At 43.3% G+C, this 71,894-nt stretch overlaps 3 protein-coding genes across 4 annotated transcripts in view; 1 reads left to right on the top strand and 2 right to left on the bottom strand.

Moving 5' to 3' along the window:
- Positions 1-1,653, bottom strand: part of SNAI1 (snail family transcriptional repressor 1) — a 5,517-nt gene extending 3,864 nt beyond the window's left edge. The window contains exons 1-2 of the mRNA XM_063120450.1: positions 1,562-1,653; positions 38-559 (exon numbers count right to left, since the gene is read on the bottom strand). Of these exons, the coding sequence (XP_062976520.1) occupies positions 38-559; positions 1,562-1,640 (601 nt within the window). The 5' untranslated portion in view covers positions 1,641-1,653. The remainder of the gene's footprint in view (positions 1-37; positions 560-1,561) is intronic.
- An 18,889-nt stretch (positions 1,654-20,542) lies between these two features.
- Positions 20,543-34,787, bottom strand: RNF114 (ring finger protein 114). Its single transcript, XM_063146153.1, has 6 exons — positions 34,574-34,787; positions 29,703-29,853; positions 27,810-27,916; positions 24,929-25,043; positions 23,989-24,096; positions 20,543-23,041 (listed from the first exon to the last, which is right to left on the bottom strand). The coding sequence occupies exons 1-6, from the start codon at positions 34,717-34,719 to the stop codon at positions 22,976-22,978; spliced, it is 693 nt and encodes a 230-aa protein (XP_063002223.1). The 5' UTR covers positions 34,720-34,787; the 3' UTR covers positions 20,543-22,975.
- An 8,496-nt stretch (positions 34,788-43,283) lies between these two features.
- On the top strand, positions 43,284-50,373 carry SPATA2 (spermatogenesis associated 2). Of its 2 annotated transcripts, none has more exons than XM_063146132.1 (3): positions 43,284-43,405; positions 45,680-46,100; positions 48,653-50,373. In XM_063146132.1, exons 2-3 carry the CDS (start codon positions 45,783-45,785, stop codon positions 49,898-49,900), a joined length of 1,566 nt encoding a protein of 521 aa, XP_063002202.1. In that variant the 5' UTR covers positions 43,284-43,405; positions 45,680-45,782; the 3' UTR covers positions 49,901-50,373. The 2 variants fall into 2 exon arrangements, with proteins under 2 accessions (XP_063002202.1, XP_063002211.1); XM_063146141.1 differs by having other exon boundaries at positions 45,677-46,100.
- The last annotated feature ends 21,521 nt before the right edge of the window (positions 50,374-71,894 follow it).

Here is a 71,894-nt window from a genome sequence, read left to right as displayed (position 1 = left end):
AGAGTGGTCAGAAGACAAACAGAGGAGTCCTCTTTACCTGTGTGCGTTCTGATGTGGCCCTGCAGAAGCCAAGGCCTGGAGAAGGCTTTGCCGCAGATCTTGCACACGCAAGGCAGGGTATGGCTTCGGATATGCATCTTGAGGGCTCCCAGGCTCACGTACTCCTTCTCGCAGTACTTGCAGCTGAAAGATTTCCTGGCCTGGGAGTCGCAGTGCAATTGTCTGTGCTTGGAAAGGCCGGCGAAAGTCGAGTAGGACTTGTTGCACTGGCCGCAGTGGAATTTCTCCGCTTCGGTGGCTGACGAGGCCGGGCTGGGCGGGTCAGAGGTCGTCTTGCCGTCCTCCTCCTCGCTGGACAGGGAGGTCAGGTCCAGAGGTTTGGAGTCGGGGCTCGGGGGAGAAGCAGGGCTTTTCTTGTACTCCGGCTCAGAGGTGAAGAAATTGGAGAGCAGTCCTGTGTCCCAGACAAGCGGAGGGTAGTAAGAACCGGCGCTCAGGAGATCCGGCTGGGGGATGATGGACAGGGGGTATTTCTCATACAGGAATGGGGAGACAATCACTGGCAAGAGATCAAAAGTCAATGGTTATAATGCAAGCGTGAAAAAATGGAGAGGCTTTAGGCAGGTGTCTGATCCCTTCCCCACACACATACACACAACCCCCCTCCTCCAGCTTCCAACTATAAAAGCTTGGTAACTGAGCACATGATTAACAAGATCCGAGAACTGGGTAGAATTAGACATATCTAGGGCACACGGCTAAATCAGGCAACTTGGATTTAAGCCCCCATTGAGTTCAATGGAACTCACTCCCAGTTGGCAGGCTTCTCTCAATCTGGTATCTACCATAGGATTTGGATTGCAACTCCTATCAACTCAGCCAGCATAGCTCATGGTCAAGAATTCTGGGAGTTGTAGTCCAAAACCTCTGAAGGGCACCAGGTTGGGGGATGCTGGCATATGGGCTTGCAGTTCTATGTTTGGGGTGTTACACTCTTGCCCTTCTCTCCCCCCCCCCCCCCGGATATTGCCATTACGTTTTAGTCCCCTAAACATCTGTGCAACAGGGAGACAAGACAGTGTGACATAGTGGTTAGAAGGTTCTGGTCTCTATTCAGCCACAAAGCTCACTGGGTGACTTTGGGCCAGTCACGGACTCTCAGCCCAACCTACCTCACAGGGTTGTTGCTGTGAGGATAAAATGGAGAGAAAAGCAGGCGCAAAGAGGCAGCCCTGAGCACCTTGGAAAAGCCTTTGGGCTTCTTGAATAAAACTTGGATTTGTCTTCCTTGGACTTGGCCGTGAGTTTATCCTCCTGGGATAAATCCTTCGATTTGGGGCTCCCAGAATAAATCCTTTGGATGAACAAATAAGGCACCAGGGCACCGACCTAACTAAGGGACGCGAGTTCTAGGCTCACGCCCTCGCCCTGCAGCCACGTGGGCTCGCGCAGGGCGCACCAGCATTGCGCCCCAGGCCGTTTTCTCGGCCCGCGTTACTGCGAGCGCCCCTCCACCCACGCACCCACCCACGCACCCTCGACGCCCGCGCCCCGCGCCTACCCGTCTGGCTCTCCAGCTCGCTGTAATTGGGCTTCTTGCTGGCCGAGAAATGCTTCTTCACGAGGAACGAGCGCGGCATCTTGCCGGGGAGGCTGGCGACGCGTCGGGCGCGGCTCCGATCCCAAAGCGGTTTGCGGGGGAGTAGCGCTGCCCAGCACCACGGCCGCTGCGCGTGGAAGCTCGGTCCGGTCCGGAGCAACCTCTGCGCCAGCGGTCACGGTGCTGCGATCTATGCGAGCCGAGCGCCAGCGCCGCGGACTAATATGGGCCGAGCGGCAGGGGGCGAGGCGGATCCGCCCCTCCGTGTCACTTGGCAGCCAATGGTCAGAGGCGGGGAGGGGTCCGGCGCCTTCGGCTCCGCCAGCAGGTGCTCCGCCAGAGAAGCCCACTCGCTCGCCAGGACCGGGGGGGGGGGGCGAGTCCGTCGGAGACACCGGATGGCGCTTCGGGGAGAGGCGCCTGTGAAACGGCCGCCGCCGCCGCCGCCGCCGCCTCCTGCCCAGTTTACCCTCGCCCAGGATCGGGGAACGAGGCAGCTTGGGTCGGCTCATCAAAGCAAGCGCGGTCTCGCTTTGAAGAGAAATCTCTGCCACTTAGCAAGACCAGAAACACCCGGGACATTTGCGAGTGGTGGTGGTGGGAGAGGAACCAGTAGGTGTGGCGTGTACCCCCCCCCCCACCGCCGGTGCTCTAATGCACCCAGTCCTATTCCGTCCGTGTGTGTGTGTTGTTCTTGGGGGGAGGGGGGAGTAAACCCAAGTGTTGATTTATTAGCCTTTCCCCCAAATTAAGCTCGCAAACTTATGGAGACACTTACCTGGGAGTAAGCGCCATTGAACTCAGTAGGGCTTACTTCTGAGTAATGTGTGTAGGATCGCACTATAAATTTACGCAACACTTGCCGCCTTCCTCTGTACCGGCTGCCCTATACCCCCACCCCACCCCTAGATTTCTAAATTAATCACTTTTTTGTAGTTTTCTCTCCCTTTGGCTCGTGGGGGTGGGGATAACTGTGGATACAGTGGGCGCATATCCGAAATCCACGCTAAGCGCTGGTGAATATTATGATTCTGATTCACTTCCAATTATGCTCCGGATCTTGCAGGCAGCAAAGGTCTGGCGCCCCCGCGGATGCAGGGAGATCCCAATGGCCACTTTCTGTCCCTTATTCTCTGGGGCTGGTAAACTAGGGCCGGATCCCTGTCCTTCTAATCCAACCTCCCCCAACCTAGTTCTTTCCGGATGTGTTGGGCTGCATGATGGGAGTTGCAGTCCAACACATCTGGAAGGAATCTGGTTGGGGAGGGGGAAGTTGTTCTAATCCAAGCCCAAAGAAGAAAGATTGCTGCCATCAAAACAGTCTTTGAAAACTAGGATGACCACTTTGGAGCGAAGATGGGGAGCGGTGGCTCGGGATAAACCGGCGATGACGGTTCGATAAAGGGCGATCCCCCCCCAAAAAACGAAACAAGGGACCGTCTGGCGCCCATCTTCCCTGAGGAAGGTCCGGAAAATATACGCCCTTGGGTGGCGTCTTCTCCCGCCACCTCTTCCCCAACCATCCCGTGTTGTTGTTTTGTATCCAGCTGGCCGCTTCGGGCTACGGGCCTCCCGTTTCTTTTCTTGCAGTGATTTGGAACCACGTGGAGTTTGCTTCCAGGCCCTGCGGCAGAGGCGCGGACAAGCCCTTACGCGCCCGCCAGTTGCCACCTGCCTGCCCCACATTCCACAACCTGCAGATGCTCTTGGCTAAAGGAGATGGGGGGGGGTGAGATTTGCCTCTGTTGGCACCCTCCCCTTCCTACCATGCTGCCTGGGGAATCCTGGGGCTTGTAGGACGCCCCTGTCCACGTCTAAACATGCATGTGATTGCGCCCTAAACCTGTGGAGCTGGGTTGGTGGAAATATCCCTGTAAAGCGCAGCGTAGATTATAGACCTGTTCCGGTGGACGTGGTTGGATACAGGGTAGATTGGGTTGGATCCAAAGCAGTTTCCACTCGCTCGCCCCCCACCGAAAGCCCACATTTTGCCCGAGGTATCAATTTGCTCACAGCTTCAAGGAACTCCGCGTTTGCGGGGAAAGGTTTCTCCCCTCTAGAAACGAGAAACGTCGCAGTGGGGGCGCTTTCTTTCCCTCTCTGCTAGGACACCAGCGCCCTCTCCAGGTTTCTCATAAAATGGACCCATTCAACGAAGCCCTAAATCTCCACAAAGACTGAGGTTGAATACGATTTCGGCAAAGTTCAGCACATTGAGTTCCATCGGACTCACCTTTTACACAAGGTTAATGAGCATGTGCCACTTAGGCTGCAATCCTATATGAGTTTACCCGGGAGTAAGCTCTATTGAACTCTGTGGAAGTTACTTCTGAGTAGTCATGTATAGATCACGGTGATAACGGCTTCAAAAATTCAGAGTTGATAAACAACCTGTATTATTTTAATTGATTGATCAAGGAATGAATGGTTAAATTTAAAGAATCTGCATATTCTCAGATCCTCAATACAGGGAACTTCTGAGTCATTGAAGGAAGTGTGGGATACCTTTTATAATGAAAAGCAAATAATAAATAAATAATAAATACATTGCAATTTAATATGCAAGCTGTGTTGCTCCATATATACATATCTATCCCCAAAAGTATCAGTAGCACAAGCAAAATACCTTTATTTCACAAAAAAGCAAGGTGGCTCATCTACCTAGATTATATACATTAAGCAAAGGAATTAAGGGGGGAGGGTGTGGTATCCCAAGTTGAAAACACACCTGTCTGCATACTGTCATAATTTTACAATAGAAAAAGGGAAGAGTTAAGCAGACTTGCAGTGCAACCTTATATGCATCTACTCAGAAACAAGCCCCATTGGGATCAATGGGACTTATTCTCAGGCGAGTGAGAATTAATTAGGTTGCTAAACCAGACTTCCACTCATTCTTAGAAGAAAATGCCAGCTGTGCTATTTTCTTGTCATATGTTTGAAGCCACATTCATTCAAATGCCTGATTCAAATGCTGCTCCTCCCCCACATTGAACGAACTAAAGGTTTGGGTCAGTCAAACCAATTAATGATGCAGCACCAGTGAAATCAATGATGCAGGCCTAGTAAAATAATTTACCTTTTAAAAAACACAGCAAAAAAGAAGAAAAAAAGATAATAGAAAAACGCACTGAAAGCAAAGCAACATATATGTAGCAATGACAAATCTGTATTATGACTATTGTTGATATTTTAAAGGGTCTTTAAAAAGTTGGACATCAGCTGATCCCTTACGAATTCCACTGGTTCAGGCATGTGCGTGCGGCAACATGTCCAGTTAACTCCCACCAAAGTAAATACCTCTTAAACCACCCTTCTCTTTGAAAGGGGAAAAACATCCCTTGTGTTCAGAGGCAACTTTGAGCCCTTTCCAAATAAGAGAGGGCAAAGCAATGTTGTCATGATGGCAGCTCCCTATTGTGTTAAAGTGTCCCAGAAATGAATATAATTTGGTGTTGTTAAAGGAGGTTTACACTACTTAGACAATGACTAGGGGTCATAAAATTAGATAACTATTGACTGAAAGCATAAGGTTTGTTGGTTTGATCTGAACTGTTTAAACCGAACTACAAAGGATTTATAGGAGGCAGAGGGTGTCGGAGAAGTGGTTCTACTAATTTAGTTTGGCCAGAAGAATGTAGCCTTTGGGGTATTGTTGTTGTAAACTTGTACCTTTTGTCTGATCCTAATAAAATCTGTTGATAAATACTCTTAAGTAGCAGGCAAGTCCTGAAAGGTGAATATTGGCAAAGTGACTTCATGAAGGGCATGTAAGCAACTGGGTGGGGGAGACATGACTGTGTGCAAGCAAGAAGCTCAGGTGACCTGCTTACCTTCATCAGGTGATTCAGGAAAATTCTGGGTAGGGATGGTGATAACATCATTGTAAAGCAACCTGTTTGGAGAGGACTTCAGCCATGGCAGCATCATGTGCCTCTAATGGCATTGGCCACCTGTAAACCAATCAATCTCAGCCTAGTCCAGCTCGTAAAATGAATGGGATTTGTGATTGCACCACAGTTGTGCTGAACTTGCACAACTGGGCAATTTATTGCCACCTTTTAAGGTCACTTCTAAATTCAAAGGTATGGTGTGACCTTGCAGGGGTTGGGCCCCTAAAATCAGATATTTATTTATTTATTTATTTATTTATTACATTTATATACCACCCCATAGCCAAAGAGATCTGGGTGGTGTGCAAAAGTTAAAAACAGTGAACATTAAACAGTATAAAAAATTTAAAACCATCAAACCATCTAATTTAATTAGAAAGGCAAACCATCTTGCAAAGAAATGTTAGCATTTAAATGAGGTTGTAATGAGATTAAAGTGAAGAAAAGAAGTATTTAGCCTCGGCTTGATTGGTTTCTCAGACTTCCTGTTTGTGAATCTGTGACAAATAGTCGAACTTGAAAGCCTCATTATCACCTCATTCACTTGCCAACGCAAGGAAGATTTTCCACTTACCCTGGCATTTCAGCAGATGAGGCCATGGTGCCTGCTCTGAAAAAAGGCCTGGAGCTGTTTTCCACTGCAAGCCACTTAGTGGAGGACAGGTGGGGAATTGCTTAATTTGTTCTAGATCTCTCAATAAAACACTAATTGCAGAAATAATGTGTGTGTGTGTGGAGAGATCTATGAAATCTACAGGGTTTAAGTCTAAGAATATATATCCCATTGGGTTTAATGGGAATGTGGTTCGCCTGTCTCTGGATTGTGCTCATGGTCTTTAGCAGTGCACTCCTATATGTGTTTTCTTGGAAATAAGTCACACTATGTTCATTGAGGCTTTTTCCCCTAGTACAGCCTTCCCTAGCCTGCTGTCCTCCAAATATGATGGATTGCCGCTCCCATGCTGCTGGGAATTCTGGGTGTTGTAGAGGGCACCAGTTTGGGGAATGCTACTCTATTAAATGGATTGGAACCAGGGTGACGCTGGATCAACTGAATTGGTAGAAGAGGACATTTCTTCATCCTCCTTCCCATGGTATCCCTTCTGGCCCTCAGAAAATGCTACCCATTAGGCCAGTTCACATGACACGACAGCCCACCATGGACCAGGTGAGGCTGCAGGGCATGTGGTGTCCTTGCGGCCACCATTTGGCATATCCAACTCCGTCCGGGTTGTCATGTCATGCAAACCTGGCAAGCGTAGATAGGTCCCGCAAGTGCAGCCTAGACTTCCTGGTTGAGCCACGGGCTCAATTGAAGAAGCTGCGGGACCGCGGATGGACGCAAGTAAGGGAGAGGAGGGGGGTTTACCGGGCCCTGCCGCCATCGCCGCCCGTGCGGTGATGGCAGCAGAGCCCGGTAAAGACCAAGGGGGAGGAGGGCCTTACCTGCGTCCGTCCGCGGCCCCTCGGCTTCTTCAATTGAGCCTGTGGCTCAACCAGGAATCTGGGCCGCAAGTGCAGCCTAGACTTCCTGGTTGAGCCACGGGCTCAATTGAAGAAGCTGCGGGACCGCGGACGGAGGCAAGTAAGGGAGAGGAGGGGGGTTTACCGGCCGTCGCCGCCCGTGCGGTGATGGCGGCAGAGCCCGGTAAGAGACCAAGGGGGAGGGGGGCCTTACCTGCGTCCGTCCGCGGTCCCTCGGCTTCTTCAATTGAGCCTGTGGCTCAACCAGGAATCTGGGCCGCAAGTGCGGCCTAGACTTCATGGTTGAGCCACGGGCTCAATTGAAGAAGCCGAGGGACCGCGAACGGATGCAGGTAAGGGCGAGGAGGGGGGGGTTACCGGGCCCTGCCGCTGTCGCCGCATGGGCGACAGCGGCAGGGCCCAGTAAACCTCACTTACCTTTCTTGCGGAGCTCCGGATCGAGGCAAAGGATCCGCCTTCACCTTGATCCGCAACGCTCCGCCGGCCCCCCAATCCTCTTCACCTCCGCCTTTAGGGTAGGCGAACCCCCCACTCCGCTCCTGCTTCTCCGGTTCGAGGAGAAGCGGAGCACATCCCTACTGGAAACTGAATGGATTGCTCAGACAATTATATGCAGCTCCTCGCAAAAACACAGGCTTGTAGCTCAGCTTCTGCTAGGCCAAAGGAAGCCTGGTATGGGGAAAGAATGAGGGGGATGGGCTGTTCTTAGGTGGGCAGTGCACAAGCTCATTCCTGATGCCTGCAGTGGAGGCTGGTGGCTCCAACATCAGTGGGGTGATGAAAAGCAGTCAGAACTCTAAAGGTGCAGGTTTTCACTGAAACCTGGAGCTGATTCACTGCCCCACTAACATTGGAGCCACCAGCCTCCACTGCTACCAACCTGCCCCACACATATCTGCGATTGGGGGTGCGGTAGAACTTACAGATCACAGCATGCAGTCGCTAGGATTTAGTTGGATACCATCCAGTTTAAAACTAAATCAGTGAAGGTTAATCACATTCCTATACCCAGTCCTATTCCATTTTGCCACTTCCTTATCATGATTCATTTGGAAAAAGAAGAAAAAAAACAGAGTCAGAGAGGCCAAAGAAGAGTTTCCCCATAGCGCCCCTGGGCTATCTGGATCACATCTGATCCATACTCAGCTCCTGACCCTGATCTCCAGGCCTGATTGATTTTTTCACTGAACTAATCAGCAATGAGATAGTTCCCTGTGATGTAACCCCTTCAATGTAGGCACCACCATGGACATAATGGAACACTTTGCATTCCATATGTTAAAAACCCAGGACCCCATTCTATCTGAGATGGCACTGTCAGTACTGCCAGAATCATACTGCCTTTATACAAAGCTATGGTGTGACCACACTTAGAAGACTGGGTACATTTTTGGTTACACCTAAAAAAAGAAGACGTTATTGTAGGGCTGGAAAAGGTGCAGAAAGGGGTAACTAAAATGATCAAGGGTCTGAAACATCTCCCCTATGAGTGAAGGTTACAATAGTTGGGAGGTTAAGGGAAGACATGATAGAAGTGTACAAAATTATGCATGGGTAGGGAGACATATTTCTCCTTTTCTCATAATTCTAGAACCCGGGCCCATCCCATAAAGCAGATTGGTGGGATATTCAGAGCAGATTTTAAAAAGTACTTCTTCACACAGCACATAGTTAAACTATGGAATTCATGTCCACAAGATGTAGTGATGTCCACCAATTTGGATGGGTTTAAAAGGGGTCTGGATAAATTTGTTTGTTTGTTTGTTTGTTTATTTATTTATTTATTGCATTTTTATACCACCCAATAGCCAAAGCTCCAGAGAGGAAGGTTATCAATGGCTGCTAGTCCTGATGGCTATATGCTACCTCCAGTATCAGAGGCAGTAAGCCTGTGTGCACCAGTTGCTAGAGAAAATGAGCAGGAGGGTGCTGTTGCACCCATGTCCTGCCTGTGGGTTCCTGGTCAATAGCTGGTTGGACACTGTGTGAACAAAGTGTTGGACTAGATGTACCCTTGGTCTGATCCAACATGGTTCTTCTTATGTTCTTAAGTTCAAATCCCTGCTGAGCCATGGGTCTCTTCAGGTATCCTACCTGACAGGGTTGATGTGAAGATAAAAAGGCACATCTGGTTACAAATCCCCATCAGAAACAGATCTTGGGCCCACTGAGTTGGCAGGATCTGTATTCTCTTATGCAAATAGGGATGGGTTTTCCCATCTGAAGTTGCTATTGACTGTACATGGTTGCATTCACTGTGCATTTATTGTGGATAACCCAAACATCCTGGCACTAGGTAAGCCAATTAGCACATGAAGTGTGATAGAAGTCCAAGACCACTCCAAAAATTAAAAACCACCATTAATAATGTGATGGTCACTCTCAGTACTTTCTGCATTCAGTTCCTTCTGATCTCACTCTTTACAATTCTTCCCCACCCTCTTCCCACAATCACCACATCTACTGCTTATAAACATGCAACTCTCCATAATGCTCCATTTATCTGTTGAAGTGGACATTTATGCCAGAATAAATGTGATCCTTTAAGGTGCTACGAGACTCTAGGTTGTTTTTAAATGTCATCAGATAAGGCAGCCTCCCGCAACCTGCTGTCCTCCAGATGTCTGGGACTGCAACTCCTTTAACCCACCACTGTCTCATTGGATGGGGTAGTGGGAGCTGTAGTCCCACACATCTGGAGGACACCAGTTTGTGGAAAGCTGAAGGAAAGAGCAACTGTGAATAAGCCCTGCTGGGTTCAGTATTGTTAGATTAATGGGATTACTGTTACTCTGCATTGACAAAGAGAGCCGTTTACACCCTTGACAAAGCCATTGTTCCAGTCAGACTCCCTTCACAAGCCACTTACAGAGGTGTCAAGGTCAAGTTTTACCCTGCACCCATTTGATCTGGAAATAGGGACTTCCCTTAATATACCTGTTAATGTAAATGTTTAGGTAATTATCGCTGTCTGTACATTTTTGCATTTCAATGCCCTCTGACAACACAGAATACATCTTTCCATGCCCCAGAACCCTGCTCAGCATGCCAATAAAAATGTGACAATTTGAGGTTAACACGTCATGCATCCGATGCACAGTCACCATGAAAGCTCAGGCCAGAATAAATTTGTTAGACTTCAAGGGCTCAATCTTAGGCACATTTAGACAGAAAAAAGTCCTGCAATTCCCAGCATGCCCCAGCCATCCTGGCTGGCTGGAGAGTTGCTGAAAGCTGTAGGCAGGCATCACACACACCCCTCTCAACATGCATACATTTGCACCCTAAGGTACCGCAAGACACTTTGTTGTTCTTAATATACATGGAAGTTTTACTTAGGAAGAAGTACTTGAATGGAAAAGCATTCTGATGGCTCGACAGTAGCATTGCTTTTTTGTCACTGTTGTTGAGATGATCTCGTTTTAGGGCTACAACCTCCACCATCGGGACTTGTGTGTTGGGACTGCATGGCCCTGTGGTTGGTATGATGGGAGTTGGATGCCAGTGAATCCGGAGAGAACCAGGTTGGGGGAGACTGGGTTAGAATTTATTTATTGTTTATTTATTAATTACATTTCTACACCACCCAATAGACGGACCTCTCTGGGCGGTTCACAAGAATTAAAATGTCAGTCTAGAATTGGGGAGATCCATATTCAAATCCTCACTCAGCCATGAAACTCACTGGGTGACCTTGGACCACTTTTGACCTCTTAATCTACTTCGTGGGGGTGGGGTGAGGACCATGTACGCTGCCTTGAACTCCTTGGAAGAAAGGTGGAATGTGATTGTAACAGAGAAAATAAAGAAATCAAACCAAGATGTGTAAATAATCCTGAAGGCCAGCACTCTTCCAACTCTGTTGCTACACATCACATCTACAGTGCTATAGATATCTCCAGATGTAGCAGAATCAAGCAACCTAATGCGGAGAGGACAGATAGACGTCATGGCACCAGTTGAGACTGCAGGAGGTGGGAGATACTATTTTTGAATGCTACTTCATCTAAAAAAAACCCCCACCAAAACTCTGCAAATACTTCAGGAAGAAGGCCAGCCAACTGCTGCTTTTCTACTTCTATGCAAGTGGTTCCCAATTAGCTAAGTACTGAGGACCCCTTGTTTTTCGAATGCCAAGCCATGGACCCCCTCCTTTTGAAAAAATTGTTATCTCTATGGTAGTTACCAGTGCGAAGCAATTTTCTGGAGAAAATAAGGGGTAGCCCCCAATAAGCAAAGGATTTTAGGTATACTAAAAAACAGACCATAAAATTTGTGATATTTGTGACATTACCATGCACGCAAAAATGACAATGATTTAGTTAGGAATATAAAGACGAAATTAATTTTACTAACGTCTAGTTTACAATTGATCAAATTATGACATGTCTGGCAGCTACTAAACCTAAATGTGATGGGAGAAATCATGCCTCTTTTTGTCCCGAACAATCCCTTTCACATCCGGTTCAGTATTTCCTACTTTTAATCTCAAATCTGGATCAACATCAAGCTGATATCTTGGTCTTCATATAACAAAATGTCTAAAATGTTTGTTCACAAAGATATGTGGAACAAAAGGGAACTAGATGTTTCAAAGCTTTTTCACCTAACTTCTTATAATCAGGAAAAACCTTCACCCAGAATTGGTCCAGTGTATATTCTTTGAAAAATGATTTCAATGAACCATCACAAGCCACGTCAACAAATGCATCTTGCTCTTCCGCAGATAGAGTTGTTAGTTGTACATCACCACATTCAAAAGGATTCCTTATCCATGATTTTTCAGGATTAGGTGCACAGGGAAGTAATCTCTGAAGCTAGTTGCTAAATCACGCAGGTGCTTTTGCGCATGATGTCACCATCGAAGCAAACGGAACGTAGGAGATGGCGTATTTTCTTTTATTAAAATGCAGACTTTGCAGAGCTAATATGTGAATTGTGCCACGGATCCCCTGGGTGGGTTACATGGACCGCAGGGAGTCCACAGACCAACAATTGGAAACCACTGTTCTATGCAATATGTATTTTACACAGTGGAGTATTCAAAATATGATCCCCCATCTGCAGTCTAAAGTGGTACATTTTATCCTACCCCTAGGGTCTCTACCACCTCATTCTACAGCATAAGTAGACAAGGCCTAGTATCCTAATCTTACCCAACAGATGGGGAGAACAACCTCATTGTGCTGTCAAGAGGCTGAACATATCCAAATCTGAAAACTTCTTTGTTCTGAATTTCCCTGATAAAGGACCATTATGGTCTGAAACACATTAGATTATAATAAAGCTTTTCTCTCATGAGTCCCATTGTTTTTCTACTCCTAGAGGCTTATTTTTTGCTCTAGAACGTCCATCTTGTTGGATGTTCTAGAGCAGCCTTCCCCAAGCTGGTGCCTTCTGATTGCTTTGGACTTCAATTTCCATCAATCCAAACCACCTTGGCCAATGGTGAGGAACAGCTGGGAGTTGTAGTCCAAAACAACTGAAAGGCTGCAGCTTCGGACAAAGGGGAGCAGAAAGCGTTCCAGAGGTTTTGGAGTTTATCTCCCAGCACTCCTGACTATTCACCAAGCTAGCAGGGGGTTCTGGGAGATGGACATCCAAAACATCTGGAGATCTAACTTCTGCCCACGCTTGCTCTAGAGGACAGTCTTACATGGACACCAATTGCCCCTATTTACCAGGTCTGGCTGTTGCTTTCTGGTACCTGCTCCATGCTTTGTCTTATGAGAAAACAACCTTCAGTTTGGTCATTTGTTTCAAGGTTCCTTTTTTTGTTTGCTTGGTTTAAAGTTCACCAAGCAGTGAAACACTTGGACCACAGGGACACTATGCTGTTAGCTAAGAGAAAGGTGGATTTCCTCTCTCTAATCCAAACTATTCCCTGACCTCAAAAATATCTGGCAATTGGACATCCTTTCCCTTCCAGCTGCTAGCATGAAACAGTGTTCTAGGTCTCTGTGCCGCCCCCCATTCTCTGCATCTTTTCCAAGCCACTGTCATTTGTACAGTTGCCTCAAGAGCTTCTTGCAAGGTAAATAACCCTTTCTAAATGTTGTGGTTGCACAAAACCTTCACAAGCGGGTTCAGAGATGTGTGTGTCAACTGCCTAGAAGCCAGGAGTTGCAAGGTGGGTGGCAAAAAAACAGCTCTTTTACAGAGGGTGATCAACACCCTCCACTGAGAATTATTTTCCATCACTACAGCCTCGGGGCTTTGAGGTGGGGCAGGGGGCAGGGAGGATTTTCTTGTAGATGCTTATGGCTTCTGCTTCCACACTCCCCTCTTTGGGCTTTGCCTCCCGAATTACAGTTGCAGCCTTCCTCTGCTGCAGAACTTGGCAGCGAAATGTGGCACCTGCTAAGAGTTCTGGAATTCCTTTTGGTTCCAGGACAGCTGTGGCTGGTTGTTTTTATTATTTATTTTATGATTGGGGTTGTGAGGAAAGAGTCTCCATTTAAATCATTGGACTGTCAGCTCTGGGGACTTGTCTTTTTTGCGTTATACATAGATGGTAAAGTAAGTGATTTCTATTTCTGCCTCATCCTCTCTTCAAAGGTCAGATGCAGTCACTAATGCTGCTGCTGCCCTGAATACAGACCTAGAGTCACCTCCCCCACCTTCCTTCAAATCTTCCCCCTCTTGCACTGAGCTCTGGCCCTTCCCCTATGAATCTGGACGCACCAGCACCTGCAAGGGGACCCTGCTGCAGAGCAAAAGGGCAGGGATGTCTTTTGGATTTTTCACCTAGGCCACAAAGTGCCTCATCCCTGCTGAGTAGTTCCCATGCCATGCCTCTACTGTGACCAAGTATGCGTCACTGAAATATCTCACGTCCAGTGCCATCCATGCATGCTGGCATGAAGACAACACTGCTAAGAAGTACCTGCCCGCTCGCCTTGAGCTGCTTTTCAGATGAGCTCCAATATCAACACGTTGATTTATTCACACGCTGGAAACATTTAGCTCAGTCGCACAAGCCTTCCTTTAAAGAAGTGAGAACTGGCTCTCTCCACCACCTGTCAAGGTACAGAGGTCCTTTATACAATGAACAAGGACAGGAGCCTGCCCACCCACCCGCTTGAGTGAAACGTTTTCCACAGCTGCCTCCTCCGCACCCCTGGCCCACCCATTTTGCTGTGACGTAGGCAACACACAATAGCCACAGTGTGGTTTCTCCACTTGCTGCTGTTTCTCCCAGAACGGGCGACATTAGGCGGCTGAGGGAGGTAACAGCAACGACACCCCCACCCCTCCGTATAGACTCAGCTCCTGATACTTCGATGCCAGAGGCAGAAAATCCAAATCATATTCTCCCTCTTACCACTTATTAACATGGGGAACAATCCACTGGGGGAATTCTCTGGCTCGTCTCATGGGGAATCCAATCTACCAGCCATCCCCAACCTGGTGCTTTTCAAATGTAGCGGACCACAAGTCCAGGAAAGCTGAGCAAAGGAAGATAGATGCTTTTGAACTGTGGTGTTGGAGGAAAATTCTGAGAGTGCCTTGGACTGCAAGAAGATCAGACCAGTCCATACTCCAGGAAATAAAGCCAGACTGCTCACTTGAGGGAATGGTATTAAAGGCAAAACTGAAGTACTTTGGCCACATAATGAGAAGACAGGATACCCTGGAGAAGAGGCTGATGCTAGGGAAAGTGGAAGGCAAAAGGAAGAGGGGCCGACCAAGGGCGAGATGGATGGATGATATTCTGGAGGTGACAGACTTGACCTTGGGGAAGCTGGGGGTGGTGACAGCTGACAGAAAGCTCTGGCGTGGGCTGGTCCATGAAGTCACGAAGAGTCGGAAACGACTGAACGAATAAACAACAACATTTCTATACCGCCCAATAGCCAGAGCTCTGGGCAGTTCACAAAAATTAAATATATTCAAAGTATAAAATAACAGTATAAAACCATAATATAAAATACAATATAAAAGCTCAACCAGATAAAAACAGCAGCAATGCAAAATTACAAATTTAAAACACCAAGGGCCTTCCTAGATGAGGCCTTAGCGCGCTTTGTGGGCTGGTTTCCCTGCTGTGCTTCCACACGACGCACAGGGGAATCCGGAGACAGGCCGCGCTGAGGCCTTCTCTAACGCGCCATAAGCGAAGTCGTCTAGGAAGGTCCGTGGCTTTTTGCGGCTACTAGCTTACTCGCGCTGTGCCCGCTTACGAGCGCTGTGCCCATCGTGCTGGGGGGGGTGATCCGGGGGGGGAGATGGGGGAGGGAAGGCCAGACCGGCAGGAGAGGGGATGGCGGAGGGCGACAAATGGGAGACGGCGAGGGGATGGCAGAGGGCGACGACCGGGAGATGGTGAGGAGGGGGTGGAGGGTGACAAACGGGAGATGGTGAGGGGGGGCGGATGGGGGGGGCTTAAATAAAAAAACCCTTACCTTCTCCGTCGGCTTCGGGCCCCACATGGCCCCTTTAAAAAAAAAACAAAAAACAAGGCCGACACTGCAGGGCTTGCGTTGTCCCTACGTGTTGGCCGTCTAGGAGGCTGGGCAGCATGCTTTAAAGTTAGCGCGCTGTCACCCCGCCTCCCTGCCGGCTTATCCCGGCAGGTCTAGCAAAGCCCCAAGTTAAAATGTATTATAGACTGTTAACATGCTGGGAGAATAAAAAGGTCTTCACCTGGCATCTAAAGGCATATAATGTAGGTGCCAAGCGAACCTCCTTAGGGAGCTCATTCCACAGCCGGGGTGCCACAGCAGAGAAGGCCCTCCTTCTTGTAGCCATAACCCCCAACCAGAAAGATGGGACTTTGGAGGGCCCCAAGTTGGGGAAGGCTGTTAGATACTAACAAGTAGACCTGCAACAAAATGCAAAACAACAACAACTACATCAGGTGGGGTGGAAACCTAACCATTTTGTTGCAGGAACCTTGGTCAGGATTCCAGTCAGTCCATTCTACTCTCCACCTCCTATTCCTTCCCATAAACAGTCAGTTAGCATACTGTGCCCACTAAGCACATTCAGCCTTTGGAGGGTGGGATGTTTTGGGGTCCCATTTGTTTTTCCCCCACCAGATTTTTTTTTGGAGGGATACTTCTGAATATCTTGGGTTTTGTCCAAGTCTATTGATGCCAGCCCTCTTATTCATGGGTGGGACCACTTTGGCCACAGAACCTACAGAATTCACCACCTGGACATAAGAAATAGAGAGGGAGTAATAGCAAACTCTTTCTCTGAGTATGGATCCTTATGCAGGCCAAACAGTACTACTTCTGCACAAAAGAGAGATGTCAGCAGGCTTGGAGAAATCCCAACATTTACAGAAGTACAAACAACATCTGGTAAAAGAACCTAAGGGGAAACCCCATGCTCACATGACCAAAGAATGCTGACTGTTTTGTTGAGGGTGTGTGTGGAATGGAGTCTATTGGAGGAGGGCATGATTGGAATTGGGAACAAGAGCATTCCACAGTGCAATGTTTTGTTGCATCTGATTTGTCGAGTTATACAACCGCTAAGGCTGAGACACAGGCAGCCATCAAGTGGGACCCAAGAGTTGAGCCAGAGCCAAGAAAGATAAATGTTGTCTGAGCAAAGTCCCAGCCTGACCAAGAAGCCCTCTTGTTCAGGAGAGCCAATGGCCAGCCTGAGTGAGAAGACACCCAAGACACCTTGATTGTTTAGGGAGATGCTCCAACTCAAAAGCCCTAGTGGAAAGATGGGGAAAATGTGGCACACAAGGCTGGCCCCTCTGGCCCGCAGGGTCTCAGGCAAAGCCTGCCCACCATACTAGTGGGGCTGCTGGGCACAGATCCATGAGTCCTCAGGAGCTTCTGATAGCAAGACAGTTATCATTGTCTTTGGTCACAGGAGGGCAACTTGTGGCTCTCTAGATGTTTTGGCCTACTTCTCCCATCAACCGCAGTCAATGGTGAATACTCAATAGTAAGGAATGATGGGAATTGTAGGCCAAAAAATTTGGAGGGCCACAAGTTGCCCACTTCTGTCTTTGGCAGTCCGATGGGTAAGAAGTTGCCCTTAATGGCACTCAATCTCTTGCCTGAAGAGGTTGCCTCATTTTACTTCATAGAAAGCAATCCCCCACATACAGGACATTACTGCTTGGAAGCAGCCCTTAGTAAACATAAAGAAAAGACTCCCTGATTTCTTTGGCTTCTGAATTGCAGGAGTTAAAATAGCTACTGCAGTTATAAGTGCAAACCAGGGCTGCAGGTGATCCAGGAGCAAACCAAAGGGAGAAGGTGAGGCGAGAGAGAGACGTGGGGCCATTGAAATATAATATCTTACAGCATGATCCTGAGCTCAATAACTTAGAAATCAGTCTCATTCAGTTCAATGGGAGTCGATCCCTTGTAACTGTTTAGGATTGCAGCCTTAGGGTTTTGGTATTTATAAGTCTTCAATTTAACATTTATGACAGAGACAAGTGACTGTACAAATGGAGTTTACAGGATCCATTTTAAGAAAGAAATTGTTACTCGCTGGCAGAGGAAACGCTAAAAGATAATCAGTGTTCAAAAACTGTATTTTTGTTCTCGTCAGTAGACCGACCTAGCAGATAGTATTCTAAAGAACGGCAAGAGCGCTCTCTTCTGTCCAGATGTCAATATCCATTTAACAGGACATTGAAATACGAGACAAGTTCTAGCAGTGTGGCAGTGGCAAGCACAGAATAAGGTTCTTAGGACATCTTAAAGACTAAACAGTTTAACATGACACAACCTTGTGTGGATTTAGAGCCCCCTGCAACAGATACAGTGGGCCTATTCAGAAGACACCTTAAATCCTGCTGTATAAGGCTTTCGGTTTTGAGCGATGCGTTTGGCTAAACCCTGCTCACTCACTAACCACAATCGGACCGTCTGCAGGGTTAGCGGCTCTAGCCATGTTTTAAAGTGTTGTATGCAACAGCAGGGCTTGTGGTTAGTGCTAACCCCAGAGAACTAGTTTCACTAACCACACAGCCTGAAGCGTCGTCTGAACAGGCCCAGTGTTATCCTCAGTTCACAATGGGCCTGTTCAGACAACACACTAAGCCATGGCTAGACCACTAACCTTTTGCAGCAAATGGTTAGAATGTTTAAACGATGGTCATGTAGCAACCATGGTTAGAACTGGTTCACATGACATGCTAAGTCATGGTTCTCGCAAGACGCTAAGCCATGCTTAGCTCCAAATGCTTAACCACCGCGGCTGTCTGAGGGGGTTGTTCAAATACTTTTGGCGGTTTCTATTTTCACTCCCCCCTTATTTCTCAGATAGAAATTAAAATATGTATAGGTATATGTATAGAACCATAGGGCACAAGAGTTTGCATCTGTCTTAATATTAGCTACATTAGTGCTTTTGCAAAACAAAGGCATTAATACTTTGAGATTGAAATCTTCTGGGCACGTGCCTGGGAGTAAGCGTCACTAAACAGGAATGGGTCTTACATCTGAGTAAACCTGCATAGGATTGCTCTGTCAATTTAACTATGAGAAATAGTACAGTTTTATATGCTTAGTTATAAATGGTTTGCATATGTTGAAGTAGTAACATATTTTTAAGTATTGCATGTTTATCCCCGCATTTCCAATCCTCCAACTGGAGTCTCCCTCCCCCACCACAGCATGCCCCCATAGCGTCAACATTTCTGGATATCTTAAGAACATAAGAAGTGCCAAGCTGGATCAGACCAAGGGTCCATCTAGACCAGCAATCTTACATCTCTACCCAGAGCCTACCTGTTTGTCTATACACCAGAAGGGCATTGTTTTGGCAGGCAATTACAGATAATGCTGGAAGATGAATGAGTCCCTAATGGTGTCGCTGATGTTACACTGACCATGCTGACTGGGGATTATGGTGACTGTAGCTCAAACCATCTAGAAGGTGCCAGGACTGGATTAATTCATCTGCTTATCCTCCAATGTGCATCATAGCATTCTTGCATTTACTGAAATAAATATTTCAAATAGAGTGACAGAAGCTCAAAGCATTGAGATAATGCTTACAAGGAGTACATCAGTGTCCCTTGCAGCAACACAACTATGAACATTTGCATATCCCTAACTGCTTGTATACATGCTTGGGTATGTCAACCTAAACCAGGGACTTTTAAACTGCCCCAAATGTGGTGCTTGCCTGAACCACTGATCCTCTTCTGTTAGCAAAAGTCCTCCCACAGTAGGAAACACTGGCCATTCAATCTCCTAAATGACCCCACTGTACATAAAGATCAAGTTGTCAGCTGCCCACCTCAGTGTACAAAACCCAATATGGGCTCCTGCTACACACAGGTATGTGTGTGTGTATATATGTAGCCTATCCATTTTCATAGTAAATATCTGCAGAAGCTGATCTACAGATAAATGGGCACAATGGCAGCAACAAACTCACACAGCCTGCTTAGTCCTTGCTTTTTAATGGCATGCATTGAGATGGAAATGCCTTTCATGGATTGCTAGTTGCACACATCCATATGCAAGAGGTGTGGTCTCTGACTTGAGGCTTGATGGTACAGAATAACCCAATGATGTTAGGGTGCAACATGCTTTCAGTTCTAATGAGCCAGTGGCCAGATCCATGCTAAGTGGAGGAAGTGGATGTAAACTCATGTGCAGGATTGACATATCTCCAGGGGCCATTAGTTGTCTCCAAGTATATGAGGAGCCCAGTATTTGTATGTCCCCGCGCCCATGTGCTGATTTTTGATGAGGTTAACATTATTTATTATTGCATTTTTATATCCCACTTTTTCCTCCAATGAATCGGTAGGTTGGGCTGAGAGCCTTTGACTGGCCCAAAGTCACCCAGGGGGTTTCCATGGCTGAGTGGGGACTAGAACCCGGATCTCCCAGTCCAATACCTTAGCCACTATACCACACTGGCTCTCTGACTCCAACATGGAGATGGAGGTGAAGAACCACCAACTGTTCAGGTAGCTAGAGTTGCCATAAGGTAAGTCTCTAGTGCTTAATCAGATGTGCTCCAAAGTTTTGTAACTATGCTGGAGTGAACTATTGAAATTGGGAAACTAGCCGCGCTTTCTTTATCCCCATTCACAATTGCAGCTGGCTGTGCATCTTGAAGTAGGTTTCCATTCTAAAGCTGCATCTTTAGGCTTCCTATTGAGAATGGCTATATGCAGTGATTTTCTTTCTATGTATATCCATTCTTCTGTGAAAGACAAGACAACTGATAGTTGACCGATTTGGGGAGACATAACCCAGGGTCTTCCAGTAAGCAAAGGTAAATGCAGCTTCTGTACCACATCTATACTTTATCCTCCATGACCCACAGTGGCCCATATCAGCATGTACACGTGTCATAGGTTTGTTTTGATCTCCCTTGTAGTTGCAGAGCACTTATTCCTGCCCCCAGTAGAATCTACAGCAGCTGCCACCCTGAAGTAGGTTCAATTAAAAAAATGTTATACATTAAGTTCCATACATGTTTATTTTCACTTTGCAATAACAGAGGAGGTTGGTCAAAATCTGGATTATTATTCAGACTAGACTGGGCTCTGTTAGTTGCAGCTGCTCAAGTAACAGAAACTGGAATCTCCCATGGTAAGGGGAAAAAAATCTCCATATTAGGTTTTACCAATTATGTTTTATTTATATTTTCTTCATTTAAAAGCCAGAACAAGACAGTTTTGAAGTTCTAAAATTCTTATTAAAATTACTAGAAGTGCACTTAGAATACAAGAACAAAACAAAAAAAAATCTGATATGTACATGGACAAGGATACCCAGCTCCTATGGGATTCCATAGGTGGTTGGCAGAATGTTCTCACTTGCTGAAATACTAAAAGACAACAGCCAGGATCCAAAGAGGCCCACATGCATGCAGAAGGCACTTCCGTGCATATATGATCAGTCAATTTTCCCTTCTGGCTACTGCTCTCCACACCATACTGAATAATACTCTAGAGTGTCTGGTGGCTTTCATGAGCTGCTTTGAAGATGGGTGGGAGCACACAAGGAACTATGGTAAGAAGGGTGAACTTCAAAAAGGCCCAGGAAACCACAGACACTTTTATCTCAAAAATATCACTAACGCTTCAGTGGAAAAGTCTTGAATGGGACTGCAATCCTAGCAACCAGGAGCTTTTTTTTAAAATAGATTTTAAGACAGGATTAAGCAGTCTCCAAACAGGGAACTTTCTAACAGGTAGCATGAGCAATTGGCAGTAAGATCACTTCAAGCATCAAGACACTACTGTCAGATGTGCCATGGTTCAAGGCCATCAATACATTGAAAAGTTTCATCTTCCAGCAGTCTATCACACACACATTTTAGCTTCAGATTTTAACATCATGTGACTGCTGGGCTAAATTTGCATGTATCAATTTATGTAAATCAATATTAGCTCTGCTACTACACACTTCACATCAGTTTCATTTATAATATTTAGTGCAAAAGTTGTCATTCAACATACAGAGCAAACCATTTGATTGTACGCTCGAAGCATCAATCACCTAAGGTATCTGGCCCAATTCCCAGACATGCTTTTGACACAGGGTCGCAATGACTGAATTATGACCTCTGATTATGTCACCACAAGATGAGATTTACACATCTGCCCCAGTTATTCAGGACTAATGTTTCAGACTTCACTATATGGCAGTACATTCAGAAGTGCTCACCCCACCAAAAGAACTCTGGGAAGTCACCTCACAGGAACTTTGTTATCCATCTGCCCATACAATGACTGAATGTGGTCAGAGAGTGAGATTGCACCTGCTGTTTACAACCCAATCTCTGCGCATTCTGCTTATGAAGAGAATGGTGTTCTATGTGTGTAGCCTCTTGCAGGGGTCCCCAATTACACACACAGCCCTTTTCTCACCTCCTACTTAACACACAGAGGTCAGGGCCAAGTGCACACCATTTCACACTTCAGCCAAATGCTCAGTCAGTCTATGATCAGAAGGTAGGAACAGGGCTAGTGTCTTTAGACATCAAGAACAAATCTAAAGTCAGACCTCGGATTCTCTGTACCACAAGGCTTCTGAATCACAGCAGCCTAAGAATTCAAGACGAGGCCATCTGCATTAATTTGGTAAGTACATGGACACTGCATTGTCTGCATGGAATTTTCACACATGAATACATTGACATTTTTGTATTAGATATAGAAGTGTAGTTTACACAAAGCGCAAGTCTACTATTTGTTATGTCTAAGGAACCAGGTGCTAAGGTTTACCCCATTTCCTGCTATGAAATTGTTTTGAACTCTAGGCATAGAGGTAGAAATATACAAGGGTGAATTTGAGTTTAGGAAGTGAGAAATGAAATGTATGCTATGTCTGAATTTATCTCTTTCAAAAAACAAAAAACACACACAAGGCTGTCATACTTCATATTTGAACTTTGCACAGATGCCAGAACTTTCAAAATAACATATCAAAACAATGAAAGCCAACCTTAACTGACCTCCTCTAAAATTGTGCTGTATAATTGCTGAGCTAAAAAGCATATCGTGGAAAGTGAAAGAACATACAACTGGGATTTTATGTATTGCTCAAGGACTGTCACGAACTTTTCTAAGGCTGGATTTGGAATCAAATTCACGATTTCTCTAGACAAATCAAGAATTGGATGCCTGCTTCCACTATTTGAACCTATTAAGAATTTCCATGTGTCTAGGAAACTTGGCTTCTGATGCCCGATCCATGTCAAAAGAGCATAATAATATTAGAGGACGCTCACAGCATAAAATTATTGCAAAGCTCCTGGTGATTTTAGAGTTTGTTAACCTTAGAAGCTGAAATGAAGGAAAAACAAAGCAGAGAAGACTATCCTAACATTTAATTGTAAAGAACAAAGATACTCCGGAGCAGGTGAACAGCAAGGACCACCAGAAGAGACCAAGTGGCATGTATGGAGATAGCAGGAACAAGAACCAAGAAAGACGCTTCATGTTAAGTTTATGGATGCCAAAGAATCTTGGGGTAAGAAATGTCTGTGGTATTTTTCCCCTAATGGAAGCCAAGTGTTAAGAGTTTATTTCTTGCTTTGTTCATTGATCCCTCAAGGAACGCAACAGAACTTGGGCCATCATATCATCTTCATCAGCATCGTAATCCTAAACACAAAAGACAAGGAGAATATGCATGAAGACACAAATGTAAGTCTTTTAGAACTTCTCTTCATACTGCTAGATTCTTTCCCTTTCAGTTCTAGTTTCTCTAGCAGCAGAATGTTATGTGGCATGGACCCAGATTCCCAGAAAATTACCCTAAGTTTTTATGTATTCTCAGAGCCCAGCTGTGGTAGCTTAGCTCACTTACTGTGTCCTTGTATGGACTGATCTGTGAAGGGCCATGCGCTCTCTGACGAAATCACAACGCTTACACATCTGTGTACAGGTGTGTGTGTGTGTGTGTGTGTGTGTGTGTGTTTGCTGTGTCAAATAGAGCTCAAGTAAGTTAGGGTTAACTGTATGGTACAGAATGAGTGAAAGGTGGGAGGTGTGTATAGACTGAATTTATAAAAGGCAGGAGCAGTTAGTTAGTCAAATATGAGTTAAAGATAGGAGATGGGATATAGAGCCTTAGGGATTGATGAAGCTACATCTAGTTAGTAGGAGTTAGATGGGGCAGAGTATCCAGGGTAAGACCAAGAACTAAATTATTGATTATATGATACAATATCTTGTGTATTAAATCAACTGTTTTTAAAATATAAAATCCCATGTGTTGCTCATCTTTCTACACTACCAATAACGTTCATACTTTGTGGGTACTTCGCCTGTGTGGGTAAAGATAATCAATTGGGCATACTGAGTGTCTGTTATACCTGGCGAATATAGGGAATCAAGTTTGTGGGTCAATGATGATTACTGACCCAAAGTAGAGGCAGATGGACCTGAGGGCAGGGTGTGTCACACTCTCCCATTAAAATAATGACAATTAAAGGTCACACTATTTTCTAACTAATTAGAATAAGACAGTACAAAAACAAATGTTAAAAAGAAGGTCTAACATTTTGCTACTTATATTCTGAAGAGCAGGTTTTTTGATTGCTACTTACCACAAAAGTATCATAAGAAAACTGGTGCCGGCGCTGAAGATGTTCCATGAAGTTAGCACTTCTGTAGTTTGGATCTCCCCATGGCATTGATGCGCAAATTGGGCAAACCTAGAAGAGGTCACAGTTTAGGTGGATGAATACATCTTCCTTTTTGAGTTCTGTATCTGATCAGCACACATTCTAAAATTATTTTCAAAGGTTTGTATCAGAAGTACTCCAATGAACCCCGAGAACAGAAAAGCAGTTGTGTCCATGCAGGTGGGGCCTCTAATTTCCACCAATGTACCCCCCACCCCATATGCTGCATTGCACTGTGCCAAGGGTTTCAAGTGTGCCAAATGGCTTTTCAACAGGCACAAGGGGATGCAGCGGAACAGAGAGGTGGGACAACCCTGTTGGGCACGCAGAATTTTACTGGTTCTTTGGACAGAAAGCAAAATATTTGATGCACATTCCAAGAACTTTTACTTGGAAAGCAAGCCCTGCCAGTTATGTTCTTTAAGTATTCAAAGCAGCACTACACACACAGTTAAAACAAATTAGTCTCCAAGATACTACAACAATAGCAGCGTTCTGACATAGAAAACATTCATTTTGGGTTAAAAATCTGAAACCAGGAAGAAATTGTTAGCAAGTGTTTGTTAATTGCAATTGCTAATTGCAAATTAGCAATTGTTAGTACTGAAACACTCCGCTCCTTCTGGTAATGTATTTACACTTTTGAAATGTACTACTCTGAACTCTTGTCTTTTTCCTTGGAATAAACAAAACTTCAGACACTCAAGGTGCTAAAACCAAGGACTAGATTTCATCATTAAAACAGCTCTATTTGTTCAGTTTAGACCATAACCTTTCAATAAGAAAAGCTTCATGTTAGACAGTATAGTAACCCACTATGGGCCCATGGATTAAAATGCACTGTGAAAAGTAAATTAATTACCACTCGCTTCGCATCCATATTGTGATACTTTCTGCAGTGTTCTACCAGTCCTTCCTGGTCCAGGTTTCTCTCATTGCAGTAAGGGCAAGTAAATGTAAATCTATTTGGAACGCTCCTGCAGAAACAGAGGATAAGGCCTTCACTTTTTTGAAAGGCTACATAAAGCAAAGCTTCTGATTTTGCAGCAGGTTAACTTCATGACTGATCCAATGATGTCAGAACAGTGTAACTTTCAGCAGTATTACAACCTCCAGAGAAAAGAATTGGCTTTTAATTTAGCCTCTATGCTCTCAATTTGATATTTTTACAACAGAAAGCTCTTCTTTCATGTATGGCATAGAGCAGCAATATGCTTCGTGTTGTCAAGACAATTTTCAACATATGGTTCCCAAATTGTACAGCAAACTATGTAATAGGAGGCAGCTACTCATACTTCCCTATATGTGCGCAGTTGCTACAGCTGCTTTTCATTAGCCAACATACATTATGGCTGTGCCCCAACTGAGACAGCCAGCTGACTGCCATATCACCTCTACCCCACCTCAATTAGATGGGATTAAAAGGCTACATAGGGCCTTTTGGTCCACCTTTCAGCAGGCTTCCTCAAATTTATTTGTCAGTTTACCCATGGAAGGCTCTCTAGCCCTCAGACAAGAATGTCCAACAGATACCCTGCCACAAGCTCTCATTTGTACCTACATTTGGGTAAGATAAACACCGTAGCTGAATGGCTGTCAGGGCAGAAGATGGAGCAGAAGTGTGCTGTTGCTCTAAAGAGCAGAACTGGAACCAATGGGCAGAAATTGCAGGGAAGCAGATTTTGGCTTAACATTAGGAGAAACTTCCTAATGCTAAGCACAGCTCAACAGAGAAACAGACTGCCTCTGGAGGTGCTGGGTTCTCCTTTGCTGGAGGTGGTCAAGCAGAAGCCTGAAAGCCATCCACCATGGATCCGCTCTGACCATGTCACTCCACTTCTGAAATCTCTTCATTGGCTTCCAATTCACTCCAGAATCCAATATAAACTTCTCCTGCTGACCTTCAAAGCTTTTCACGGTCTAGCTCCTGCCTATCTCTCCTCTCTCATCTCACACTATTGCCCCGCTCGTGCTCTCCGCTCCTCTGATGCCATGCTTCTCGCCTGCCCAAGGACCTCCACTTCCCTTACTCGGCTTCGTCCTTTTTCTTCTGCTGCCCCTTACGCCTGGAACGCTCTTCCAGAACACTTGAGAACTACCAACTCAATCACAGCTTTTAAAACTCAGCTAAAAACTTTTCTTTTCCCTATAGCTTTTAAATATTGAGTTTGTTCTAACTCCATACTGTCAGCTTCACCCTACCCGGTGCCTGTTTACACTTCCCTGTGCCTGCTTGCATTCTCTTTCCCTCCTTGCTGTTTACTACAACTTTATTAGATTGTAAGCCTATGTGGCAGGGTCTTGCTATTTACTGTGTAATCTGTACAGCACCATGTACATTGATGGTGCTTTATAAATAAATAAATAAATAATAATAATAATAATAATAATAATAATAATGGATACTGTAGCTGCATTCTGCATTGCAAATCCTGCAATGATCAGGGGTCTGATTAGGTGGCTTCCAGAGTAGTATCCAACTCTGTAATTCTGTAAGACTGAAGACTCACCTACAAGAGCTTTAAACAGGTCAATGCTCCTACCCTGCCCTTTCAAAATTTCCCTTAAAAGAAGACCCCTCATATCCTATTTTACATTTTGAGCTACAGTTGTCAAAACTTGGGACTGTCACCACTTGGGATACATTCAATACCAAACCTAGTTGTCCTAGTCCTACTAGCAGGGCAGCAAAATAGGGCCATCCACTGGCAAGGTAGAGGTAGTGGTTTCTGCATACTTGTGTATTTCTTCAAATATGCAAAATGTGTAAGTTTTGCAGATATGTGTAAGTTAAAACAAAAAATCAGACACACAACCCAATGAGGACTAGGCATTGTCACTGCCCTCAAGGATGCACAAAGTATTTAAGGCTTTCATTTTAAACTAGCCACCTCAATTGGTTGGTGTATTATTATTTTTTTGGTTACCACTCTTTTTTACTTCCAAAGGTTAATCAAGGAGTTACTATTAAAGTTTACATTAGGAATTGAGGATACACACCATGTGGCATGAACTGCCTGACTGCAATTATTATTATTTATTTATATAGCACCATCGATGTACATGGTGCTGTACATCCCCCCATCCCCCACACACTCCCCATACACAGTTGGCATAGACTCTGATACCCTGCACAGATGAGCTTCCTACTCATCTAATCCCAAACCTCAATAGTCAGCACTATAGGTCAATTACATTATAGTGTTAGACCACTGAACAGCTTCCTGCTCATCTAGTCCTGAACTGTACCTAGTCCAACAGTTACACAATCTCACACTATTCCACTGCGTAACTCCAAATCATGATCTACCCCCCTCCCCAATTTATGGGTAAGACTTCAAGGTCTGATCCAATATCTATTTAGGATGATGTCAATTTCACCCTCCAGGCAACTTTCTGTAAAATGTGGAAGCCTTTCCTGACAGTCCATGGAATGAAATTATATTATTGTTGTTATTATGACATTTATATACCGCCCCATAACTGAAGCTCTCTGGGCGGTTTACCATCTAACCATTGTCCAGGGTACACAGAAAGTGACTTTGACATAGGGCTCAAGATGAAATTCAAATTAAGAGCAGCATGCAGGAAGGGCCTGGGTGGCAAAATTCAAGTGCCTCTCACTTACAACAGAACGGACCTCCAAGCCCATTTGGTCAAGATATACCAAACCTCAGTTTTGAACTCTATTTTATACATAAACCTTCCATTCTGAGCAAGACAATACTCTTAAGACAGCTTACCTGGTATCCTGTGGTGGATCTTTAGTCACGGCTTTAACACCTTCCATTATGTAATTCTGGTATTTCGAACAGGCAGCTGCATGGCTACGCAACTTTGAGAGGTACATCTGTTCAGAATGAAAATCAAATATTTCCTTTAAATGTAATCAGAGCAAATGCCTCAGATGAAATAGGAAAGTATGTTCAGGACTGTACAAAAGAATCCATTTACCCTTTTGAGAGCATCAAAGTATGGCAAGCTGTAAGTCACAATGCATGGTAACAGAAGGAACACATCCAGCTAAACTAATCTGTAGCATTACAGAAAGGCTGCAGTTTCTTGCCTGATCCCTTGCAGTACCTCAAACAGCCGACACCATTTACCTGACCTCTGTTCATTCTTAGGTTTCATTCCCTGAAGATGCAGCAGGCTACTATTTCTTTAGGTCTTCTAGCTCTTACGTGCAACACAATTCAATGAACTAGAAGTTGCTAAATCATTAACTGATCTGCTTTTTAAGTTCTGCACTGTGACAGCAATCAAAATGGACAGAATTGTACTCTGGACAACTATTCTCATGTCAGAGGCCTTCAAAATTAATTAAAAACCAAACTCTAGTGTTCAGAAGGCAAAGAATGATAGGGTTTAATTCTCACAAGCCTCACAAACTTCATGTTTTGATGTAGTGTATCTCATAGGAGGTTGAACTCCTCCAGCATTTGTTATAAGTTTTTGTCATCTACTGGAGTTGTTCAGTCATAGGCAAAGAATGCTTGCTGACATTTGTCAAAATATTTCAGACATTCCCATTTTACAGACTGGGAAGCAATGCAGAGTTCAACTTGCCTAATTAGCGCATAGCTAAGCTACGTTTTGAACTCCAGTGTTTCAGGTCCACATCTTGAGCACTCAAGTGATCGAATGCTTCCTAATAGTACCAATATAGAAGTTTTGGCTAGAAATCCAATAGCATTTAATACATTATGTCTGCATACAATGAGAAGTCCAATACAAACTATTGCAAGAGGTTTATGTTAAACAAATTGTGAAACTGACACTCAGAGTGAAGCTAATAGACATTCAGTTTGAAAGATCCAAAGTAAAATATTTTAGATGGTAAAAACCACAGCATTCTAGTTTTATTTTCAATTCCATACAGTGGAAATTTAAACAAAAAAAAGAACACGATCAAGGCACAGAGTATTTTGAGAGTCCCCAATTTTTCCTGAATTGCAGTTTACCTATCAACTGGGCTTTTTATTCCACAGGTCTCAAACCATTTCACCTTTCTATAGAGATATATTCTCATACTGTAAAGACAGTATAAAAGGCAATACTATTCTTGAAAGAACTTTGGCTCAAGGCAGCCACAAAATTGCCAAATTCTATTCAAGATGTCAGTTGTACTCGTAAAAGCCAACATGTTGGCACCTTATGCCACCTTCAAGCAAATCCTCAATTAAAACATTCACAAGACTCTACTGAAAGTGCATTATGACATCAATTTCATATAATGAATTTTCATGAAAGCCATTTCCTATATTACAAAGAAGCAGTGAAAAGCTGCATGAGGACTTGCATGTATTCTTTCACCACCTCTACTGTAGTGTTAGCAAGTGCAGTCATGATCTCCACCTGCAGCAAGATCTGTGAACTGTAGACTGGCTCTGTAGCCAACGGATCTCACTACCGGAAAACCTGAAAGTCCTACTTCCCATTAACTTCTTCCCAATAAAGAAATTAAAGTCAATCCTTTTCTTTCTTTGAACTGGCTCGTCCCTATCCTCCACCCCTTTTAAATTATACTGAGTTTACAAGAATTTGATAATTATCAAGCGAGAAAGCCAATGTGCAAATTTGCTTCTATCTAAATTCATGCTATATATAGGTAAACATGGTCCAGCTTTTCATACTTTTTTATTGCAGCCATTGCAAGTAGTCTCTGTCATTTCAATTTGCTTTTCCAAGTCCAGAGCTCTGCTGCCATGAGACAGGGTACTGCGGCAAACTCCACAAACTGGCTTTTTTGGCTTAAGACATTCCTGAATGCACGGCGTGCAAAAGCTAATATGGAAAAAAAGATAGTATATGAACATTTGCATTGTAGACAATGCAGCCCCTCCCCATAACACCAAAGGAAGTTACAAGTAACACACATAAAGCAACCTATTCAAATACAACAGTATAACGTTAAAGGAAAAAGCCTGTACTAAACTTTTTTAAAAAACTGAATGTAGTTTCAAGACAACTTGCTTGCAGTTTGATGTTCCATTTAAAAGTGTCTATTTAAATATGAATACATGAGCATAAATATCAAGCACCTTATAACTTTATAAACCAACATTAATGGTGGCATGCACCACTAATAGTGTTTTACTTTTGACAGTGTGCATGACAAGTCACCACTACAACAGTATGGTATAATAATAAACATTATAAAAATTGGTGGCAAGTTAGCTGCACCTTATATATAAATTAATACCTCCAGTATGAACTTCCCTAAGGATATCTACAACTGGCAGAGTTAGAAATATAATACACAGTCCTGGCTGCTATAAGTTTAGTACCTAGTGTCAAAGTTATGGCAAAGAAAGAAAAAAAATATTTAAACCATCTGGGATCCTTCCAGGCACAATTAACATTTCTAGTAACTACACAGAATACAGCTGTAATTCCTCTAATTTACTTCTTTAGGATAGAGCCAAGATATAATCCATACTATTGCTCAGCAACTGACAGTATTTGGTTCTGTAGATGGGGCCACACATCAAGAGAAGGGATGTGAAATCCCAGAAAAAAAATGGTTTTCTGAACTTCCACATCTAATCAGGAACATTTTTATAACCAAGTCTATTATAACTGTTGTGCTACATAGGAAAGCATTTATGTGACCAATGGTATTCGATGTCAATGGTAAAGGAATAGCAACACACATGTACATAGGTAATGAAAGATGGTAACCCTTTAGTGTAGCTGCCCCTTCTCTTTGGAACTCCCTGCCCCCGGAGGTCAGAAAGTCACCAACATTCCTCTTCCAGGAAGCAGTCCTCAACTGACCAGCCACTGTTTTTATTGGTCCTTTGTTTTAAATTGAACAATTTTAATTTGCTGTTTTTAATCTTTCATTTTACTGTTTTATTCCTATGTGCACTACTCTGGAATCTATCTTAGATATGGAACGGTATATAAATATTGTAAATAAACACCAGTAGTGTTACTTGACAATTTCCAGGGTTGGAAAAACTCTGCATGTTTGATCTCTGAAGCTCCTTGAAGCTCCTTGAAAGTTAAGTGCCAGCATCCACATTTTGTTTTTTCAGTGATGTACAAGTTTGGCCAATTTTTCATGCTGGTTCCTAAGAGCCTCAATTTTTCTGGTCATGGTCCTGCACATGGGCCCCACGTAGCCAACAAAAAGTTCCCAGATGGACTAGCATTTTTCCTTCACTTATAATCCAATCAGTTTCATATAGAAAAGTGCTACTGATATATTATTTTGTATCAGTTCTAACCCTAAGGCTCCACCATTAGCATGAATAATTTTAAATGTATACCATAAAATAAGAGATTCATGCTCGATTTTGCCCTTCACCAACAACAGTTATGTACATACAGAAATGGCATTTGCTTTATTAAGCACACTTTGTCTCTGTCCCTTTTATCTGCATTTCCCAGAAACTCATCTGCCCTTTGTTGGGAGTTCCCCTGCCCCTGAAATTTTTTTCACTTTCACTTTTAAGCAACAAGGCTGCAGGCTGATCTAATGGTTAGATGTTTCAAACATTGTCCTCCCATTTCAAGAAAGCTTCTAATTCTACACCTTTATCTATTGGTTTAAAAAAGGCAAGAAAACTGCTTTTTAAGTGGAAACTGACAGCATTAAAGAAGCATGACCTTAAATGGGATTTCATCCCTGTTTCTCCAGTGTTCTCTATAGGCCAACAGCAAGTGCTTTTACGAGATCTAAGGGAGAAAGGGTTGTCCTGCATGCTATAGACACCCAATGAGTAGACAGACAAATGTATATCAGCTCCCCTAAGACAGAAGATAGAAACTGCCTGCGCTCTGCAGAAAACTGAAGGCCAGTTGCTTTCATCACATCTCAAACAGACTTTGTCACCCTTCTACAGTGATGAGGGCCAAAAAATAATAATCTTGTGCTTTATTTTTCTGTGGAAAATTTTCAGTTTCATAAATTCATTAGTAAAAATGAATGGATCAGGCAATTTTGACAGTTCCAAAGTTGTAATTATTATTTTTCAGGTGATATACCTAGCAAGTATGAGAGAATACATCTGTGAACCGCCCAGAGAGCTTCGGCTGTGGGGCGGTATATAAATGTAATAAATAAATAAATCATAAGTAATGTCAGCAAAACTGAACGTGCCCCAACAAATTTAGTGGAAGAGCGTTGAACTCTGTTAAAATAGATTAGCAGTTGTCAGCATATTATGCACAATTCTTTGGGTTGCAAAAATTAAGTCCTGCAGCTTTCCCCTATCTGGTGCCCTCCAGATGTGTTATCCTATAACCACCAGCATCCCCAGCCAGCCATGCTAACTGAAGAATGCTGGGAGTTGAAGGCCAACACATCTCAAAGGCAGCAGGTTGGGGGAAGGCTGAATTAGTATGTCAACCATTTTCAATACCTCTGTTCCTTGTTTTAATATTTCAGTAATGCAAGAGAAGTATATGCTATTGTCTTTAAATTTTTACTCCAATAAAAATAAAAATGTCTACATAATATAACATATACTTGCTTTAATTCTACAACCCCTCAAATATTTCAAGTCAAATACTTGTAATGTACTGGTGGTGGTGGTGGGGAATAACATGGGGTACTTATTTAACTTTGTTGTTTATCTTACACGTAAGTGACTTTCAAGTGATTTTCCAAAGCAAACTAAACTTCCCTCCCAAAACCCTTCTAATAAGTGTCTTCTCCTACCGCAAGCCCACTCGATCATATCAGTGCCTCTTCTTACCTGACTATTCTTCCCCTTTTAAGGACATTTCCTTTCAGTCATATATCTGTTCAGTAACTAACTACTAGCCCTTGTTCCTGGAAACTTCTTGGCTTGTAGTTGTCTCTAAACAGAGACACATGGGTTGCAATGAGCCAAAGTTCTGGATTGTTTACTACTTTACCCTCTGGGCTGGGTGTGGGGCTGGTGAAAAGAGAGTTACAGGGTACAGAAGAAAGAGCAGAAGCAAAACTGAAAGCAGCATTATCCTCCTGGATAAAAATTAATATTCCACTTTACTTTTTTATCATCTGGGCTGGGTGTGAAACTGGTGACGAGAGAGTTTATACAGTAAAGGAAAAACAGCAGAAGCAAAACAGAAAGCGGCATTACCCTCTTGGATAATATAGGTATTTCACTTTACTAAAAGACTTACAATACAAACGAACATGTTTTAAGTTAATAGATTGGCCAGTTAACTGCTTATGTACAAGGAAAACAGACTGTACAAGGATTTTCAAAATACATTTAATGCTAAATGTTTAGCAATTTAAAATTGCATTCCATTTTTTATGGGCAGCAGGATGGTGGTCCAGATAGTTGTTACTCTATTATATCCTGGTGTATCCTTTTATATCCTGGTGTATCCTTTTATGCAAGCTATTAATACTCTAGTATGCATCACATTCAGAAAACCACCCAAGTACTTAAACAAGGTATTTGCAACTGAGAATTACACTAATGTAGATCAGCAAGTTGCACTGCCCATAGTAACCTTCAAGAAACCACTTTAAGAGCACAATTAGTAACAAATCTTATTGCATTAGACAATTAAGAGGCACTTCCACTAACATGACTTCTTTAACTGAATGTAAATCCCCCCCCAAGAATATTGCATAAAATATGTAGCAAAAACTACAATGGACCTAAGAATAAGATTCTATCATCACAAATATACAATTCTTTTTTTAAAAAAAGCAACACCTAGAGCAGGCTGTTGGAAGACGTTTTAACTCACCTGCGCATAGTCTCTCAGACTTCCAACTGAACAAACAAAGGACACTGGCATGCTTGACAAAAAGGAAAACTTTTGGATCTACAGGCTCACAACTCTGAGTCCATATGGCCTTAATCTGAAGGACAATTTATAAGCTTTATGCCACTCAAAATTGCTTTCTCCCCCCCTTCTTCTAAAGAATTTCCATCTCCTTGCATTCCAAACTGCCACTCTTGGTATCCATTTGCCACCACAACTACTGAGGAGGGCAAAGGCCGATGTGTTGAGCACTAAATACAATTTGAAATTACTCTGTTGTTAAATCTATCTTACTTATTTATTTCTGTTTCAGACTTGAGTGCATCCATGGTGGATCCAAAGCCTCCTTGTTGCTTTGCTGTGGGGCCACTGTACACCCCCCCCCATTTCCCTTTCTAGTGGAGACCTTTCTTATTTATTACATTTACATACCGCCCCATAGCCGAAGCTCTCTGCGCGGTTTACAAAAGTTAATTTAAAGCTCCTCCTTTTTCCTTGACTATTTAAAGCCGCCTTGCTTTCAAAAGCAATTTCAGCCGAAACTGTAGCTTGTGGAAGACAGCCCAAACAGACGGCTGCACAAAGAGGGCGGTGGTGGTGGTGAAGCCCGCCTTAAGGGTTGCTTGGGGGTCTCGCTGCCCCTTCCTCCGTCAGCAGCCCCAACAGCTGAGGCCGGCTTCCGCCCCGGGCCCAAGTACCTCTCGTTGCCATGGTTACCCTGCCTCCTCACACTCCCCCTCCGGCTCGGCCTGGTCTCCGCCTCCAGCCGCCCCTCGACACTCACACATGACCGCAGGGCGCTCGCACGGGGCTCTCGAACACCTCCAGGCACACGGGGCAGGTGAAACGGGAGAGCGGGTCCAGACGCTCGGCGACGACAACGGCTGCCGCTCCCTCCGGGTACCGAGCACTTGCCTCAGCCAGCGCCATCTTCCTGAACTCACTTCCGTAAACCTTCCGCCGTTATGAGCACAACGACTCTGCTAAGAGCCGAGTGGGGACGAGGGTGGCGGCCTATATGAGCCGACCCTACCTCTAAGCCACGCCCACCAAGGCCAGGGACCCGACTGCGCACGCGTGCCGATGGGGACTTTGGCGTTTTATAATGAAATGGCCGGAAGCGATTTGAAAGACTCCTCCCCCGCGCGCGTTACTCGCCCTTTGGGGCGGGGCTATGTAGATAGGAGAAGCCGGAGGCAGTAGAGGCTGGTGGCTCCTGTTTCAGTGGAGCAGGGAATCCGCGCTGGATTTTAGTCTAGGGTGACCATATGAAAAGGAGGACAGGGCTCCTGTATCTTTAACAGTTGTATAGAATAGGAAATTTCAGCAGGTGTCATTTGTATATATATGAGGAACCTGGTGACATTCCCTCTTCATCCCAACAGTTGGATTGCACGCTGGTTTCAGAAGCCTTCTATTATTTTCAAAGAACTGTGCTATGGCACTTAACTGCACAGGATTAACTAGGAGGTAAAGACTGATCTTAATTTTCAGTTTCTTAGAGAAAGAATGCATTCATTTCCTAAGAAACAGAAACTCATAATCAAGCAAAAAGAAAATGCACCATTTTAAAGAGCTATTACTGTGCATACTTCAGCCTTGGCGTGAAACTGCTGATTTCACAAAGTGTGTCACAGATGTGCATTCCAGCAAGTCTATTAGATCAGCTGTCATTCCTTCTTCCCCTTCCTCTTGTTTATCTGGCAGGCTATCCTATCGACCATATATGTATAAGGTCACACAAGCATATTTGTTTGTTCATCTTTCACATAGCCCAAACCAAAAGAAAACAAATCAAAAAATTAAATAAATAATTGTAGTAATTGGGGTGAGGAAAGGTGTATTAAACTGCAATCCCATGCATGATTAGAGAGGAATAAAGGATTACAACTCCCAGCATTCCCCATGCGGCTGGGGAATACTGGGAGTAGTAGGACTTCTTTTTGTCTAAACATGCATAGGATTGTGCCCTTAATGACATCACATCATCAGGAAAACATGACTGGCTGCAGCACCAGTAATGTGACAACTCTGGCAGACCTTGGTTTTCTTTTTTACAATGTACAGCACAGGCCACAGACAACACAGAGAGGTAAACAGATTACCCACACATGCCACACCTCCTTCACCACCATGCTGTTTTTTCCACTGCCAGCCTTGGAGACTGAGTTCAAGGGTGACATCTAGGCTGCAGCACTAACCTGTTGGAGCACTGGTCCCATCATGTCCTCAAGCACCAGTCTTAGAAGAGTGGTCTTCAACTGTCCCAGACCCAAGACTCACCCTGGATTCCCAACCTGCAACATGGGACCCACTTTCACAATTTTCTCCATGCCCAACATGGCGGCAACAGCTTTGCTGTGACCTATCTGGATTGATCTTGTGACCCATTTTTGGGTCATGACCCACCAGTTGAAGACCACTGCACTAGACCCTATAAAGCCTGTTGCTTGCTCTTTAGTCTGAACGGTTTGTTTCATGTGGGGTGAGGAGGATATTAGCAAAAGTGGCTCAATAAAATAAATTTAATCCAAAAAGTGAAAGGCATGGCAACTGGGTCAGAAATAGATAGTTCCCTGGCTAAGAAGCCAGAAGTATAAAACAGCAGAGGAAATCAAGCCAAGCTTTGAACAGAATGAAACCACCACTGCTACTACAACTACAGAATATATTGGCCACGCTAGCCTTTTTATACACAAGAAACTCAGGCTAAAGGAAACTTATTTGCTTCCCCCAAGCTGTCAGACAACATTCCTCTTTTCCTGTGACCTTTTGCAGCTAAGGTTCTGTAATGCATCTAAACTGGTTAATTAACTCACCCCCTTGCTACTGCATCTACTAACTGCTTTAAAAACTTCAAAGCAAATTAACCTTTAGCATGCACCTCTTTTTTGGTGTGATTCCCTGCCATGACTATTCCAACAGAGGACATTGCCTAATCTCCTATGTCCTATTGGATGTGGCTCTGAAATTTGATCCCTACTTGTTTTGGACTATCTGCCTGCTCTTGGCCCATTTGGGCCAACAAGCAGCTCCCCTGGGTTTGAGAACTGAACAGCCTGGAGACTGACCCTCACCAATGCCTGACAATGCCTGAGATGAAGAACAACCCATCCTCGCCTCTGTGCTACAAAGTTCTGGGTCCACATGGACTGCAATGGTAACCTTAAGTCTTTTGTCTCTTCTGTATCACCAATGAGCAAAAAGAACCTCTCAGTATGCCAGTGAAGTATCAATCGATTCAGTTACACAAATGTGGATTCTGAAATTATCCAAAGATGCATCCTTCATCTTTGCTCATGCTCTTCAGATGTTTCTACATTGTTTCCATATAATCCTATTCCTGTGCAGTTCTATTAAATGGCATCTCCTACTGCTAAGATAATGCTGCATTTCAGGGGAAGAAATGCACATGATTTTGAGCAACCTTCTGCCCACTTTGAACATCATTCATACTGCAGAATACAGACATTAGCACTTGCTGAGGATGCTGAGAAGCTAAGATGATTGGATTATTAGGGGACCAAAAAAGAAACTTATTATGGTTCACATAAAAGAACATATGTACTAATATGGGCTTAAAATCTACCTCCCTTAAAAAATTAAAAATCTACCTCCCTTCAGACAGCAAATGAAAGAAAATGTTGTTCAGCCTCAGAATTGATCTCAGACAAAATAATAAGTGTTCCCTCTTTTTCTTCAAAGGAAGCAACTTTTAAAAATAGCAAAAGTCACCCAAGTTTAAGTAATAATATAGCTGGCAGGCAGGATATAGTTGGTTTGGTGACATTTGCTTCAGGGCTGGAGGATTCCTGCAGATTTTACTTATTAGGTTATTGGTCATGTATGGTTTGGAGTATTTTGTGCAAAAGGGCAACATAATGCTATTTTTCTCTTCATTTATGTCCAAAGTTATTGAGGACCTACTATTGACCAAAATTAGTATTGACCTTTTAATGGATATGGCTCTTCTTCCCTGTCTTCTTCCAAGACAAGAAGATGTTGGATGGATGCAATAATTAACGATGACATGACTTTGTAAATGCATTTCATTGATGTGATTTGGATTTGGATGATAGTGAAACAAATGTATCCTCCCCTCCCCAGAGTGGACTGGTGGCTCTGAGCCATCATAGATAAACTACAATGGGACGTAAGTGGAGCTTGTAGGTCCTGAACAGAAAACATTTCAGTGGGATCTCTGCCCACTCCCCCAAAATGCCTGGTCTTTGATTGCTGGAAGCCAGTGGATTCAAGGATTGCCATACTGGGTTTTGAAACAGAACAGAATGTCAACTTATCAAGGCTCATGCCTGACGTCTCAGGATCTCTGCTCATTCTCCATTTCAGAGATTGTAATATGATATAGGGTGTGTTTGTTGGATCAGTCTCATGGCTTGTCTGAAATTAGAATCATAGAGCTAGAAGGGACATTATGGGCAAGCTGTGGCCCTCCGCCTAATTTCATGCAGGCCTTGGCCTAATTTCAAAAGTCCACTGCAAGAGATCAGTGTAGACCTCTGGCAACCCACTGAGTGGGAACAAAGAAGGAAGGAAGGAAGGAAGGAAGGAGAGAGAGAGAGAGAGAGAGAGAGAGAGAGAGAGAGAAGAGTTGGCTACACCAACCACTGACATTTGGTCTGTGTGTTACTGATTGCCACTGAGGGAATGTGACCTGACAGAAAAATGGTTCCCCGACCCTTCTGTATGATTGCAGCCTTAGTGGTCTTTCCTCCAAAGTACCCCGCCTCCCCATACACACACTTCAGCCTTTTTTCATTGTGGAGTTACTACAAGTCTTTGATCATTATGCTTGTCCTTTTCTAGACTGTTCCCAGCACTATGGTATCCATTTTCAGATGCAATAAGAACATAAGAAGAGCTGTGCTGGATCAGACCAAGGGACCATCTAGTCCAGCATTCTGTTCACACAGGGGCCTACCACCAGCTGCCCACAGGAAACCCACAAGCAGGACATGAGTGCAACATCACCCTCTCACCCATGTTCCCCAGCAACTGGTGTACATCGGCATAATGACTGAAATTGCACATTCTCCATGAAGTGGAGAATAAACTAATGTACCTGTTAGATTATTATTATTATTTATTTATATAGCACCATCAATGTACATGGTGCTAAGTGGCTGATGTGCAGGGTTGCTTTATTTTACATCAGCTATTGTCTCATGCTATGCCTGGACTGAACAGGCAGTGCTGATTTATTTTATTTTATTTATTACATTTATATCCCACCTTTTTTCCTCCAGGGAACCCAAGGCAGCGTACATAAACCACCTCCTCTCCATTTTATCCTCACAACAACCCTGGGAGGTGGGTTGGGCTGAGAGTTTGTGACTGGCCCAAAGTCACCCAGTGGGTTTCATGGCCAAGTGGGGACTAGAACCCGGATCTCCCGACTCCCAGTCCAACACTTTAGCCACTATACCACACTGCATCCAGTCATGAGAGCCAGACATAAGTCTAGACATCTTTATTTGTATGCTACCCAGTTTTGTTTATCACTGGAGCCTAAAATGAGCTCATGTACAGTTAGAAGATCCTGACAATAAAGCTTTGTGCAATCCTGCTATAAGCAGAAGCTGTTCTGGATATGAGATGTAGCCATTTTAGACAGTTTTTGAGACTGGCAGAAGTGCACTTTATTTAGCAGGCCACCCCTACTGTTAGGCAGAGTGAGGTAGCCACCTCTGGCAGCAAATTTTAGGTGTCATGAAAGGGAAGCAATTGGTTAACTATTTTATTATGAATATATTTTTACTGCCAGGAAGAGGGAGCGGCATTTATTTATTGCATTTCTATACTGCCCAACAGCCGAAGTTTTCTAGACAGTTCACAAAAACTTGTGCAATTTCTGTCTCAGGTCCTAAAAATAACTTAACTGGTCTTGGTAGCTAATGAAACAGAATGCTTCAGTATACAAGAATCATGACTTGTAGGAGGCCTTCTCACATTGATATCCTGCCCTTCCTCTAGGAAGTCTTACAAATGGAAGATGACAATGTCTGGAATCACCCAATTCAGGGTGGCATTCATGGGATTACCCTATTTATCAACATAAAAGCTATATAAAGTAGGTTAGGCTGAGAATGTTTGGACCAAGGTCACCAAAAAGCAGCATGGTTCAACAGGGACTTTCCAGTCTGACTGTAAAGACAGATAAAGATTTTATTGTGCAATCGCCTGGCCTCATTCACAGAATTTTATGTGTGTGTGTGCGCGCGCTTCCAGACATTGTCATTTTCCATGTATAAGTCTCCCATGTTTTCCCATTGCTTCTTCCATTTTTTCTCTTACCACAAAACATCTGTTGAGGAAGAAAAAAGGGAATAGCTTGCACAATGTCTTTTGTGTGGTAACCTAAAGAGCCATCCAACTGGAAACACTCCAAAGTCCAACACTCTAATCCACCCTTCCCCAACCCCAATAAGGGAACCCCTCAGTGGTGAGGGATGATGGGAGTTGTAGTCCCACACATCCAAAGGGCATTAAATTGGTAAAGGCTGCTCTGAGCTATGCTGGGAGTTGTAGGGCTTTTTTCTATCTAAACATTGCACTTTTAATCTTAAATAGGAATAGCAAACTCATTCTCTGAGTGCTGTTCCTTATGCGGCCAGTGCACATGACAGACTAGGCTTGCAGAAGGTTTGCAAAGACAGTCTACAAAAGTAAAAACAAAAAAACCCAAAACCCTGGGTGTGAGGAAAAACTAAAAATAGCTCAATTACGACGGAGCATGCTCAGTGATCACAGACCGGAAAGCAGTACGGAATGGAGCATCCTCTGAGAGAGCATCCCTGCCATGCCCTGCAACTTTATCTTGCAGCTGGTCCTCCTTGCATCACCTAAAATTTAGGTAAATACTAAATATGTCACAGTAGTTATGAAGCCATAACGGGCTGTATGTTCGAGAAGCCGGTACCCAGCCGCCCTTTGCCCATAGAGTGCGTTGATCCTGCATAACCACAGCAGCTGCAGGAATCCAGACCATTCCTTTAGTTTAATCCTTCTTCATGACGTCATGAAGCCACGTCATCATTTGCTAGTCACGCACGCGCAGTCGAGCTCCGACCGATTCCGTCATTTTCATTGACTTATGACGTTACCTTCTTTTCCCCCTTTATTCACTTTCCTTATCTTCGCCGCCGCGGCTGCCAGCATTTATGTTTCCGGAGTAAGGAACTGTGATGAGGAGGGGAAAATAACCTTGGTTTGGTAAACGGGGTGACTACCACGAAATTACTACTGCGAAGTACAAAGCACGGTTTAAAAACGACACTGAGCCCCGCGCATGCGTTGTCGGAAAGGAGAAGAGGCTCCAGGCCAGGACCATAGATATAAATACATTTGAAGAGAAAATCAGATTGGCGGCTGAGAACATTTCCGGGTTGAACTAGAACACCATTTTTAGCCGTTCCCCCCCCCCCCCCCCATTACTTAAATAGAAATTTAAAATTTGTGCGTAGCTGTGATTAGACGTCAGCGTGTTCCTGCCTCCCTCTCCCCCCCGCAAAAAAAAAGTCAAGACAGGAATTTATGCTCTTTCTAATACAGGTCGTAACGCGTCTGTGCACGCAATATACAATGCCGTCCAGATTCAACTGTGGCTGAAAGAGAATGGGTCACGACAGCCCTGCAGTGTAGTCCACTGTTAATATTGCAAGTTAGATGTGGTAGGGCTGAGGCTAATGTGGATTCACAGCTTAAAATTTCCCATCCAAGACCCCCACTACAGTAATTGTCCATCAACTTAAATTGCCCCCTCCCAGCCGAAATCAAGCGTTCAATCTCCTGCAGAAGACTCGTGCTCCTTTGCCTTATATGAAGCCGTGTTGTGATTTTACATATTTAAAACGTATATTTATTTTTTCACCCGAAGACCTGAGAAAGCTGTATTTATTTATTTATTTATTTATTGCACTTATATACCGCTCCCATAGCCAGGGCTCTCTGGGCGGTTTACAGAAATTCTAGAATTGAGATAAAAACAAGTATACAAAATTTAAAACTCTAAAACACGGAACATACACACATAAAGCATTAAAAACCGTTAAAAAACTAAACATGTGGGTGATTAAGATGTGCCGCCATATGCCTGGGCAAAGAGGAAAGTCTTAACCTAGCGCTGGAAAGATAGCGTTGGTGCCAGGCGAGCCTCGTCAGGGAGCTCATTCCATGGTCTGGGGGCCACCACCGAAAAGGCCCTGTCCCTCATTGCCACACTCCGAGCCTCTCTCGGAGTAGGCACCCGGAGGAGGACATTAGATGTTGAACGTAGTGACCGGGTATATTCACGTCGGGAGAGGCGTTCCGTCAGGTATTGTGGTCCCAAGCCATGTAAGGCTTTATAGGTCAAAACCAGCACCTTGAATTAGGCTTGTTGAATTGTAAAGATCTTCCTGCTCTGTCTTTTTGTTTGTGGAGGGGACGGTCACAATGCTACTGCCCAATCGGAAGTACTCGAACATAGCGCAATCATAATCGTGTCCCACTTAAGTCCCACTGAATTCAGCTCTCAGGGAACTGTGTATTGTACTGGATTTCTCCATTATCTTCCTGGGGGCGCAATCCTATGCAAGTTTAGACAGAAAAAGAGTCCTCCAACTCCCAGCAAGCCCCAACTAGCCATGCTGGATATTGTTAGATTTCTCTCTCTCTCTCTGTATAAACATGCATAGGATTGTGCCCTAAACCTGGTTCAAGCAAACAAAACAGCACCGAAGAGTCTTGTAGCACCTTAAAGACTAACAGTGCAATATTATATAGATCTATTCAGAAGAAAGTCCAATTGAGTTCAGTCGGTACAGAATTGTAGCCTCTGGGATTAAGTCCCATTGAATTGAATGGGCCTTACTTCTGAGTAGACTGTATAGGATGGCGCTGTTACACACGATGACATAAGTTTTTACGGGCTTATGAAGCGGCCTCGGTCCACCAAGGCTTCTAATGCTGAAATACACTTTGCAATGTATTTCAGCATTAGTAACTGGTGACTGATGTCAGTGGGGTTGTGAATCCGCTCTGGATTTCAGTCAGAAGTGTAAAGGAGCCATCCAAGGTGCAGAAACCCAATCCCTAAAATGGGTTCAGCACCTTGGATAGCTCCTTTAGACTTCTGACTGGTTCTCACTGAAACTCAGAGCAGATTCACTGCCTCACTGACATCAGAGCCTCCACTGATTGCTAGTCTTTAAGGTGCTTCAAGACTCTTGGCTGTATTGGATTCAACGGGCAGCTGGTTTTTTCAGCCTGGGGGCGGGGGAGTCTAAAAAGGCATCGGAGGCTGCGCAAAACGAGCGCGTTGAAAAGAAAAGAAAATGAAAACGTCTATGGGCCAAGCTCTTCATGACGCGCATGCGCCTTCCTCCCAGGCCGTTGTGGGGAAGCAGAGGGGGAGACAAGACTTCCGGTTACCTATTACGGGAGGGGTGGGGGGGACGGGTAAAGGAGGGTGCGCATCCGGGTCGCGAACGACTTCCTGGCTGGCTAGTGGCGGTTGATGGTTTGTGGTCTTAGGTGGGAAATCGGGAGGAGCTGCCGCCAACGCCACATTTCCGCGCCTCCTATCGCGAACTTTTGAGGGCGGGCAGACGAGTCGGTGGGTATAGCTGAGGGAGGGAGGGGGGTGAGGTTGGGATGACCGGATGGCGTGGGGGGCGCAGGGTTTTTTTGGTGGTGGTGGTGCAGGAATAGGAGGGTCGAGCAGGTGGGTTTTCGTGCCTCGCCCGTGGTCCTCCGGTGGGTGCGCCGGGAGCCCCTGTTTGGCCTGTCTTTGGGGTTCCCATTCAGTCTGTGAACTCGTGAGGGGATCTTGGGGAGCCTGGGAGTTTTGGGGCGGTTGACCACTTTCTCTCTCTCCTCCCCCTTTTTTCTTTTTTAGTTGTCTAAGCGGTAAGAGGTCTTGAGAATAAAATCATGGTCCATTAAAAAAAAAAAAAAAAACACCGAAAAACACGCCTGGTTGCATGTGTGTTTTTACAATGGCTGTAGCCCTGGGTTTTAGGTTTACTTTAATAATAATAATAATAATAATAATAATAATATGTGGTGGGGGACCAATCCCACTTGTGGTGTGTTTTTATCCACGGAAAAGGGTGTACATGAGAAGTTTAGGTTTTAAACTCTCGCTTACCATACATAACACGCACAGCTTAGGCTAGTGGGTTGATGAAGAAATTGCTGAAATGAGGGTCACTCTGGAACCTTTTCTTTGGAATTATGTTTAAGTTTTTGTGTCACTTCTAAAAGTAAATATCACGGTTTGTGGCTAAATAAGTCATGTGCTCTATGTTGAGGGTCTATTAGTGAAAAATGTATGTCAATTATGACTTGTGGTGGCTTTTCCTCCATAGTGAGGAACACCTTACAGTCATTTTCAAAACAGTTTGGCAGTGTTACAGGATTAGTGTCAGGTAAATTGTTAGTTAGTCACTTTATTGCTTATATTGTGTTTTCTGTTGGAACAATTAAATCATAGGTGTTGCAAAACGCCTGCAAATTCAGTTGTGACATGTGTGGAAGGCAAACTGGGCTATTTCAACCAAGGCAGCACACTGTTCATGTGTTTATTCTTCATTCTCTCTCTGCTTTACTGGGGACATTAATATTTGTAGACCTTGAACAGAGGAAAATATCTAAAACTAATTTATAAAAAGTGTAATAGACTTTGGAAATGAAGGACTCAGAATCATTGTACTAATACTAAAGTGGGAGTCTCCAAATCTTTCCATCTATATTTACTGAGTCTGTATGCTTAAGTATTTTGTAAAGTAATTAAGAGTTACCACCCTTGATAACAATGTGCTGAGTTATACCAGTGTATGAAGATATAAAAAATAGGTAAGCCTGAGACTGAATAAAGCACAAGTGCTTTGCTAACTAAAATGTGCTTCTGGTAGCTAAAAATGTCTTTGGTGATGTAGGGCTGGCTTCTAGGAACTGAAAAATATACTTAATAGAAAAACTGGCATGTAAGTATACTTCATGAATAGGACTATTGTGAATAGTTCTAGGATTGTTCCCTGCAGAGTCAGAGCTGTGACATTTACATGCTGAAGGTGTCAATAAACTACTTTGCAGGAATTGTACATCCACAGATGGCAAGTCATAATTAGAATGGAAAGAGGATTTGAATATTATACATCTTCCATTTTGAACAAAAGAATGTAGTTGATTCTTATGGACTCCTACTCTTGTGGGTAAGGCTGAAACCCTATACACACTTACCTGGGAGTAAATTCCATTGAACTTCTTCATAGACATGTATAGGATTGTGCTATATATGACAGAGCAAAGCTGCTTCAGAGCCAGTGATATTCAAAGCTGAACAATTTGGAATTTGGTCATGTTCCATGCAGTTATGAGTTTCCCATGTGATAAGTTCTGTTGTGGGCTACAAATTGGTAAGCTACAAATAAAATGTTGTTTGGTGAGTTGGTTGCTCAACTATATAGGTCTGCATTTTATTAATAATTAAAGAAGACAAATATTTAGGGCACTGTTGGGCTTATCCCATGTGGAGGATTGCGTTGCATCCCTTTTAGCAATTTCTTGCTTGGATGACAAATTTGAATGGGAGAATGATCCCCAAAAGTAAGCTTCTGTCAGCTTCTCTTGCTAAGGGAATCTACTAAACAAAGCTGTATCTAGGTTTTATAAGAATTACATCTAATCACCAACCTGGAAGTGAAATCCCATAAGGTAAGTTAGTATGGCTAAGTACCTAATACTTGTAGTGAAATGAAGTGAGAGTCTCCAGACAACCTCAGAGACACAAAAGTAGGAAAAGCTATAGATACTTTCAGTGTTCGGGGTGGGTGGGAATTTGAGTAGTATCATGATGAGTGACTTGTGTTGTCTTCTCTTTCAGAAGACTCTACATTGCTGTCTCATATTACCTACTAATCAGCCTGCCTCAAGGTAACCATGAAAGAGATGAGGTAGCCGCTCACGAGCGTGCTAGAATCCAACTTCAAATGGATACAAAATATAAAGACGATGTATTTAGGAAGTATGTACAATTTCATGAATCGAAATTGGATACATCCGACAAGAAGCAGCGCCCAGTTAGTGATGAGTATCTACAAGTGGCAGCTTCCGCCTTACTCTGCTTTCCCAAGATTGATCCCTTTTATAGATTCCGGTTGATTAAATTTTATGAGATTGCTGAACGTTCACTTAGGTCCTTGAAATCTTCAAGTTTGCGTTCGCTCCAGAATGCATTCAGTATGCTGGAATCAGTTGGAGTTAATCTTTTTCTTTACCCTTGGAAGAAGGAATTCAAAAATATAAAGGTATGATCATGCAAATACATAAGATTTTTATTAACTAAATATTTATGTTTTCATCTATGGGATGGGATAAACCAGCCTTCCCCAACTTGGTGGCCTCCAGAGTGGTTGGACCACAACTCCCCATCATCCACAGTCAATGGCTGATGATGGTAGGAGTTATAGTCCAACACATCTGGAGGTCTCTAGGTTGGGAAAGGCTGGTATAAACTGTAGTAGTCAAGCTGGTTGCAGAGTTTAAATGATACTTGAAAGACAAGACAAAAACCTGCGTACTCCTATACCAACATAACATTAGTCCAATAAAAGAGGAATACCTCTAGAAACATATTTGAAAATAATCTGTCAGTGAAAATCATAGCTTACAAAGAACACTTTAGAAGGCCCAGAGACCTTGAGGAACTACAACTACTTCCGTAATGAGTATCTGTTTGGCACTTATACTTTTCACTTTTAGAGCTTTTATACTTAGCCATTTTTATTCCTCATTGTAATGTGGGATGCAAAGTAGACTTTTTCTTGGAATCCATATTAAGAAGAATTTTCTTACTTATCTTACCCTGATCTTCTGTGGAGAGCTTAGAGTAGCGTTTTATTCTCACAAGATTGCTTTGACTTAAGTTAGAATGAGAATGAGTGGGTTGTAACGAATAATGTTATTCCACTAATAGAAGCAATTCTGTCAGCAAAATTGGGAGCCGTGAATTCTTCTCCCCACATCGCCCCCGCCCCATACATCCTGGGAAACCCAGAACACTTTTTCAGCTGACCAGCATAGAGGGTTGCAGTGGGGAGGAGAAAGTCCCAACTTTGTCTAGCGTAACATTAGATTTAACGTAGTAGCTTAACCCAAGGCCACCCAATGAGCATCAGAGCAGAGTTGGATTTGCCCTAAATTTTAGTCATCCTTACCCTATTTTAAGCATTCAGCCATACCAGTTCTAGACATCAGCTATTTTCCCCTAGTATTTCGCTAGGCCTGTTTCATTGCAAATGAAGGGCTTCAGTGCTTCTCAGTGAATTATGCTCTGTCCCTTCTTATCCACTTCACCAGTACTGTCTGCACTGTGGTCTAAAGAGGAAATAAAATATCCACAGTCATAAAATGTAGAGTGAGAAGGAATAAATTAGGTCAAAGATGAGTGTTGTTGGCCCCTGCTTATTCATCCAATGAAAATACTTGGTCAAAGTATATATTATTTGGGGAATATAATACTATAGTATATAGTACTATAGTAATATTGTACTATAATACAATGCAACAAGGAATTATTTTCCTGTCCCAGTTTTCCTGGTAAAGGCTGGCACTTAACTTGGAAATAAATGTGAAATCGGGACATTTGTTGAAGGCATGTGGTATTTCTAAGATGAATCAGTAAATAACAGTAGCGGTTATGCCATAAAACATGTGTATGCATTCTTTTCTTTTAACTTTAAAATCCCTGCTATAGTAAATAATGTCCTTTACCAGTAAATGGTGGAAATAAAGATGACTTTTGGTCATTTACTGAGGCAATTTAGTTGAGATTGTCTGATAAGTATCAGAATAAAATGCACTTTCTAGCTCGATCTCATAATTCTTAGCATTAATACCTTGTAAATGAATCGTATAGATGGAATGTCCTTATAAGATGAGAAACCAGAAGAGCAGCTGTTCTGCAATCTGTACAGAGCTGGAAAAATCCTGAGCACCTGATCTCGTGCACTGCTGCAACCTTGATGTTGCTGTTCAAGAATATGAACCATGTGCAGGGTGGCTCTCTAAAAATTTGGTTGTTGCTCTGCAAAATCCAAGCTGAAGTTACTTTTTTAGCCCTAGTAATGTAGTTCATATCTTGCTCTCAAATTGTTCAGTTTATCTCAATGTCCATTTTAAAATTGTTTCTAGTATTTGAATTACCCCGACAGTCTGACTGGCAAATACGTTACTGGCTGAGAGTCTAACAAATACATTGACACTGAAATATTACTACATTTTTAATTGTTGACTCAACAATTTAACTGACTGTGGCTTTAGCAAGAAATATATTTTCCACTCATCCTGTCATGACTTCTCAGGTGTCAAATATCCATAGTTGCCTCCCCTACACACTTGCTAAGTGTTTAGGGGGTTGGACTCGATGGCCTTATAGGCCCCTTCCAACTCTACTATTCTATGATTCTAATTTTCCTCTAAGAATTCTGTGATACAGCTCTTTGTTGTAGATAAAGCAAAATGCTTTGGCATGTTAACTTGAAAACATGAACTTAAAATTCCACAGTTTGAAATTTAAGCAACTTAAATGTACGTATGTACGGAAGCATCATACAAAACCCATAGAAACTAGATTTGAAAGCAATTGGTGATCAAATTCTTAATATTTATGTAGTGCCATTGAAATTAATATGGCTTAGAAGGTTCAAGTGGTCTGTCTATTTAATTCTTTGGAGTTTTGGCCAAAAAGCCTTTTTATTCTGAGTCTATGCCCCCTCTTGTGGTAATACCTATATCTAAGCTGTTTCAGAATTACATATGAGCTGTATTTATAATTTGTTTTTCTCTTCCCCATCTTCAGACTTACACAGGACCCTTTGTTTATTTTGTGAAGTCTACATTACCTGATGAGGATATAAGACAGATACTAAACTCAATGGGATATATCCAAGAACTTGGAACTATGTATAAACTCAAAGACCTGGTTGATACTCTCCAGGTAAAGATGGTATCATTTGAACTTTTCTTGGCCAAAATAGAGTGTGAACAGTTGATTGAAATTCATTTGCAAGTGAAGGATAAAGGTTATTCGGAACTTGACATTGTAAAAGAGAGAAGAAATAGCAATGATGATGTCCGAAGCTGCTCAGATGCTTTGAAACGTCGTGCAGAATGCAAAGAGAATCTAAACGCTTCCATGTCACGAATGGTACTACAGAAATCTGCTAGTGAAAGAGGCTCTAAAGATTATTTCAAACCCAAAGTTAGCAAACCTTCTAAATCAGTGGACACATATGATAGTTATTTGGAAAATAAGAAGCCACCTTTGATGACATCATTGAGTCTCAGAAAAGAGCCTATTTTAGTTGATACCGAAGATGACATTAAAGATGAAATAATTCGCCCTTCACCATCTCTTCTCGCCATGTCAAGTTCTCCCCATGGATGTTCTGATGAATATTTGCCAGTTTCATCCCATGCCCATGCCAATGGTATATTAAGAACGGGTATTCCATATGGTACTTACTACTCCCCTCAAGATGATTTAGATTTATATACTGACCCTGATTCTAGAAGTGTGTTTAAGAGACAAGAATCCACTAAACATGATGTATGGCTGCTAAAAAATGATCCCAACCCGACTTACCATAAACGTCCACATTTAGCCAAAGAGACCACTTCCCTAAAGTGCCAAAACTGTGGATTAACTTGTGGCACGTCCATGTGCCCAAAGTGTGACAACTTGCTGATCTGCAGGCAGGAATATCCAGCAATGAAACAGAGCAGTTATTCGCTCAAAACTCTTTCGGGTGAAGGCATATCGTCTGGATCCACTGTAAGGGAAAAGCCGCCGTATATGTTGCAGGCTCAAGACCGAGCCTCTCAGTTCAGTTCAAAATCCAAGCCTTCGGGTTCTTCACGTTGTGGCTTTTGCAACCGTTCAGGAGCTACAAACACATGCACTTTTTGTTCAAAGGTTTCCTGTGATGCTTGCCTCAGTGCTTACTATTACGATCCCTGCTGTCGAAAAAGTGAGCTCCACAGGTTTTTGCCAAACAATCAGTTAAATTATAAATCAAACCAGCTATCGCACCTGGTTTATAGGTAGATTTTTTGGGGGTGTTTTTTCTAAAAGTTCTGTATTTTGGGACAAAAGGGCTAAAAACACAACCATTCTGGTGTTGCTGGTAAGACGTATCATCCTACTGACCTCTTAGGAGAAAAAGTAGACATGCCCTAGTATTAGATAAATACATCTTAACATAGGTGCCAGTCCTTGATGTGATTTCACAAATGTATTTGCTGCTGCTGCTACTCTGTTAGCTGACTCTTAGCTGCTTTTCCATTTCGATCGGACTGAAGAGCATTTTTTTTCATTTTCCTAGAAGCAGACAGGTGTTGCAATTCATTTTTCCCCTAGAAAGGCATCACATGTCTGTGTTTCATTGTTACTAGCTCATCCACAAAACACAGCATCAGAGTAGTAACTAAAAAGGCAACCAAGGATTTTCAGCGAATTGTGAAATTGTTTTGGTAATTGGCACGAAATATTCATAAACTTGTTTTTGCCAAACATGATTTTTTTTTTAAAATAGATGCTTTTAAAGGCAAATCGCCATGGTATCTCATCCTCATGTCTCCCCTTCTCTCCCTCAGCACGTTCCAGGATTTCACTCAAGCTCATAAAATCAAATTCTAAACTGAGTGTTTGCTTTATTTTCCAGTGCTACCAATAAACCCAACTCTTTTTTTCTGTTCTAGTATTTTAAAGAAGTGAAATTGTATGTGTTATGTTATTCCTGGAGTGTTGTCTTTCCCACTGAATAACGATTGGATCACGTTTTGTTGCACATGTATCAAATCCCACTCTTTCTACTGTAAATAAGTGATTTGGAAGCAGTTTATTTTTAATAAATATATTCAGTATGTTGTTGTTTTTTTAAAAAATGATTAGGTCATGTAACTGAAGTCTCTGGGTTATTTCTTCAGGTAACCTTATCTTTTCCTTGTACTGTATTTCACTTACAGCTTATTACAGCTATTGTAGACAGGTGTCCCTCAAAATCCATTTGTCCCTTTGCTTCTTTCAACTGGGTTGAAATTCTGCCTCTGTAATTAATGACAGATAGACGTGTCACTTCACCCCTTCCATATACCAGTGAAGCTCTTTCAGTAGTAACTATTACCACAACACACAATGCTGTCTCCCGTTCATGCATGTGGGAGTTGTTTACATAAAATACACTGCTGCACTCCACTGCAAACCACTAGCACTGTTCAGGGGTGATGGTTAAACAAGATGACCTGTGCCATTCCAAGTCAAGTGAAGTTTCTCAGTTGTGAAGGTGAATCCAAATACAGAATTTGGTCTTATCCACAAAAGATAGTAGAGTGTCCTTTTATCCATCATTATTATTATATTTGTATACTGCCCCATAGCAGAGGCTCTCTGGGCAGTTTACATAGGATAAAAACAAAAACAATATATAAAAATTTTAAATCACAAAAACATACAATTTAAAACCACAAAAATAATTATGCCCTTGTGTTGAATTCACCTTCGACCCTAATACTGTACATTTTAAAAGCATGGCTGTAGATTTTAGGACTTATTAACATTTTTAGTCCTTTCAACATTTATGTGGCAAACTTATATGAATGGCTGGTGATTACATTATATGTGTGTCTGTGGGCAGGAGGGGGTGGGCAGGAACACAAAGGGATTTTAAAAGTATTGTAAATTTGCTGAAATTCTTCTGTGATGGTTAAGCATCAAATCAACAGTGTTGAATGATTTTTTATGGAATATTGCCAACAGAAAAGTAGTGTCAAGAAAAGGATGCGTGATCATGAAATGAAATGACCATGGCATACCGCATTCAGTATTTTTTTTCTTTGCAGGCAAGTATTACCTTGCCAACCAGGAAGGTTAATGGAAATCATTGCTTAAGTGAGTGATCATAGTTTTTCAAAATCCTAGATGGGACTTTTTTAATGTGTATATTAATATACGTGTAGATACAATGTATATATAATGCAAAAATTTAAAACAATTTAACTCTTTCTAAAGTATTGGCCTATAGAGTTCATTTTGACGCGTTCTGTTTCTGTTCAACCTCTTAAAGCATCATGCCTGTCTTCATTTGGCTGCTATATTGTATAGCTTCTAGTTCTCCCTTGTTTGGGTTCCATATTGCTACTCACTCCACACTAAATAAACAAAAACTGTGATGCCACGTAATTTATACGGTGAACCTAGCAGGGACTAACTATATTGCTTTTTTTAAAAAAAAGTCCTGTGTACATATTTGTCATGGAATACCTGTAGTACAGAACAGTGTTAAATTGCAAGTGACACCATGCTAAATCTATTTTTATGTGTATCTTACTGTATGAGGTTGCTGTGATTGAGACAGTAAAATATATGTTAATTTAAAATGTAGCTGCTTGGCATCTCATTTGTTAAAAACATCTGAATTGCTGTTTTTTTTTTTTTAAAGAAGCGCTTCATTTTCCTAAAGAGCTTAATATTTGGGGAGGGGGGATTTTAACACTGAGCTTGTTTGAGAGATTCATGCTGTATTCATGGCACATAATAGTTGAAGAAGATTGGTCCTATGCTACATGTTAAGACCATGGCAGAACTGGCTTTTAAACCTCGGCCCACTGACCCCTAAGGCCAGCTCTAAATACTGTTTCACATTGGCTAGCCAACATATTTACAGGCTGAGAACACTTTAAAAACTCAAAAGTATTTTCAAACTATCAAGGTGAATTAATGTCACAGACAGAATCGGGACCATGTTCTGTCCCATGTATTCCAACTCTGGTTTTAGTCATCTGAGGTTGCTGTTTCTCAGAAGAAGATTGTGCCAGTTATAATGAGATCTTCAGAGTGAAGCTAACAGCAGTTTGGGCAAGTTTAGTAGGCTCAGATGTGTTTCATTTCTAAATCATGTATCCCTGCAAAATCGGGAATAGATTTTTTTTCCAAATAGACAAGCCTGTAGAAATTTTAAGTGTTGTGGGGAAATATTTCGATTTGTGTTAACAAAGCATGTTTTTCTTAGATTGATTCTAATGTAATGATATAGCAGAACACTTCCAATAATGTAAAGGGTGCCATTTCAATCATCTATTGAAGTGGCAAACACAAAACAAGTGGAGCAAATCTAGAATGAGATAACTGAATCGAACTGACTGGAACTTGTCTCTGACTATATAGCATTGAGTTAAAAGCACTGCTTCTGCTAAGATTAGCTGCGGCTAACTTAAGCCCTGTTGTTTTCAGTGCCGTTTAGTTACATCTGATGAACATTACCTGGATGGGGCCTAGAGTCTTCATGCACATATACCCCCCTTGCTTGTGAACAAATAGGTAACATTAATCCACTTTTTTGGGGTTGTCTCAATTGAATGAGCTTTATTTTCTTTAATGCTGGCCTTCTGCAGTAGTATCCTTGTGGGGTTTTCAGACATTTAGGAACTCAGCTCAAGTTTGTTGTCTATAGCAGAATTCTAGGGTCACTTCTTATTACAGATATCTGCTCCGATACTGTGATAGAACTGATTTCATAGAGATACTTGACACTGATACTGCATCAGTTATGAAGGTGATACTGCATCAGTTATGAAGGTGTGTGTGTGTAAACTGGCTTTCTCCTCTAAAATGCGCTATGGCAGTGATTGGGAAACAATTGGAGCTTGCTTTCATGTATTTTTTAGCTTCCTCTTCCCAGAGATCCCCACACACACCTTGAGCTTCTCTAGATCCCAGCCTAAAGAAGAACCAGTCACTAATTGTTTAGAGCAAGGGCAGTACTCACATTTATCAAACTAGGGGCCTGACAGTTCTATTTATATGGTACTTTTTTTGTAACTTGGAGAACCTGACAATGGGTTGTATCCATCCAAATGGCTCCGCCTGCTAGCAGAATGGATGTTACTGGGGAAATGGATTCCCCCTCACCCCACAGCTGCTTGTACACCCCTCAAATCTTCTCTGGAGGGCCCTCGAGCAGATTTGGGAGATGCAGGATAGTGGTGGAAGGGGCAGGACAGGAAGGTAAAGTCCTGTTGCATGAACAGTCTGCTCGCATGATGTTGGCTATCTTTACCTAAAAAGCGGAAAGGCCAGACTTACTGTCCTTTGGCGGCCGTTGTGAATGCAGAGGCAGGTGGCTGCTGCGTGTCTTTCACAACCCCAACTCCTAAGGTTGGTCTCAAGCAGTCAACCCAATTCCACATAAAAGGGAACAACCCACATAAATGGGCTGCGTCCTACCCACTGTGTGGTTTTAAAATGTAACTACACACAACAGCATGACTTTGAGGGGCTGAACATGCTCAAAGGAACTCCATCCTGATATCACTGTTTTCTCAGAATCTGGGGGAAGCAAGTGCGTAGCCTTTGCCCTTAAGCTTTTGCAATCTGCCTCTTCTTTAATCATCGTCGTAATGTATTATGTCAGGGGTCTAACGGGCTCACAGGGTTGAAGCCCCAGGACTAGCAAGGATGGTGAGGTCATCCATCCCCCTTCATGCTTTCCTGTTCATTAGCTGCAGTTCTCACAGTAGTTGAGGGTGGGAGGGAATGAATTTTCCCAGCAAAAATATGTCAGGCCCTGTTGTAATGCAAGTATTTGGAGGCTGGCCTGGCCTTCAATGGGCAAGTAAGACCCATCAACTTTACAAAAGAAGTAAAAACAGCTAGAACTAGTTTGTTGATATGAATCAACACTTTTATATGCATTTTAGGGGTTGCTTGGCTCTGGGGGCTGTCATGATGAGAGCCTGCACTTTGATATTTACTGCTGCACCACTGGTAATTATATAGTGCATTTAGGGTTTTATTGCAGAGGATCATTATAGCATAGCATAGGAGGCTGCTAGTACCCTCATGTCCTGCTTCTGAGTTAGGGATGTCCGGGAAATCCACAATGGAATGGAATGAGTTTGGATATCTAGGAATCCAACCAATGGATTCTGCAGCGGACCAGCTATTCATGAGTCATGTGGATTCTGCAGACTTGTGAACAGTTTTTTCAACTTTCTGGAATTTTGCGCATATTTAGTTATAAAAAAATACGTAATATAATAATTTTAAAAACCACCTGCTGAAAATTTGCATTTCCCCCTTAGGCTAAAAGGGAAAATGCACATTTTAGGGGGATTTGCAGATCTTGGGGATTTGCACATTTTCGCACATGCTAATTTGTGTAGGTGAAAATTTGCGCAACTTTGGATTCCTGCAAATTTGGGGACTTGAAAAAAAGTCCAATTTCGCCAATGAGTGGACGACAGAATGTAAGGCACCTGGCAATCCAGAAAATGCAGATGGAACAGATCTTACACAATCCATGCATCCCAATTCTGGGCTTCCATGGGCATCTGGTTGGTCGCTGTGTGAAAAAAATGCTGGACTTGATAGGCCTTTGGACTAATCCAGCAAGGCTCTTTGTATGTCCTTAGTGTTCAAAGTATTTCACAAACATTATGGAAACTGCCCTTGCAACAACAACCCTATCATGTAGGCCAGTATTATTATCACCATATTTTAAAAGAGGTGGCAAGAACTGAAGTAGAGAGAGAAGGGGTAGCTTTGCTAGGGAGAGAGTTCAAGGCAGGAGTTCAAATCTCATAGCCACTGCATTGCTCGGACTACAGCTATCTTCCCCAACCTGGCGCCCTCTGGATGTTTTGGAGTATAACTCTCATCAGCTCCAGCCAGCATGGCCAAATGGCCAGGGATGGTGGGTGCTGTAATCCAAAGCATCTGGAGAAGGCTGTCTACACAGTTGGAAGCAGGCATGTCTGGATCATGCAGGGGAATAGCAGTCAGCCTCCCTCTGAGCTTACAGGAGCATTGATTTGCTTACAAAATGTGTTTCCCAGGGCATGCACTTTGGGGATTACTGCCCTCACTCACTTGGTTATTTAGTCAAAGGCAAGGGAAACAGACCACGATGTTGATGAAAGGACCTTTTCCTTCCTATCGCAACTTGGATTCATGGGCTTCTGCTTCTGGGAAACCCCACAGAATGAAGGTAGGGTGGCCAGGTGATCTACTTTACAGAGGATGGTCCTCTATATGAAAAGCTGTCAAAAGGCAGTCCTCTATTTGATGTTGCCTTCTGTTTGGAAGCCCATCCGAACCAATTTCAGATTAAAGTTAACCAACCATAAGAAGTGAGAGCTTTAGAGCCTGGAAGTTGTTCGTCAACAGTTAGCAGCAGACTGAGCATGCTCAGGTCACCTGGTCAGTCTTCCCCGCTTTGGAGAAATGTCTTGTATTTCTATTCAGACCATAGTTGTTATTTTTAAATTTTCATTAGCACATGGAACTTTTATGGCAATCCACATCACATTTTGCCCTCTTTTTTTTGGCAATGCCTAAATGGCCATCCTAAATGGAAGTCCAAGTTGTGTAGGAACATCCAACAATCGGACAAGACCACAGCATATTATGACCTGTGGGCATCCACTGTCAGAGGCTCAGCAGCTAGGCATAAATGGAAAGATGTCATACAAGACACTGAAGACAGCCAGCGCTACAAGGAAGGCCGTGTTATCCTGGAAAGAGCTTTAGTCCGAGAGAAAAATTACACTAGATCAGACTATTTACCCATCCACCCTTTTATTTATTGCTTTTTAAAACCACGCAATAATCTAAGTTGTCTGTGCAGTATATCTAGTCCACTATTGTTCACTGTGACTGGCTGTGGCCCGCCTGCATCTCAGGAAAAGGTCTTCTCCATCACCTCCTACCTGGAGATATTGGGGATTGAACCTTCTGCATGCAAATCATCAGGTGCTCTTCCACTGAGCTATGGTCCTTAACCTCTGGAACTGGGGAACAACAGTTCCTTTACTGGGGCTCAACAAACTCAAGGATAGAAAAGGAGGAAACCTGGAGGGGATCTACACTAGTCAAGTTAGAACGTGTCTTACTGTTTTTAAGTGTCTGTTTCATAGTATTACGCCACATGACGTTCAGTTTGTGATGTTTTATTGTTGTCTTTTCTCTGGTTTTTATTTTGAACTTATCTGAAATAAGTAGTTCTATTTGGTATGATGTGGCCGATTTCATCGTATTAAATGGGTTTCCTGTATTTCTTAATTAGCCAATCGCGTTCCTGGGGGGATGTTTATGTAATTTCCGTGCCCGAAGTTGGAGCTGGTTTTTTCTTTCAAGCCTCTTTTTTGCGGCCACTTCCAGTTTCACTTTTGGGAGGCTACTTGGTGGATTGTTTGTAGGTGGAGGATTGTCTCGGAGAGAAAAGGAAGCGGGAGGGGAAATTGGCAGACAGGGAAATAGAACAAACGGATTTATTTTCTTAGTGTGGCCAAAAGGAATGCATTCCCACGGACAGAGAAAATGTAAGTAAACATTTTAAAAACTGCTACGTTTCAAATTGTTCAAAAACAAAACGTTCAATGACTGTAAAAACAACGTTTCATATACTAGTGTAGATCCCCTCCTGAAAGTATAAGGGAACCTGGCTATGCATGTTTCATTTTGTGGAAGCTGTCAAAATGCCTAGCAGCCAGACGAGCACTGTAGAAGAGTGTACTCAAATGGATTTTTGCACACACTTGTAAGCACCCAGGATCTTATACTTGACTTTTGATTTTTGAATGGTAAAATGTCTTCAGCATATGCTTCTGAAATATGGCACTGTGAGATATTTTGGGTAGGTGAGGGGGAGGAATAAATAGCAATGCCATACACACTTTCCTGGGAGTGAGTCCCAGTGGACCTAATGGGGGTGACTTGTGAATAGACATGCGTAGGATTGCACTGTAAATATAAGAATTTCATGGCAGTAATGAATATCGGTGTACCAAATTCAATACCTTTGTACTTTGTCCCCCATACCTGAAAGCCCTTAAAATTCAAAGCATCTGTAACTGGGAATATTGAAGAAAACGGGAGAGAAAATAACTTAGAATGTTGGCAAGCACGTTTCAGTCAGGAAACTTGGTCTGAGAATGTTATTCCTCTAAAGAAAACCATGATGGCTCTGTCTACCATGCTGTGAAACGTAGTGAAAATTCCTGTAGGTGGCACTATGGCTTCAGTTTTGGGGTGTCACAAATTGTTCAGCAGAGAGCCTCTTAAGACTAACATGCGTTTATTGTAAGGATATATGAAAAATTCATTTCAGCTTGGTTTTGATCAGGATTTACCCAGTTTGCACCTTCTGGTCCGAATGCAGACCCGGGCACAATCTGCAGCCAAACTCCATAGATTTCTGAGTTTGCAATGTGGTTTGCAGCACACACACACACACACACACATGTTCAACAGCATGCGTGCATTTGAAAAATATATTTGAGAAATGCATACATTTGAAAAATCCATACAAGACGCTTTAATCAATGGGAGACGAATGCAAACAATGCAAAGATCTGTACAAATGGTGCATACATTTGGAAAACTATGCACAGATTTTAATGGGAAAAGAAAAAAGAATCTCACAATCGGATACAGATTTGAATGGGAATGAAATTTGATATGGAATTTGGAGAAGTTCAGCTGATTCCCTAGGCTTATTGCAAGGAAGGCTTGGGTTGGGGCAATGGAGACATACAGACAATACATCAATCGATAGTGCAATCAACCATCATGGGTGGGCAGAAGGTAGATCAGGATCTACTGGTAGGTCTCCGGGTGATTTGCAGAAGATCAACGAGGATTTCTGAGTTGAACAATAACAGCAACAATTTAAAAGGATGCCCCTAGATTATGCTGCTGTAATGATGAAAGCTTGGAGTAATCACATGTGGAAGAACTATGAGCACCACTCAGTTCTGTTACATAAAACAAATGCCTGGGCGTGGGATTCTTTACATCATTTGCACCAGACTCCAGTTGGTAGATTTTGGGGTTCTAGTTGAAACAATGTACATCCCAGGTGTCCAAAGTCTGCTTACCCTTGCCTATACCACAGGAAAGGGTGCATGGTTACAGTTCTTCTGATTTTGTGGCATTGTGTGTCTGTGTTGGAAAGTTGGGCCTCTTTGTCAGTCTTTGGGTCTACTGAACCCCAATGAAGGGCAACAGTAGTGAGGAGGAGTTGATGAACCTACTCAGGGAGGAAGGGAGGCCCACTGAGAAGATCTTGCCCAATACCCCCCCCAATATATATACCTTGGGGAAGCTGGGGGTGGCGACAGCCGACAGAAAGCTCTGGCATGGGCTGGTCCATGAAGTCACGAAGAGTCGGAAACGACTAAACGAATAAACAATATATATGTCATTTGCACTGACATTCAACGGAAGGTCTCAAATATTTCTACAAGGCCAAGGCTCCTGTTCAGCGGCTACAACTCTGTCCACATGGCATTCATTGCTGAAATAGGTTAGCTTTCTATGAGGGTGGAGAGGACTGTTGCTTTCCTACCAATATAGTGGTTTGAATGCAGGGGAGATGTGGTTTTGCTATACTGGAAGCCTTGGCTGGGAAAGTGTCATCGGGAATCTATACAGCAAGATAGTAATAACTTATAGGGTGACCATATGGAAAAGAGGACAGGGCTCCTGTATCTTTTAACAGTTGTATAGAAAAAGGAATTTCAGCAGGTGTCATTTGTTTGCATGCAGCACCTGGTGAAATTTCCTCTTCATCACAACAGTTAAAGCTGCAGGAGCCCTGCCCTCTTGATCAGTTACAAAAGAGGGCAGGGATCCTGCAGCTTTAACTTTTGTGATGAAGAGGGAATTTCACCAGGTGCTGCATGCATATAAATGACTCTGGCTGAAATTCCCTTTTCTATACAACTGTGAAAGATACAGGAGCCCTGTCCTCCTTGTCATATGGTCACCCTATTAATAATAATCCTTAGGAGTGACCAGTGGGAGGGGAAAAACTCTTGAAACCCCTTGGAATAGAACTGAAAGGGAACTTGAAGGACATCTACTCCAACCCTACGCAGAATCAGCAATGTAGGTTGCAAATACAACATCCCTGGGCGATGGCTTGAATAGCTCCAGCGAAGGAAAGCCCACTACCTCCTGAGCCAGTCAGCTCTATTGTAGAACAACTCTGAGTGTTACTTTCATCATAATGTTGATCCAAAATCTGCTTCCTTGGAATTTTCACTCGTTGGTTCTAGTCCTGCCTTCTAAAGCAACTGGGAAGAAGTCTGCTCTCTCTTCTGCATGCCAGCCCTTCAGATATTTGAAGACAACTATCATGCTTCCCTTTAACTTTTCTTTGGAGTAAACATTTCAACTGTTCCTCATAAGATCAGATCCTAAGTATTAGTAGCTAAGGCTGCTATTAACCAGTTAGACTTTGCTTCAAGAAAGTCTATATGTTATGTTGAAACTGCATGTAACAAAGAGCCAGTGGAACTTAAGGATGTCACAGCAGAAGCAAATTACTTTGGATTTCTATGAATCCAACCCACAGATTCCACAGTGGACCGGCTTTGCCTGAGTCACACTGATTTTATTTTATTTTATATATCTTTCCAGAATTTTATGCAAATTTAGTTGTAGAAAAATATGTAATTTTTTAACAGCGCTGGCTGAAAATGTGCATTTCTCCCATAGGCTAACACATAAAAATCTCTCTGTGTGTGTGCGTGTGCATTTGGGGGGAATTTGAGCATTTGGGGGAGGATTTATACATTTTTGCAAATGTGAATTTGTACATATGCGACTTTGCGCAAATGTGGGAAACTGGACAAATCTGATTCCACCAATGAGCGGATGATGGAATGAAAAGCAAAACTCAGGTGGAACAAATTTTACAAAATTTTACAAAATTTTACAAAATCCCTAGGCCCAACTGACCAATGGTCTGACTCATCATAAGGCAGTTCCCTACATCCTGCAAGCGAGATTGCTGAGCCACCCATTTTGCTAGCGTACTTTCTGTAACCCAAGAATCAGGCTGAATATGATTAATGGCACACTTTAAGCATCAGATACTGGAACAGAAGGAGTAATTAATTTTTCTTCCCTGGTCAAAGCCACCCATGATGAATCCGAGTCAGTGATTTTGGAATCAAGGTCAAAGTATCTATATGCTCCCTTCACTTCGAGGTACCATGGTATTATTGGAAGCACACCCCAATATCAGTTGCCACGCAATATCCATGGTAATGCATCACTGCCAGTGCCATGCATTTGTCATGCTCTATTTTACATTCACACAATTAGCCATCTTCTAAATTGGGAAAGAAAGAAAGAAAGAAAGAAAGAAAGAAAGAAAGAAAGAAAGAAAGAAAGAAAGAAAGCAGACTCTTGCTGATAAAGTCTAGTCAGATTTCAGATGAATTTTTCCCTTTTGATGCAAGTCTTAAAAACTGTTTCAACCAGAATCAACTCAATGGAAGTTCTCTACTTGTTAATTGCTTTTCCCTCCCAAGGGTGGGGGGAACCCATTATCATTTGGGCCCGGTGGTGGGAGGTAGAATTCTAGGAGGACATGAACCTTGTCGTGTTGTCCTCAAATGATTCCCTCCTGAGTAGCCAATAGCTTTCTGTTGACTTCCAGAGGACATGATTTCAGAATTGCAGTCTCAAAGTCTTAATCACTTCACAGGCCGGGGCCACCAATCACAGCCTCCAGGCTACTGAGCAGCCCATATTGTAATATTTGGGTGGGCAACCCTTTTTCTGATGAGGGCCGCATTCCTTCATGGATAATGTGTCAGGGGCTGCATGTTGGCATTTGAGTGCAGCCAAAGCCAGCCATGGACAGGGCCAGAGTCAACATTGGGCGCATGAACTAATTTCATCTGGCTCCTTCTTCTTTGGACCCCACCACTTCTGCTGTTTTCTCCTCTCCTTTCCCTCTCATGTGATGGGTTGCCACTTTTCCAAAGGTTTGAACAAACTGCATGCAGAGGGCTTTTGAAATTAAGCCAAGAACCACATGAAATTACTTCAAGGGCCACAGGTTGCCTTCCTACGGAATAATGGGAATAATTACAGGAAGCCATATTCCGGCTGGACATCAGGAAAAACTTCCTGACTGTTAGAGCAGTATGACAATGGAACCAATTCCCTAGGGATGGAAGAGAGGTGGGCTATAAATGTACTAAATAACAATTAAAAAAATTTTTATTATTATTTTTAAAAAATATTTCTGGGTTGCCTTTCAGGCCAGAAGCCCTCAGTAAGCATCAATTGTGGAAATGTTTGTTGTTTACAACTGCTATTTTTTTGTGGGCTAGGAGCAATGGTATCTTTGGACATCTCTGAGCTCTGTTCATCAAAGCAAGGTTAGCTAAGCTTTGTCTCCTGTGAAGGAGGAGGAGGAGGAGGAGGAGGAGGAGGAGGAGGAAGAGGAAGATAATCATACCCAACACCCAATCAGAGCTTCAGCAGCTAGTGGTGCTGTCTCCCAGTTTCATCTTTTGCGACAGCCTCATCATCGCTGGCTTTCCCCTTTTTCTTTGAGATTCGGACTTTAGCAATCGGCACGATTTATGCCTCCGTAACCTTGAAGCTGGCCTGCTGCAATGCAGTCTGCGTGGGGCTGCCCCTGAAGACTTTTGGAAAGTGCAGCTGGTGAAGAACCGAGCGAGTGACCTGCTAATAGGGGTGAGCTGCTGGAAGCAGGCACTCCACAGAGGCTTCAAGTGGAAGGGGAAGCAATCGCCTTGTAATCACCACTTTCAGAGGTTACCTAGAGGGGAGTCTCTCAGACATGGGAGGGGCGTCCCTCTGGCTCCTGATGGGGAAAGCTGCGTTGAATAAAGTATCCTAGTTTCCAAAAGCCCTTCAGGAACATTTCCAGATGCTGATTTTGACTTATAAACAGGCCTGGAGCCAAAGATAGGTAGGCACGATTGGGCTCCTGCCGAGGGTCTGCATTGGCAAGAACCCCCTGGAGCTGCTCCTCCTCTTTATCATTGCAACCTGCTTATTCGCCTGCCTCTCTCTCTGGGCCAGGCAAAGGGAATGGGGAGGAGGAAGAGCAGCAGACGCCCCTGACACTCGCTCCCTGGCTCTCTGGCTGTCCAGCAAGCAAGTGGGAGCAATGGTGAGAACGAGGCTGAGGGACAATAGCAGCTGGGGGTGGGGGCATTGATGGCCCTCAAAAACCTGGAGCTGGCACTGCTGATAAAGAAAGTGTGTGTGTGTGTGTGTAAGGGGGGGATAATTAAGGCTATAGGCAGACAAGAGCTTGCTTGTCCCCCACCCCAGAGATGAAAGTGGCATGATGAGATGCACTGTTGCACCCAAGAGATATTACACAGAGCAGGCCAAACGTAAAATTCTGTATTACTGGAGATAGGCCACGGCGTTTAATGAAGTTGAAGGTGGCTTGATAAGCACACTCCTCCCCACCCACCCCGCTATGATCATTTTTGTTCAAACAGGCTTTGCAGGTTTTTGTCATGCTTGGAAAAACCTGCGAAATCTCTTTGACCAGACATGAAAAGGGGACGAGAATGCACATTCAGGGCAAACGCTGTCAGCTCTCTTTTAACTCTCTTGCAGAAAACAACATGTGTCTTGTTGTGAAATACCGACAACTGCATTGCATTTGTTTCTATGGTTGCAATCACAGCACTAAACAGTGCAGTTCTAGGCCTTTTGCTCAGAAGAATGTTCCACTGAGTTCAATGGGACTTAAGTGGGGATAGAATTGCATCCTAACTAGGCTGGCCAAATGTCCTACTTTCCAGAGGACACTCCTCTATTTGAAGAGTTGTCACAGCACAATTCTCTATTTGAAAGTGGCCTCTGTTTGATGGGCTGCCAGTCCAAATCTGGTTTAAAGTCAAAGAACCATCAAAAGGAAGGGCTGGGCCTTGAAGCAGCCCTCAACAGTTAGAAGGCTGGGCAAGGCACAAAGGGCACAGTCTTTCACACTATGGTGAGGTGTACTGCATTTCTATTTAAATTATATTTCTTATTTCTAAATTTGCATCTATACATAAAATTAGCATGTGCAAATATTGTGCAAATTAGCAATGGGTATGTGGCTACCCTACCATTGACCTGCAAACCACTGGCCTCCATACCTTCCCTATGAGGTCAAGCAGCTATTCATGGCCCATTCTGGAGGTAGGGTTGGACCATCTGGAATCTGCAACAGGCTCTGGAACCCAACCTGGAAGTGGCAGCAGAATCCTGAAAATGAATCAGGATTGGCTGAAACAGATCCGCAGCTGTGTCCAATGATTCTGTCCTTCTCTAGTGCCACCCCAGTACCTCAGCATCCAGCTTTCCACAGTGGTCTGTGAGATGCCTCCAAGAAGTTTACAAAGCACAACATCTTGGAGGCATCTCATGGAGATAGGGTAAATCTCCTGCTCAGCCAGCAAATCTGGAGGGGTGGAGGATTGTGTGCCTTCCACTGCCAAGAGACTCCCTGCGGGCATTGCTGCTGCTGCCACACTGGCCCCGCTCCACTGCTGCAGCAAATGCTACATCAGGAGAGCAACAAGCCTCTTTGGAGAGGCTGCCTGCCGAATCCCTTGCTTTGAGAGAGGGTTCAGAGCGAGAGCGAGAGCAAGTGGGCTCTCTGCAGAGGCTGTCTCTTCAATCTCTGCCTGACCTCTCACTTTGAGGAATCTGTCAAATCAAGGGGTCAGGTGGGTGGGCATCCTGTCCAGAGAGCCATGGCAGCTGCACTGTCATGACCAGGCCTGTTCTCCTTAGGCTGGGGGAAGGAGTTTCAGGTGATCAATCGGAATCAGATTCTGAAGCAGAACAGATGGCACCAGAAATGTACCAGTCTACACGGGAAGTGAGGGAGGTGACTTTCACGGGCTCTTCACCAGCTGGGGATGAACCTTCACCAGACCTTATCACTGAAAACATTAACAACACACAGTCTGTGAGAAATCAGTATTCTTCAGAGGGGGAGGACACGTCAAGACTAGCTGATCCTAAAATCTGCCACAGACTCAAATGGGCGAAACTAAAAGAAGTTCAGCCTGACTAGTTTCTCACCAAAGGCTTCTTCAGAACCAGCCTCTTTGAAGTTAAAGCGTTCTGGGAAAAGGTTTTCCCTTTTTCTTGAAAGGACAATTGTCTTGCTTAGTTCGCATAGTTTTGCCTAGAGGAAAGCTCCTAGAAGTTAGACTCTCTTCTGGTGGGAAGAGATGTTTATTGCCTGAATAAAGCTGTGTAGATTACATAGCAGACCTCTTTATTGTCTCCCAGTAAGGCGGGAGGTTTTTAAGAAACACAACATGCACAAAGCGGCTGATGCACCTCTCTTGAGAGGTTGCCTGCCTAATCTCTCATTTTTTTTGGGGGGGGGGTGTCTCCCAGAGCCTGCCCACTTGATATCTTACTCTAAGAGAAATCCCTGCATGAGAGATTAGGTGAGCAGACTCTGGCCGTGTCTGAATGCTGCACTTTGAGGGTTTCTGTGTGATCCTGGAGACTGCCTGTACAGACTTCCAAGGCCACCTCACAATGCCTCTCTTTGAGGAAGGACCCTCAAAGAATGGCATTTGGGCCTTGGTGCCTCTCTGGAGAGGCAATCTCTCATTCTGGTGGTGTGGGTGTGGTGGTATCCTTCCACAACAGGTGGTGGGACCTCATATACTACCACTAAAGGAGAACATGTAGACAATAGCTGCTTCTCAGTAACCAATATTCAGGGCATACCGCCTCCTAGCAGTTCTTTCATATGGCATTTCATATATTAGACAGTTATACCAAGAATTAGGGGGAATACAAGTTTCAACCCATTTTTCTCTACGTCTGTATCTTGATCCTTTTCTTTATTACTTAAATGAAGCTTTCATTATTGTGCAGATTTTAATTTTTGCCTTTGGGGCAGAATGCACATTAAGTTACACTTCAGCCAAGCTGTGCTATGAATAGAAAGATAAGGCTGAGCAATTTTTCATGGAGAAGAAACTGATATTTTTTTTAATTTAAAAAACGGGTAAGATAATGAAGTGGTATCTTATGACTCCACATGTATGGGTGACTCTTGCCTGAAATAGTATATCTGTGTTCCAAGCCAGAGAAGGCATAGCAGGTGCAACCAAAAAATAATAACAATCTTCACAGATTTTAAAGGGAATATAAATGAGAAGAAACTCAATAATATACAGGCAAAGTCATGATGAGTAATGCAGGGTAATTCCAAAGGAAATAAGATGCTGTCAAAGCTTTGCTAAGATCCTGATAAAATACCAAAACTGGGGGCAGGATAAAGATTTTCTTTGAGTTGAGCCAGATGCAGTACTGTAGAGCAAGGGTCTCCAACTTTGGGGGATTGGTGGGCACATCTGGATTTTGATATAGTGTCCTGGGCACACCAAACAAAATGGCTCCTATGGTGGAGGGCTGTTTGTTCATTCATAAAATGACTTAGGGTGACCATATGAAAAGTTGGGCAGGGCTCCTGTATCTTTAGCAGTTGCGTAGAAAAGGGAATTCCAGCAGGCGTCATTTCTATATGGAGAACCTGGTGAAATTCCCTCTTCATCACAACAGTTAAAGCTGCAGGAGCTATACTAGAGTGACCAGATTTAAAAGAGGACAGGGCACCTGCAGCTTTAACTGTTGTAATGAAGAGGAAATTTCACCAGGTTCTCCATATATACAAATGACACCTGCTAAAATTTCCTTTTCAATACAATTGTTAAAGATACAGGAGCCCTGTCCCCCTTTTCATATGGTCACCCTACCAAAAGAAAACTAACTTGCCCAAGTATAAGGTAGAGGTGGAGTCTGAGCTCCAAAACACAAAAGCTTTTGAACCCAAACAAAGACGGTGCTGGTGGGCAGCACTTGGGTTTGCAGCACGGCAACCTCCCAGTTTTAAAAAAAGAAAACAGATCTTAGGAAATAAACCAAAACCAGGAGGGACAGGGGGCCTGATGGATGCTGAGAGAGGTGTGTGCCCAAAGGACTACATTGGAGACCCCCAGGACTAGAGAGACCACATGTGGAATATTGTGTTCAACTCTGGTCACCACACTTTAAAAAAACGATATTACAGAGCTGAGAACGTGGCTGGAAAGGGATGTTCCGGGGGCTGGAGCAACTCTCTCTTATGGGGAAAGTTTAAAACGTTTGGGTTTGTTTGCTTTGAAAAAAGGTGTGTGTGTGTGTGTGTGTGTGTGTGTGTGTGAGAGAGAGAGAGAGAGAGAGAGAGAGAGAGAGAGAGAGGGAGGGAGGGAGGGAGGGAGGGAGGGAGAGAGAGGGAGGGAGAGAGATTGTAGAGGTGTATAAAATTATGCATGGTGTGGAGAAAGTGGATACGGAGACATTCTCCCTCTCTCATAATATTAGAAACCAAGTTCATTGGTGCCAATGTAAAATGGCTATAACTTTTTTAGTTTTCAAGTTAGAAACATGAAAAATGGTACTATGATAGCTTCTAAACAGAACCTTAGCCATGGCCACTTTGAAGGAAATGGGATCATCCTCTGATTTTGGGGTTTTTTAAAAGATTCCTCCCCCCATTTACAGAAATGCAGTTATCTCTGTTATTTTTAAGCTACACACATGTAACTGGGCACTATGATAGCTTCCACATAGGACCTTAGGCATGGCCACTTTGAAGGAAATTGGATCATCTCCTGATTTTTAGCAATTTTTAAAACTATTTAACCCTCAACCATTCCCCCCAATTTACAAAACTGCATTCATCTCCATCATTTTTCAAGATACGGACATGTAACTGGGCACCATGATAGCTTCTAAATAGATCCTTATCCATGCCAATTTTGAAGGAAATCAGATCATCCCCTGATTTTTGGGGATTTTAAAAAAGATTTTTTTCCCTTTTACAATATTAGGACAATATTAGCACTTCAAAGGGAAGACAGTGTTCCCTTTGCACTGTGTTCCCTTTGAAGTGCTAATATTGTCCTGAGATGCACTTCACTATCTCCTTTATTTCTGAAGGATATTGTGGTTGAGGTTTAACTCCAAAAATTTTTTAAAAATCAGGGCATGATCCGATTTCCTTCAAAGTGGCCTTGCCTAAGGTCCTATGTGGAAGCTATCATGGTGCCCAGTTACATTTGTGTATCTTAAAAAATAACGGAGATAACTGCATTTCTGTAAATGGGGAAAATATTTTTAACAATTCCCGAAAAATCAGGGCATGGTCTGATTTACTTCAAAATTGGCATGAATAAGGATCTATTTAGAAGCTATCATGGTGCCCAGTTACATGTGTGTATCTTGAAAAACAAAAAAGTTATAGGCATTTTTCTTTTCCAATGTAAGTCAGTGGGAAAAGACGCTCAAAACGGCATCCGGAGCTCCAGAGCGAGGCGAAGCGATCCGAACAGAGGCAAACCTTTTTGCTTTGATCTGCAGGGCCCTCGACCTGATCTGGATCCACATTTAGCAGGTCCGGATCGGGTTGCTCCGCTCCAGATTCGCTGACCTGAATTGGAGCGGAGCACAGTCCTAGTTCCTAAAACATATCTGAAAAGCCTTGAGACCAGAAACAAGTTTCCATATCCCGCAGACATGGAGGCATGTCATATTTGTTATCACCTAAACCCCCTCCGAATGGGTATCGGAAGTGGCTTGTAGCTGGCTGGAGACACTTTCCAACTGACCTTGGGAGGGGGTCTTATCAAAGTACAAGGAGTTACATACACTGGACACAGTTGTCACAATATACGGCATTGTTTTAAGTAGAATAGTTACATTTATGGAAAATGTAGAAATATGTAATCAATAGGAGATGGGAGGAGGGACTCTTGTGATTTCCTGTGGAGGGACCTGGAATGTTATAAAAGTATGCTGATGTGGATGATTGGTAGAGAATTTCACCATCGGTTTGTTCGAGGTGAGCTGTCTCCTACGTACGTACTAAAAATAAGGAGCCTCTGCGTCTGACAGGTCTGGAGTTGTTCCTTCCCTACTGGGTTTGGGGAAATTTCCTTAACACCATTAAACTAGACTTGGGCTGGACAGTCCTGCAAAGAGAAGATGCCTTCAAATATAGAACAGTCCTCTGACAGCTCTTCAAAGAGAGGACCGTCCTCTATAAAACACGACACTTGGCTATCCTATGGAGCAATTTTAATTGGGGTCATGGCACATGGGAAGTAGGGGGTCACTTACAATTTCTGAAAATCAAGGAAAGGCATCACCACAAAGGGGGAGGCTGATTTGCATAACATTTGCCTAATTGATATGTATAGCTGCACATTTAGAAAAGAAATATTGCAGTTTAGATAGAGATGCAATACATATGTGACCAGGTGATCTTTGTACCTTGCTCAGTATGCTGTCCAAGTGCCATTGATGGGCAATTCCGAGGCCCACCTCTCCCGTCGGATGGTTCTTTATCTTTAAACTGGACTTGGACTGGACAGCTGTTCAAACAGAGGACACCTTCAAATTAGATGACACCCCTCCAGCAGGCCTTCAAACAGAGGAATGTCCTCTGTAAAAGAGGATGCATGGCCACTCTAGGAAGGTGGGTTTATTTGGGAGGATGACCCTCCAAACTACAGGGTATTCTTCCCGCAAAGTAGGGGACTGCTCAAACTGGAGAAGGATGGGGCAAGATGTTATCTCCTTCCCACCAGACAAACCTAAAGTCATCCTTTTCAACAGATGTACCCTATTTCTTCAATTCTAAGACACATTTTCCCCCCATATAAACATCTCTAAAAATGGGGCGCATCTTAGAATCGTGTGTGTACCTTAGGGTGTTTTTTTTCTGTTTTTTTTCTGTTGGTGGTACTGAAATTAGTATGCGTCTTACAATAGATGGTGTCTTACAATTGAAGAAATACAGTAATTGAATCTGGCCTAACTGGAAATACATCGCCCCACTTCCTCTCTCCCTACCCCTCTTCTCTCCTACTTCTGATACTCAAATAGGGGGCAAACTCCCCAGAGTAGGCAAATGGCAGCCTCAGCAGAACACTCATCGTCCCAAATACCTCTGCTAGACAGCCTTTGCCAGACACAATGGCAGCAACCAAGCCAGATTTCTTTCCCTCTGCCCTTGCCACCAGGATCTTGGGATACACAATATCGTAAAGAAGCTCGCTGAATGACACTGCTCCACTTTCCTCCCTTTGATCCCTTCCTATTTTTATGTGATGGATCGATTCTCTATTTGTCACCGTGTTTATATTTTGCAGTTCTCTTTATTTTTAGCTGAAGTATTCCCCCAGTTTTTGGCATCCAGGGTCTCTTTTTTCACCTCCACTAATTATCCTTTTTAACCCAAGCATTGTTTGCTTCTATAGATTTCCCCTCTGTAAAAAAAAAAAAAAAGGGGGGGGGGAGACATGGTATTTTTAAAAGCTGCCAGCCCTATCGCTTACTCTAATCTATAAATCCCCGTGTGACCGTTGCTGCTTCTGGAGCTTTTTTCATTGATTAACCTGAATGAATTTCAGCTGGAGGCTGGCCAAGGTACACCTCTAACATTTCCAGCTCGCTTGTGGAAGCCCCTCTTGGAATAACACAGAGGTGAGATGGCAGAAAGTCAGAGCAAAGAACACGTCCTGTTCTTAAGCTGATAGAAACCTGAAATATGCTCAGTAGCTGCATTGGAACAGCCTTGCTCTCTGGATGCATCAGACTACCACTCCCAGCATCCCCAGCCAGGAGACTCATAATTAGTTGACTCGTTAGTTGAAACTCATCCATTCATAATGCTCACCCTTTTTGTGAGCCTGGATCCATATTATGAATTTGTTATTAAATTTAGTACTGGGCTGAATCTTTCAACTTGTTTATTTTTGACCATTTGTTTTGGGGTGGGGTGGGGGGTGCGGAGAGGGACAAAAAGAAACTGCACCTGAAAATTGTGTAAAGGGGTGAGAATTTCAGTGAAATTTTTCTGGGTGCAGAGCTTCAGTGGTTACCTTACTGTAAGGAGGTGACTGATGGTTTTGTATGTGCTCTTTCTTATATCATCCCCCCCATTCTGTCCTCACATGACTACTTGAGCATCTTGAAAAGCCCCCTAAGGGTGCAATCCTATACATGTTTAGAGAGAAAAGTCCTATAATTCCCAGCATGCCCCAGCCTCACACACATTACACACACAGAGGCCTCCTCTAAATGAACAATTTATTGCACGCTCATGATTGTCCACTCATGGAAGCTTTTGGTTCAATTTCATGACATTGTCAACAACCAGGAAGTCTCCTGCAGAATCCTCTAGATAAAAAGATCCACTTTTAAAATGGTTATAGCTGGGAAACAGCAGGATTGCCCACCACTAGACAGCAGTGTCTCAATAGGAACTGAATGGAGGGGAAGTATTCAATTCAAACCCCAAAGGTCTATCTAGTCTAGTGTCCTGTATCCCACCGTGGGCAACCAGATATTTATGGGAATCCCACAAGCAGGACACATGAGCAATCGCACTCTCGCCTGTTGTCCTCCAGATCCTGGTATTCAGAGGCTTGCTGCGTCTGATCCTGTAGGTAATGACTGAGTTCGGACAACACAATAAACAACGGTGGGCTAAATATAAATGGTGGGTTAAATAGTCAATGGTTGGTTACTGTGTTGTCTGTCAGGACTTTTTCCACACCGTGGTTAGTTATTTGGCCTAAATAACCAGATGATGTGATAAAAAAAGGACTTGGACTGCATCCCAGCAAATCCTGGCTTCACTGTACCACTGCTTGACAGGGAAGGGGAAAGTATTTGGGGGGGGGGGGCTCACTGGGGACAACAAAGGCAGGTGGGAATGGGCAGGGGCAGTTTTCTGAGTGGGATTGTCTGAGTCCTGGGGAGGGGTGGCTGGAAGGGCTGGAATGGATGGGCAAAGTGGATGCTGGTTCTTCTCCAGCTTGGATTTTGATTCAAGATGCACGAGAATTTGGATGCATTAAAATGGCCCGGGGGGACAGACTGTTTCAGCCCAAGTGCCAAATTCCATTTCAGAGAAGCTCTCGAAGCCCACTTTCCAATGGTGGCAGGAGCTGAGGACAAAAGGGGAGGGCCCAAATGCCAACCTATTGTAGGTTAAAGGTCCAATCCGATGCATGTGTAGACAGAAAAAAAAGTCTTACAATTCCCAGCTTTCCCCAGCCGGCCATGCTGGGAGTTACAGGACTCTATTCTGTGTATAAACATGCATAGGAATTCGTCCTACAGCATTTGCTGCCAACAACTAAGCCTTAGGAGATGGATTTCAACCTTTGAGAAGGGGGGACTG

The sequence above is a fragment of the Elgaria multicarinata genome, chromosome 1 (genome assembly GCF_023053635.1).
Source record: "Elgaria multicarinata webbii isolate HBS135686 ecotype San Diego chromosome 1, rElgMul1.1.pri, whole genome shotgun sequence".
Classification (NCBI taxonomy): domain Eukaryota; kingdom Metazoa; phylum Chordata; class Lepidosauria; order Squamata; family Anguidae; genus Elgaria; species Elgaria multicarinata.
This window is presented reverse-complemented; position numbering and strand designations above follow the sequence as displayed.

What these genes read in the sequence shown, in the direction of transcription:
- SPATA2 (XM_063146132.1), top strand. Translation starts at nt 45,783, where the DNA reads ATGGATACAAAATATAAAGACGATGTATTTAGGAAGTATGTACAATTT. An exon ending in AGGAATTCAAAAATATAAAG is followed by an intron (nt 46,101 to 48,652) that starts GTATGATCATGC and finishes CCCCATCTTCAG; the next exon opens with ACTTACACAGGACCCTTTGT.
- RNF114 (XM_063146153.1), bottom strand. Translation starts at nt 34,719, where the DNA reads ATGGCGCTGGCTGAGGCAAGTGCTCGGTACCCGGAGGGAGCGGCAGCC. An exon ending in CGAGCGCCCTGCGGTCATGT is followed by an intron (nt 29,854 to 34,573) that starts GTGAGTGTCGAG and finishes TTTCCATATTAG; the next exon opens with CTTTTGCACGCCGTGCATTC. An exon ending in GCAATGGCTGCAATAAAAAA is followed by an intron (nt 27,917 to 29,702) that starts GTATGAAAAGCT and finishes CATTCTGAACAG; the next exon opens with ATGTACCTCTCAAAGTTGCG.